Genomic DNA, 72089 nt, shown 5'->3' with positions numbered 1-72089 from the left:
TGTATTATGATATTTTATAAAAATATTGGAAACATGTTTGTGGATAATTACTTGATTGGTGAAATTGTTGGAAAAGAGAGAGAAACGCCAGTTGAACCTTCGGAAAGATTGGATGATACAGATGGTATGTAGCTAGGTCACATGTATAGTGCTGAGTGCACATCATGTGTACAAGAGAGCTACAAGACATTATGATGTAGCTAGGTCGCATGGGTGATACTATGTGTACACCATGTAGAAAAGAGAGCTACGGGATATATGTAGCTAGGTCGCATGCGTGGTTCCCCGGTTGAACCTTCGGAAAGATTGGATGATACAGATGGTATGTAGCTAGGTCACATGTATAGTGCTGAGTGCACATCATGTGTACAAGAGAGCTACAAGACATTATGATGTAGCTAGGTCGCATGGGTTATACTATGTGTACACCATGTAGACAAGAGAGCTACGGATATATGTAGCTAGGTCGCATGCGTGGTTCCAATCAAGGACACCATGTAGACAAGAGAGCTACGAGATAACTGGCTAGGTCACATGGGTGGTACTAAGTGTTCACCATGTGTACAAGAGAGCCAAACTATATGATGGGTGGAGCTATGTGCTGAAACCACCAAGTATCGAGGATTGATCCAAGTGTTCAACGGAGACTCTCTATGTATTGCTTTGTGAGTTTTGTGATGAATATGTGCAGGAACTTGGTTATGTGAATGATGTGTTCATTAAGTGACCAGATGTGGTAAGGTTATAAACAAGTAAGTTATACATGAGGATGATTTTATGGTGACCTTGTGATCATGGGCCTATACTTGTGATGTATGAAATGTGGTGAAAATGATTTGTGATATGTATGTTAAAATGAGGTTAATACAAAGAAAGTGTGAAAGAGTGAATTAGCAATAAAACTGTTTTGGACAGTAGCAGTGACATGATTTTGAAAACTCACCAAAAATAGTATAAATTGAATCAGAGACTGAATGAGATATCAAATTAAAGCTTAATGAGTCTATTTTCATATAAAAGAAACATAGAAAGCAAATGAGTTCTATATTTTGAGATATTTATGTTTTCGTGAGACTGATTCAGAATGATTACGTGATCCCCTGTTCTGATTTTGGAAAATCACAAAAATTTGGAGAAAAATAATTAGAGGCTAAAAATTATATTTTTAAAATCCATAATGAGTATATTTTCAAGATAAATCAAAAAGAACATTATCCGAGTTCTGTACTATGAGATAATTATTTTTTAGTGAAGAGAGGTCAGAACTGTCAGAAAGTGAAACAGGGGAAATTTTAATGAATAAACTGTACTAATTGGCTAAACCAAAAATTATGAAAATTTTATGATGGAACAATATGTGAGTCTAGTTTCAGAAGAAATTTACGGATCTTAATTTGGAGCTCTTTAGCTCGAATTATAAATAATTAAGTGACTATGACTCGTGTGGACAGTTTGATGTGATAATTTATTAGTAAATTGTGAAATCGTACTTACAAAAATGCTATATACATTAAGGATGTGGAATGGAGAGGAGGAGGAGGAAAATAAATATATGTGGAATACATGGAAACTATGGTATATGAAATATTGATATAATGAAATAAATGATATGTGTTTATAAGAAAACAAAAAGAGAATGTTATGTATCATGACATGTATATATATATATATATGACTAGTCTCAATGTAATGCTTGTTGGGTATGGAATTGAATTGAAATGTTTCAGCAAACATGTTATTCTCACAGATCTAATCGTGATATTTTATAAAGATATGATCTAGCTTTAAATATGAATGCTTGATGATTAAGTGAAGATATTTGGTAAGATGATAATCTTGGTATAAATGTATAAGTGATACTATAATAAACAAGGTAAAATGAGTATGAGAGACACATGTATGATGACATACAAATGCTATGTTTGTGGTTTAATTGAGGATGTATAATCATTAAATGAATACCATGTTATATGCTTTTGATTTTGTATAAGTGTGTAAGAGATCAAGGTTGACCAAAGCTTGGAAAATAGCCTAGGTATATTCCACACGTGCAGAGACACGACCATGTGTCTCAAATTGTATGGAACACTGACTTTGGGACACGGCGTATGGAGCCTTAAAGCATGAAATTTCCAAGATTTTTGTAAGTTCTCGGTTTAGTCCCAAACCCTTTCTAAAGTATGTTTTGGGCTCCGTAGACTCAAATAAGGGACTATGTGTAAGAGAATGAACGCTTTGAAATATGAATAAAATTTTATGGCTCGTATTTTAGTTTAATGTTTGTATGTTTGTCTGGTAACGCCTCGTACCTTAGCCCGACCTCAAATACGGGTAAGGGGTGTTACAATTATTGGTGGAATACATTGGTTTCTGTTGTGCCCAAAGAACGAGTGACATGAGAATTCTTCCAGACTGAGTTCCGAAAAAAGTATATCAGTCATAGGTTCATCGATCAAAAACGAAAAGAATTTCTTGAGCTTAAACAGGGTTCCATGTCAGTTACTGATTATGAACGGAAGTTTTTCAGACTTAGTAGATATGCTCGGGAATGTGTATCGTCTAAGGCTATTATGTGTAAACGTTTTGAAGATGGGCTGAATGAAGATATAAAAATGTTTGTTGGCATTTTTCAAATACGAGAGTTCGTAGTACTTGTCGAGTGAGCTTGCAAAGCCGAAGAACTTAGTAAGGAGAAAAGAAAAGCTGATGTCGGAGCTAAAGAATTTCGTAAAAGATCTTCAGGAAAGTCTTTTCAACAATCATCGAAGAAATTTCGAGATGATTCAGGCCAATCAAAGAACACTTCGGGTTTTTCCAGACGAGACCACGATCGACCCCCTGTGAGTACACGAGCCACTTCAGTTGCCAGTGTTGGAAATGATCGACGGAATAGGATCAAGTGCAAGTATTGTGGAAAATGGCATTCGGGGAGCTGTAGATTTCATGATCGCTCCTGTTATAGATGCAGATCAGCCGACCATTTTATCAAAAACTTCGCGAGATTATTCGAACAAAATATGAACCAGAGTGGGAAACCGAGTACTACTACAGCACGAGGTAGACCACCTAGGAATTTGGGGAATGCTAGTGGTGGTCAAAGAGGGTCTAAAGATGCTACAACCAGATCCGAGGCTCGTGCTCCTATTAGAGCTTATGCTATACGCGCATGCGAGGATGCTTCTTCGCCTGATGTTATTATCGGTACTTTCACTCTCTTTGATACTGATGTGATTGCTTTGATTGACCCTGGTTCTACTCATTCATATGTATGTGAGACTTTAGCATCCAGTAAGACTCTACCTATTGAGTCTACTGAGTTCGTGATCTGAGTATCGAATCCCTTGGGTCGATATGCGCTAGTCGACAAAGTGTGCAGGAAATGCCCCCTGATGGTTCGAGATTTCTATTTCCCAGCTGACTTGATGCTTTTACCCTTTGACAAGTTTGACATTATTCTCGGAATGGATTGGTTGACTGTGCACGATGCTGTGAATTGCAAGCGAAAGACTATCAATTTGCGATGTTCGAATAATGAGATAATTCGGGTTGCATCCACTGATTTAAACGGGCTATCAGCCGTATTAACTTCCATGTCAGCTCAGAAATATGTAAGGAAGGGCTGTAAAGTGTATCTGGCCTATGTGTTAGACAGTAAAGTATCTGAACAAGAGCTTCAGACTGTATCTGTGGTTTGTGAGTATTCGGATGTGTTTCCCGAAGAGTTGCCGGGATTACCACCTATTCGTCAAGTAGAGTTTGGCATTGAACTTGTACCTAGGACTACACCAATTTCGATAGCTCCATATCGTATGGCACCAACCGAATTGAAGGAATTGAAAGCTCAGTTGCAAGAGTTGACGGATAAAGGTTTTACACAAATGAGTTTCTCACTATGGGGCGCACCAGTTTTGTTTGTGAAAAAGAAAGAAGGGACTGTGAGAATGTGTGTCAACTATAGACAATTGAATAAAGCCACTATAAAGAATAAATATTCGTTGCCCCAAATCGACGACCTGTGTGATCAGTTGAAAGGAGCTTCAGTGTTTTCAAAGATTGATCTGCGATCCAGTTATTACCAATTGAGAGTTAGAGATTTTGACGTGCCAAAGACTGCTTTCAGAATGAGATACGGACACTATGAAGTTTTAGTGATGCCTTTCGGGCTCACTAATACCCCTGCGATTTTCATGGACTTGATGAATCGGGTGTTTAGATAATATCTGGATCGATTTGTGGTGGTGTTCATCGATGACATTTTGATATACTCTAGTGATGAGATCGAGCATGCCGAGCATTTGAGACTCGTGCTTCAGACTTTACGTGATAATCAATAGTACGTGAAATTTAGTAAATGCGAGTTCTGGTTGCGCGAGGTCAGCTTTTTGGGACATATAGTGTCTGCTTCAGGTATTCGAGTCGATCCAAACAAGATTTCAGCCATTCTCGACTGGAAACCTCCCAGAAATGTTTCAGAAGTTCGGAACTTATTGGGACTTGTCAATTAGTACCGACAATTCATAAAAAGGTTTTCTGATGATCACGACACCTTTGACAAAATTGATGCAAAAAGACGTCAAATTCGAGTGGTCTGAAAAGTGTCAGAAAAGTTTCGACCAGCTAAAAACACTTTTGACAGAAGCCCCAATGTTAGTTCAGCCAGAATCTGACAAGGAGTTCGTGATTTATAGTGATGCATCTCTGAATGGTCTTGGTTGCGTTTTGATGCAAGAGGGTCGAGTTGTTGCATATGCTTCGAGGTAGTTAAAGCCTCACGAGCAGAACTATCCGACTCATGATCTGGAGCTAGCTGCTATTGTTTTCGCTCTAAAGATTTGGCGTCACTATCTATTCGGTGAGAAATGCTACGTCTTTTCTGATCATAAAAGTCTCAAATATTTAATGACTCAAAGAGATTTGAATCTAAGATAAAGACGATGGTTGGAGTTACTTAAAGACTACGAGCTTGTCATTGACTACCACCCAGGGAAAGCTAATGTAGTTGCGGACGCTCTTAGCCGAAAATCATTATTTTCCTTGCGAGCTATGAACATACAATTATCGTTGTCGGCAGATGTTGTGTTGATAGCCGAGTTAAAAGCAAGACCAGTGTTAATACGACAAATTTTTGAAGCTCAGATAGTCGACGATGAGTTGGTTGCTAGGCGAGTTCAGTGTGAATCAAGTGTGGATTCAGAGTTTCGAATTGACGATAATGATTGTTTGAGGTTCAGGGATTGTGTGTGTGTTCCGAGAAACTCTGAGCTTATTTCGATGATTTTGAGCGAGGCTCATAGTAGCCGAATGTCGGTCCATCCTGGTAGCACAAAAATGTATAATGATATAAAACATCAGTATTGGTGGCATGGTATGAAATGTGACTTATCTAATTTTGTATCAAGATGTTTAATATGTCAACAAGTGAAAGCAGAACATCAAATGCCTTCGGGGTTACTTCAGCCGATCATGATACCCGAATGGAAATGGGATTGAGTTACGATAGACTTTGCATCTGGTTTACCGCTGACGCCGAGCAAGAAAGACTCCATTTGGGTTATTGTGGATAGATTAACGAAGTTAGCTCATTTCATCCCTGTTCGTACGGACTTTTCACTTGATAAGCTAGCGAAATTATACGTCTCTCAGATTATACGATTGCACGGGGTACTGACTTCTATTGTTTCAGACAGAGATCCCCGATTTACTTCACGGTTTTGGGGAAAATTGCATGAGGCGTTGGGCACCAAGCTCCATTTTAGCACTGCCTTTCATCCCCAGACCGATGGTCAGTCTGAAAGAACAATTCTAATACTCGAGGATATGTTGATATGTTGCATTCTCGAGTTTAGTGACTTGTGGGAGAAATACGTACCGTTGATTGAATTTGCCTATAATAATAGCTTTCAAACGAGTATCAAGATGGCGCCTTACGAGGCCTTATACGGACGTAAATGTCTACACCTTTGTTTTGGACCGAGCTCAGCAAGAATAAGTTATATGGGGTGGATTTAATTAAAGAAGCCGAACAGCAAGTGAAAAGAATTCGTGATAGCTTGAAAGCAGCATCAGATCGTCAGAAATCATACGCGGACTTAACGTGTAAAAATATGGAATTTCAGACTGGAGAAAAAGTTTTTCTAAAAGTCTCGCCATGGAAAAAGATACTCTATTTTGGCCGTAAAGGCAAATTTAGTCCAAGATTTATCGGACCGTATGAGATTTCAGAGAGGATTGGGCCAGTTGCTTATAGACTAATTCTGCTCCCTAATCTTGAAAAGATTCACAATGTTTTTCATGTATCGATGCTCCATTGTTATAGATCCGATCCTTCTCATGTAATTAGTCCGTCAGAAATTGAAATTCAGTTTGATTTGAGTTATGAAGAAGAACCGATTCGTATCCTAGCTCGCGAGGTGAAAGAGTTGCAAAACAAAAAGGTTCTGTTAGTAAAGGTGTTATGGCTCAAGCACGGGATCAAAGAAGCTACTTGGGAACCCGAGAATTCTATGAAAGAAAGATACCCAAATCTATTTACTGGTAAGATTTCCGGGGACGAAAATTCCTAAAGGGGGGAGAGTTGTGACAACCCTATTTATACCCTAGTCGAGAAGTGGTTTCGGGACCGCTAAACTGAGTCACCGAAATATTTGAATATAATACTTTATGTCTAAAATATGTGTTTATGCCTGTGTGAACTTTTAAATGCTTTAATTTTTCAAGTTGATGTAAAATTAATTGAAAATGGACTTGTGTGAAAATTTTGAGAATGTGTTAGGAAAATTTTGAAATGGCCTTGTATTATGTGACTTTAAAACAAAAAGACTTGCATGTCAAATTGACATGTTTTTTTTATAGTGGCCGGCCATGTGGAATAATCATTGAAATGTATGTATTTTATACATATATTTGTATTATAATATAATTATAATTATATATGTTATTGGTGTTAAAATAAAATAAATAAAATAGTGAAAGGTGAAAAGAACAAGGCTTAGTTCATCTTTTGTTCTTCATTTGCCGAATATAGGAGGGAAAGCTAGGCTTTCGGTCACTCTTTGATTTTTGCTTAATTAAGGTAAAAATTTCAAGTTATTTGTGACAGCCCTAAAGTGACCCTAGTCGGAAAGCGGTTTCGGGACCGCTAAACCGAGTCACCAAATTATTTGAATATGATATTTATTGTCTAAAATATGTGAATATGAATGTGCGAAAATTTTAAGCTTCGATTTAGTCGATTGCATGTGAATTTAGCTAATAGGACTTATGTGTGACACCTTTGAAATGTGATAGGTCGATCTATAAGGATCTATTAGTGTATGTACTCAAAAGGGTGGACTTGCATGTCAATTTCCCACTTAATTAATAGTGGCCGCCATGACAAGGAAGGTGGACAAAATGTTATGGGTAAAACATGTCATAAACATGTTATGTTAGTGATTTATGTTAGGAAAAAAATAAAATAAGGAGTATGGGCAATAAAATAATAATGGGAAGGTAAATGATGAAAGAAAAAAAAAAAGCTCTCATGTTCTTCTTGGCCGAATAGAAGAAAGAAAAGAAGGAAATAGAGCTTTGAGAAAATCCTATGGTGGGTTGCTAGACTAAGGTATGTTTAATGTTGCTTTGAAAGTTCATACATCCTTGGATGATTAGTCTAAATTCTAACTATCTCATGGATGGATTTGGGGTTATTAGAGTTAGTATTCGACTAAGAGGCTTCAAAAGTTTTGGTTGAAGTCTTGATACTATTAGCATGTTAGCTATATGGATGTGTTATGATGCTTGAGGTGTTAGATAAATTTGAACTCATCACCAAGTTCTTTAAGCAACCCAAGTTAAAAGTTTCGATATTGAGGTATCTTAAGCATTCAGCCATGGTAGGAAGTAGAAGAAAAATATGGTTGTTGTTAGATGAAGTAGAGTCTAACAAATGAGCACATATGTGCATTAGTTGCTAGATGGAGAAGAATCGGCTAGCAAGTTGTGTGCTAAGGCCGAATATAATTTTGAACATTATTGCGTAATGTATGTGTTTTGGAATTCATGGAATGGAGAGTATGCTTAAATTGTGTTATGAACAATTATATGTTAAATCAAGATTTGCTAAGCTAGCTATTAAGGTGAAGTGCAAATGTTAGTATTTGATTTCTAGTGTATATATGTGTATTAGCCGAGTTTTGAACTTGAAACAAAATGGTATTTAGTCAATACAAGTGACCATATTTGTAGAATGTATTAAGTATACAATCGGCCTCAACATAGACATGCATATTCGACCACATGAATGAGTACATAGGTTGATGTGTATGTTCGGCCATAGGTAAGCATATTGATGGCTTATCTTGACTTAGAAAATTCGGCTAAGGAGAATATTGGCTAATATGTTGAATTTGATTCGTGATTTCATACATATATGACTCTAATGCCTAATATATAAGGGCTAAGTACCTTGAATTCCTCTTTGATGTTCAAACTGATTAAATCAATTTATTTGTTAATATTAAGCTCAAGAGCAAAGGGGAACTAAATCTGATAAAGGAAAGGAAAAGGTGATCGAATAGCCGTTGAAATCGTTCAACAGCATCCGAGGTAAGTTTTCGAGTAATGAAACTTAGATTATGATTCGATTAGATTATGTTATAAGCAAATCAAAATCATGCCCTTTGTATGTAGCTTTGAGCTGAAAATGATAATGCTTGATAAGTGACTTGTGTTTGAATTCTAGTTACGAAAATGAAATATTGATGTGTCATGATTTATTGATATGTGCATGGATATTCGGATTGATAACGGGCTAAGCCGAAGGCATTTAATGCGAGTTACTATATCCGGCTAAGTCTCAAGGCATTTGTGCGAGATACTATAACCGCCAAGTCCAGAAGGCAATTGTGCGAGTTACTATAACCGGGCTAAGTCCCGAAGGCAATTGTCTTGAGTTTGTGACAACCGAATTAGGGCCTAAATCGAATAGTGGTTTCGTGACCACAAATCCGAGATAGAAATAATTGTTTTATAATTATTTTGGGGTTTATGATATGATTGCATGATTGTGTGAAAATTTCGTGATGAAATTCTATGCCTAAAGTGCTTAAATTGAAAGTAGGGACTAAATCGAATAAGTTGCAAAATTTGCATCCCGGAAGTTTTTAGTATGAAATTGTTTTGGAATATTAATTAGGAGGTCTTAAATAGTAATTTGACCAATTTTAAGTTCAAGGACAAAATTAGGACATGGAAGGAATTTTTGAAAGTTTAGTAAGGAGGGGCATTTTGGTCATTTGGATATTAAATGAAATAAAATGGGAAAAATAACACAAAATTGATCATCATCCTCCTTAGTTGCTGCCGAATTCTCCTCTCTCCATAGCTAGGGTTTCTTCAATTTTCAAGCTCCATAGTAAGTGATTTCAAGCCCGCTTTTAATGTTCTTTATGTTTTTGGAATCCGGAAGCTCGATTAAGCTTATGCTAGTAATAATTTAACCTAGGGTTCATATTGGGAAAAATACCCATAGGTGAAATTTGTGTATTTTGATGTTTTATGATAGAATATGAGGTTTTAAATTATGTTAAATAACTTGTGCTACTCGGTTTTAAGTGAAAACGAGTAAAAGCAAGATAATCGGTAAAAATACCTATTGTTCATAACTATATGATAGAGTGAGAATTTGATGTTGTTGTAGAAGAGAAAATGTTCAGCATATCATAAAACATAAGAATAAGGGCTGAAATTAAATTCGAGCCTAGGGGCAAAATTGTAATTTTGTAAAGTTAGGGGCAAAATGTAATTTTTCCATGATGTGATTTTTGGATTGAAATAAATAGTATGAGTATTAAATGAGCTAAATGTGTTATTATAGATCAAGAAAGACGCGAATTGATCTCGAGCAGGGAAGGAAAAAGTTTTGGACTAAATTGCAAAATTTCCACATTTTGCACCAAGGTAAGTTTGTATGTAAATATTGCAATAATTTCATGTACATTCTTATATTTCAGCCTATTATATAAATATACTAGCTGATGTTAAAATATAAATCGACTATTGGAAGAATGGAAATAAATATAGAGAGAGATCCGGTTGAACATTCTGGAGAGATCAAATGAAATAGAGGGAGCGTAGCTAGGTCACATGTATGATGCTGAGTGCACATCATGTGTACAAGAAAGCTACGAGACACCTTGTAGTAGCTAGGTCACATGTGTGATACGAGATGTATCCCATGTAGACAAGAGAGCTACGTGAAAGATAAATGTAGCTAGGTCGCATGCATGATTCCAAGTGAAGGACACCATGTAGACAAGAGAGCTACGAGACAAATCGGCTAGGTCGCATGAGTGGTACTAAGTGTTCACCACGTGTACAAGAGAGCCGAACTAAATGAAGTATGATGGTGGGGATGTGTGCTGAAACCATTAAATATCGAGGATTGATCCGAATTGTTCAACGGGATGGTTTTGTGGTGATATTGTGGTTTGGACCTACACTTTTGGTGAATGAAATGTGGTGAAAATGATTTGTGGTATATACATATATAAGATAAAATGAGGTTAGCATAAAGAATGTGTGAAAGAGTGAAATTAGCATTAAAACTGTTTTTAGATGGTAGCAGTGACGTGATTTTGAAAAATCACCAAAAATAGGAGGAATATAATTAGAAGTTGAATGAGATGTGAAATTAAATTTTAATGAGTCTACTTTCATGTAAAAGAAACAGAGAAAGCAAAGGAATTCTATATTTTGAGATATTTACAATTGTATGTGACTTGCTCAGGATGAATACATGATCCCCTGTTCCAACTTTGAAAAATCATTAAAAATTGTACAAAGCAAATTAAGAAATATAGTTTACATGCCTAAATTCCTTATTGAGACTAGTTTTAAATGAAATAGACTTCAGGGTTGTTTGAATTGTGTACTGAGAGAAATTCAATTCGTAGTGAACAGAGGTCAGATCAGTCGAGCTGTGTAATAGGGGAAACTTTAACTAATAAACTGTACTAATCGGCTGAACCAAAAATTATAGAAAAAAATTAGCAAAAAGCTTTATGAGTCTTGATTCAGGGAAATTTTACGGATTTGAATTTCGAGTTTTGTAACTCGAGTTATGATTTATTTAGTGAATATGACGCAACAGAGACAGCTTAATCAAAGTGGAATGAATAGTGACGTTAAAGTAGATATACTTGAATTGTTGTGTAAACATGTTAGATTCTTTAATTAGTATTTACATACTTACTTACTAAGCTATAAGCTTACTTTGTTTCTCTCTTTTGTCTTATAGTGTCCTCCGGCTTGCTCAGGAGTTAAGGATCGTGAAGATCTACCCGCACTATCATACTTTAGGGTATTTGAACTAAACGTTTTGAATTATGGCATGTATAGTAGGCTTAATTATTTTGTTACGTGTCATATTTGTCTAGGTTTAAAATATTAGTTACAGTACTCGACCAGCTACTTTGTACAAGCCATTAAAGTTGGCTAATATTGTTCAAGACATATGTTATACGATGCACTATCAAATTGGATGACATATTTATATCTCGGTTATGTTTAATGGTATGTGTTATGTTCTGGTAATACCTTGTATCCTGTTCCGGCGACGATAACGGGTAAGGGGTGTTACAGAGTTAATATAACCGGGCTAAGTCCCGAAGGCATTTGAGCGAGTAGCTATATCCGGCTAAACCCCGAAGGTACTTGGTTTGGGAATGAGCGATCTTGCTGTAATAATTTCAATTAATACGCAAAAATCCCAACGATAAGGTACGTTTAGATATGCATTGGAGTAGTGATTCCGTTTAAATATTATCCGCTCAGTCGATTAGTGAGCTTTCGGGCCTTTGGTTAAGTTGATCCCTTATGTATGAATATAAAGGTTGGAAATGTGAAGTAGGACTGATTTTTGAGAATATGTGTATATGAAATTATCCGTTTAGTTATATGAATGCTATACTTCAGTTGTGCCTAATTTTATTGCTCAAAACTTACTAAGCATTAAATGCTTACTCCGTTCTTTGAATCTCTGTTTTATAGTTTTTGGTTCGTCAGCTATCGGACTCGGGATTGTCGAAGTCGAAGTTGTCCACACTATCAAAGCCCTTTTGGTACACTTTTGGTTGAACTCTGAAATGGCATGTATAGGACTACCCTTTTTGTTGTTGGTCATGTACCCTTTGGTTTTGTATAAATTTGGATAGCCATGCGAAAATGGCTTATATACACTTTGAGCATAGAATTATAATCGTCTTGTATGTTGTTCATTGAGAGGTATGGAAATGTTTGGTAACAATTAGCCATGGGGAATGGTTAATTATGATTATTTTGATGCTATGTATGACAAACTCTAGTTGATTCATGGAAAACCATGAAATAGGTAAGGTTTACCTTAAAAACAGATGCTGACAGCAGCAGTGGTGTGGATTTGAAAAATCACTAAAAATAGTAAGAATGGAATTAAATAGTGAATAAATTATGTAATTGAACCTTGATGAATATGTTTTCATAGGGAAGTAATGAAACGATCATATGAACAGTATTTTATGAGATTTTAAAGTTTTTGTGAAACAGGGCCAGAGCGGTTTCTGGATTCCCTGTTTGGACTTAGGAAATTCATTATAAATTAACCAGAGATATTTAGAAGTCATGCCATATATGTATAGATTCCTTTTCGAGTCTATTTTCTTTAGAAATAAACGGCATAAGTATTTAAGCCCTGTACAGGGACATATATAAGTCGTAATGCATGAAGGTCAGAGCAGTCGAACCCTGAAACAGGGGAGACTTTAACTAATAAAATGTACTAATTGGCCCGACCAAAAATTCTATAAAAAAATTTGTAGGTGGATATATCAGTCTAGTTTCAGGGAAAATTTACGAAACTGATTTTCGAGTTTTGAAACTCAAGATATGATTTTTAAGGTGACAGTGACGCAGTTAGCCAGCTAGTCTGGAAATTTTTAAAATGGACTGTAAAAATAAGGGAATTAAGTCTGTTAACCCCTCGTGTCCGACTCCGGAAATGGTCTCGGGTACGGGGTGTTACAATTTAATTGGTATCAGAGCTACGGTTTAGTCGATACTAGGACTACCGTAATACGTTTGGGTCTAGCTATACATGCCATTATGTGATTATTTGATAGTGTGGTGATTTCTGACAATTGAAATTGTGTTTATTTATAGTAATGGATCCCGATCCCAACCGAGCGGTAGCTGATGATCTTGAGAGTGTAGCGCCTGCTCCCGCACAAGGGACAGCGCTGGCGGACTCTCAACCTATTGCTAGTAATCCGAATGATGAGGCTAGACAAGCTTTTTATAGCGTGATGAATGATTGGTTCAACCAATACATTCGAACTAATACGGCTGTTCCACAACCTCCATTCCCGACTAATACCACCCCCGCACCTACAATACCTCCAGTAACTGACCAAATAAGGTCGAATAAGCCCCCAGTTGACAGGATTCGAAAACACGGGGCTACTGAATTTAAAGCTACGGACAGCGATGATGCCGAGCAAGCTGAATTTTGGTTGGACAACACTATTCGGGTACTCGATGAGCTATCTTGCACACCCGATGAGTGCCTAAAGTGTACTATCTCCTTGCTACGTGATTCTGCCTACTATTGGTGGAATACGTTGACTTCTATTGTGCCCAAAGAGCAAGTAACTTGGGAGTTTTTCCAAACTGAGTTTCGAAAAAAGCATATCAGTCAGAGATTCATGGATCAAGAACGGAAGGAATTTCTTGAACTTAAACAAGGTTCCATGTCGGTTACCGACTATGAACGAAAATTTGTGAGGCTTAGTCGGTACGCACGAGAATGCATTTCCTCAGAAGCCGTAATGTGTAAACGTTTTGAAGATGGACTGAATGATGATATAAAGCTGTATGTTGGCATTTTAGAAATCCGAGAATTTGTGGTACTTGTCGAGCGAGCTTGCAAAGCCGAGGAGCTCAGTAAGGAGAAAAGGAAAGCTGATATGGGAGCAAAGGAGTTTCGTAAGAGATCTTCGGGAAAGCCTTTCCAACATTCATCCAAGAAATTTAGAGATGACTTAGGCCAATCTAGAGACACTTCGGGTTTTGCTAGACGAGATCGTGACCGACCCCCTGTGAGTACACGAGTCACTTCGGTCGCCAGTGTTGGAAACGATCGTCGAGATAGAACGGAGTGCCAGTATTGTGGTAAATGGCATTCGGGGAGTTGTAGATTCCATGACCGCTCCTGTTATAAATGCGGATCAGCTGACCATTTTATCAAGGATTGCCCAAGACTGTCTGAACAAAATGTAAATCAGAGTGGGAAACCAGGGGCTACTACTGCTCGGGGTAGACCATCCAGAAACACGGGCAATGCTAGTGGTGGTCAGAGAGGATCTAGAGATGCTACAACCAGATCTGAGGCTCGTGCTCCTGCTAGAGCTTATGCTATTCGCGCACGCGAGGATGCTTCTTCGCTAGATGTTATTACCGGTACTTTTACTCTCTCTGATACTATTGTGATTGCTTTGATTGACCCTGGTTCTACTCATTCTTATATATGTGAAACCTTATCATCCAGTAAGACTCTACCTGTTGAGTCTACTGAGTTTGTAATTCAGGTGTCAAATCCTTTGGGTCGTTACGTGCTTGTCGACAAAGTGTGTAAGAAATGTCCCTTAGAGATCAGAGGTTCCTGTTTTCCGGCCGATTTGATTGCTTTTACCGTTTGACGAATTTGATGTTATCCTCGGTATGGATTGGTTGACAGTACATGATGCAATTGTAAATTGCAAAAGAAAACCATCGATCCGAGGTGTGTAAATAACGAGATAATCCGAGTTGAGTCTCTTGACTTGAATAGGTTGCCACCGTAATATCATCAATGTTGGCTCGAAATATGTAAGAAAGGGTGCGAAGCATACCTTGCGTATGTACTTGATGACAAAGAGTTAGAAAAGAAGCTGAATCGTGCGGTGGTTTGTGAATACCGGATGTTTTTCTCGAAGAATTACCGGGTTTACCACCTGTTCGAGAGGTAGAGTTTGGCATCGAGCTTGTACCTGGGACTACACCGATTTCGATAGCTTTGTATCGTATGGCACCAACGGAATTAAAGGAATTGAAAGCTCAGTTGCAAGAGTTGACGGATAGAGGTTTCGCTAGACCAAGTTTCTCACCTTGGGGTGCACCAGTATTGTTTGTGAAAAAGAAGGACGGAACCATGAGGTTGTGCATCGACTATCGTCAGCTGAATAAGGTGACAATAAAGAATAAATATCCGATACCGTGCATTGATGATTTGTTTGATCAACTAAAGGGAGCCTCAGTGTTTTCAAAGATAGATTTGAAATCAGGTTATTATCAGTTGCGAATTCGAGATTCGGATATACCCAAAACTGCTTCCAGAATGAGATACGGTCACTACGAGTTCTTAGTGATGCCGTTTGGGCTCACTAATGCCCCTGCGATATTTATGGATTTGATGAATCGGATCTTTAGACCGTATTTGGATCGGTTTGTAGTTGTGTTTATTGATGACATCTTGGTTTACTCAAGAGATGAAACCGAGCATGTTGAACACCTGAGATTAGTGTTGCAGATTTTACGAGATAAGCAGTTATATGCTAAGTTCAGTAAGTGTGAGTTCTGGTTAAGAGAGGTTAGCTTCTTCGGTCATGTGGTATCTGCATTGGGTATTCGTGTTGACCCGAACAAAATTTCAGCCATACTTAACTAGAAGCCTCCGAGAAATATTACTGAGGTTCGGAGCTTTTTGGGACTTGCCGGTTACTACCGACGGTTTGTAAAAGGTTTCTCGATGATAGCCACACTAATGACGAAACTACTTCAGAAAGACGTTAAGTTTGAATGGACAGAAAAGTGTCAGAAAAGTTTCGATCAACTAAAAACTTATTTGACTGAAGCTCCAGTACTAGTGCAGCCCGAATCAGGCAAGGAGTTCGTCATTTACAGTGATGCATCCTTACTTGGGTTGGGTTGTGTATTGATGCAAAAAGGCCGAGTTGTAGCTTATGCGTCGAGGCAACTGAAGCCACATGAGAAAAATTATCCAACCCATGATCTCGAATTAGCTGCCATCGTATTCGCTTTGAAAATATGGCGACATTACTTATTTGGTGAGAAGTGCCATGTATTTCAGATCACAAAAGTCTCAAATATTTGATGACTCAAAGAGACTTGAATCTGCGACAAAGGCGTTGGCTTGAGTTGTTGAAAGATTATGAGCTTGTCATTGATTATCACCCGGGAAAGGCTATTGTGGTTGCGGACGCCTTAAGCAGGAAATCACTGCTTGCTTTACGAGCGATGAATGTACACTTGTCTTTTCTACCCGACAATGTGTTAGTAGCTGAATTAAAGGCCAAACCATTATTGATTCATCAAATTCATGAAGCTCAGAAAGTCGATGATGAATTGGTTGCAAAACGGGCTGAATGTGTTTCGAATATGGAATCAGAGTATCAAATTGATGATGATGATTGTTTGAGGTTCAGAAGTCATTTGTGTGTTCCAAGAAATTCAGAACTCATTTCGATGATTCTGAACGAAGCTCATTGTAGCCGAATGTAAATTCACCCGGGGAGTACGAAAATGTACAACGATCTGAGACGTCAGTTTTGGTGGCATGGTATGAAACGAGACATTTCCGATTTTGTTTCGAGGTGCTTAGTATGTCAGCAAGTGAAGGCGGAACATCAAGTGGCTACGGGTTTACTTCAGCCAATCATGATACCTGAATGGAAATGGGATCGAGTAACGATGGATTTTGTATCTGGGTTGCCAGTGTCGGCAAGTAAGAAAGATGCGATTTGGGTCGTTGTTGATAGACTGACTAAGTCGGCTCACTTTATCCCCATACGCACGGATGTTTCAATGGATAAACTAGCTGAATTGTATGTTTCTCAGATTGTGAGATTACACGGGGTACCTATTTCTATCGTGTCGGATAGAGATCCGAGATTCACCTCACGATTTTGGAAGAAATTGCAAGAAGCTTTGGGTACCAAGTTGCACTTTAGCACCGCTTTTCACCCCCAAAACGATGGTCAATCCGAGCGGATAATTTAGATACTCGAGGATATGTTGAGATGCTGCATCCTTGAGTTTAGTGGTTCATGGGAACGATATCTACCTTTGATTGAGTTCGCTTACAACAATAGTTTTCAGTCAAGCATTAAGATGGCGCCTTACGAGGCTTTGTACGGTCGAAAATGCCGTACACCATTGTTTTGGACCGAGCTCGGTGAAAGAAAAATTTTCGAGTTGATTTGATTAAAGATCTTTGAGCGAAAGTAAAAATAATTCGTGAAAGTCTGAAGGCGACATCGGATCGTCGAGAAGTCGTGCGCGGATTTGAAACGAAAGGACATTGAGTATCGTGGGAGATAAAGTGTTTCTTAAAGTTTCACCTTGGAAAAGATACTTAGATTTGGGCGTAAGGGCAAGTTGAGTCCGAGATTCATTGGGCGTATGAAATCTCGAACGAGTTGGTCGATTGCATATAGGTTGCTTTTACCCCGAACTCGAAAGGATCCACAACGTTTTTCATGTTTCGATGCTTCAACGTTACGATCGATCCTTCGCATAATAAGTCCTCCGAGGTTGAAATTCAAGCCGATATGAGTTACGAAGAAGAACCAATTCGTATCCTAGCTCGTGAAGTGAAAGAGTTGCGAAACAAAAGGTTCCTTTAGTAAAAGTGTTATGGCTCAAACACGGGATGGAAGAAGCTACTTGGGAACCCGAGAACTCTATGAAAGAACGATACCCAAACTGTTTTCTGGTAAGATTTTTGGGGACAAAAATTTCTTAAGTGGGGAGAGTTGTGATGACCCTAAAGTGACCCTAGTCGGAAAGCGGTTTCGGGACCGCTAAACTGAGTCACCAAATTATTTGAATATGATATTTATTGTCTAAAATATGTGAATATGAATGTGTGAAAATTTTAAGCTTCGATTTAGTTGATTGCATGTGAATTTAGCTAATAGGACTTATGTGTGACACCTTTGAAATGTGATAGGTCGATCTATAAGGATCTATTAGTGTATGTACTCAAAAGGGTGGACTTGCATGTCAATTTCCCCACTTAATTAATAGTGGCCGGCCATGACAAGGAAGGTGGACAAAATGTTATGGGTAAAACATGTCATAAACATGTTATATTAGTGATTTATGTTAGGAAAAAAATAAAATAAGGAGTATGGGCAATAAAATAATAATGGGAAGGTAAATGATGAAAGAAAAAAAAAAAGCTCTCATGTTCTTCTTGGCCGAATAGAAGAAAGAAAAGAAGGAAATAGAGCTTTGAGAAAATAGGCTATGGTGGGTTGCTAGACTAAGGTATGTTCAATGTTGCTTTGAAAGTTCATACATCCCTTGGATGATTAGTCTAAATTCTAACTATCTCATGGATGGATTTGGGGTTATTAGAGAGTTAGTATTCGACTAAGAGGCTTCAAAAGTTTTGGTTGAAGCCTTGATACTATTAGCATGTTAGCTATATGGATGTGTTATGATGCTTGAGGTGTTAGATAAATTTGAACTCATCACCAAGTTCTTTAAGCAACCCAAGTTAAAAGTTTCGATATTGAGGTATCTTAAGCATTCGGCCATGGTAGGAAGTAGAAGAAAAATATGGTTGTTGTTAGATGAAGTAGAGTCTAACAAATGAGCACATATGTGCATTAGTTGCTAGATGGAGAAGAATCGGCTAGCAAGTTGTGTGCTAAGGCGAATATAATTTTGAACATTATTGCGTAATGTATGTGTTTTGGAATTCATGGAATGGAGAGTATGCTTAAATTGTGTTATGAACAATTATATGTTAAATCAAGATTTGCTAAGCTAGCTATTAAGGTGAAGTGCAAATGTTAGTATTTGATTTCTAGTGTATATATGTGTATTAGCCAGTTTTGAACTTGAAACAAAATGGTATTTAGTCAATACAAGTGACCATATTTGTAGAATGTATTAAGTATACAATCGGCCTCAACATAGACATGCATATTTGGCCACATGAATGAGTACATAGGTTGATGTGTATGTTCGGCCATAGGTAAGCATATTGATGGCTTATCTTGACTTAGAAAATTCGGCTAAGGAGAATATTGGCTAATATGTTGAATTTGATTCGTGATTTCATACATATATGACTCTAATGCCTAATATATAAGGGCTAAGTACCTTGAATTCCTCTTTGATGTTCAAACTGATTAAATCAATTTATTTGTTAATATTAAGCTCAAGAGCAAAGGGGAACTAAATCTGATAAAGGAAAGGAAAAGGTGATCGAATAGCCGTTGAAATCGTTCAACAGCATCCGAGGTAAGTTTTCGAGTAATGAAACTTAGATTATGATTCGATTAGATTATGTTATAAGCAAATCAAAATCATGCCCTTTGTATGTAGCTTTTGAGCTGAAAATGATAATGCTTGATAAGTGACTTGTGTTTGAATTCTAGTTACGAAAATGAAATATTGATGTGTCATGATTTATTGATATGTGCATGGATATTCAGATTGATAACCGGGCTAAGCCCGAAGGCATTTGTGCGAGTTACTATATCCGGGCTAAGTCCCGACGGCATTTGTGCGAGATACTATAACCGGGCCAAGTCCCAAAAGCAATTGTGCGAGTTACTATAACCGGGCTAAGTCCCGAAGGCAATTGTGCGAGTTACTATAACCGGCTAAGTCCCGAAGGCATTTGAGCGAGTAGCTATATCCGCTAAACCGAAGGTACTTGGTTTGGGAATGAGCGATCTTGCTGTAATAATTTCAATTAATACGCTTCAAAATCCCAACGATAAGGTACGTTTCAGATATGCATTGGAGTAGTGATTTCGTTTAAATATTATCCGCTCGATCGATTAGTGAGCTTTGGCCTTTGGTTAAGTTGATCCCTTATGTATGAATATAAGGGTTGGAAATGTGAAGTAGGACTGATTTTTGAGAATATGTGTATATGAAATTATCCGTTTAGTTATATGAATGCTATACTTGATTGTGCCTAATTTTATTGGTCAAAACTTACTAAGCATTAAATGCTTACTCCGTTCTTTGAATCTCTTTTTATAGATTTTGGTTCGTCACCATCGGACTCGAGGATTGTCGAAGTCGAAGTCGTCCACACTATCAAAGCCCTTTTGGTACACTTTTGGTTGAACTCTGAAATGGCATGTATAGGACTACCCTTTTTGTTGTTGGTCATGTACCCTTTGGTTTTGTATAAATTTGGATAGCCATGCGAAAATGGCTTATATACACTTTGAGCATAGCATTATAATCGTCTTGTATGTTGTTCATTGAGAGGTATCGAAATGTTTGGTAACGATTAGCCATGGGGAATGGTTAATTATGATTATTTTGATGCTATGTATGACAAACTCTAGTTGATTCATGGAAAACCATGAAATAGGTAAGGTTTACCTTAAAAACAGATGCTGACAGCAGCAGTGGTGTGGATTTGAAAAATCACTAAAAATAGTAAGAATGAAATTAAATAGTGAATAAATTATGTAATTGAACCTTGATGAATATATTTTCATAGGGAAGTAATGAAAAGATCATATGAACAGTATTTTATGAGATTTTAAAGTTTTCGTGAAACAGGGCCAGAGTGGTTTCTGGATTCCCTGTTCGGAATTAGGAAATTCATTATAAATTAACCAGAGATAGTTAGAAGTCATGCCATATATGTATAGATTCCTTTTCGAGTCTAGTTTCTTTAGAAACAAACGGAATAAGTATTGAAGCCCTGTATAGGGAGATAGATAAGTAGTAATGCATGAAGGTCAGAGCAGTCGAACCCTGAAACAGGGGAGACTTTAACTAATAAACTGTACTAATTGGCCAAACCAAAAATTCTAGAAAAAAATTTTTAGGTGGATATATGAGTCTAGTTTCAGAAAAAATTTACAAAACTGATTTTCAAGTTTTGGAACTCAAGATATGATTTTTAAGGTGACAGTGACGCAGTTAGCCAGCTAGTCTGGAAATTTTTAAAATGGACTGTAAAAATAAGGGAATTAAGTCTGTTAACCCCTCGTGTCCGGCTCCGGCAATGGTCTCGGGTACGGGGTGTTACATTATTTCCTTTGAATTTTTTTTAAGTGTGGTTGATAGCTAAGTATTTGACTTAGCCCATTTTGAAATTTTCAATTCTATGGTGATTTGGGCATTCGGCCATGATATGGATGGTAAGAAATGGTGGTTGTTTTATGCTCTTATGAGTAAAGGTGGATAAGTGAGGTTTAAACTTGTTAGATATGCATAGTAGTGGTTTAGGTGCTTTGGGGAATTTTGGCTAACATGTTTGTGCTTACCGAATTTGAATTTGAGCTTTTGAGCATAATTTGTGTAACTTGTGAATGAAATACTTGAAATTATGAATTATGAACATGAATTTAGTCGGCTACTTAAGACAAATTGTCAAATAATGCTCAACATTAGTGTTATTTACTTAATTGGAAAATTGAGCTTAGAATAGGTGAATTCGTGGGTATGGGGCAAAGTATTTATATTCGGCCATTAGCTAGATTTTGTTAAGATTTGGATAATTGAGAATTTAGTCAATATGCTTAAAAAGAAGCTTTCATGGTTGCCGAATTGTAAAGTGAGAAGTTGCTAAGTAAAATTGATGTTAAAATCAATGAAATAGAGAATGGTAGGTTTAATTGAAGAAGTCATGCTTTGTGTGCCTTATTTGCTTATTGAACATTCAGCTTTGTCCCTAGAGAATGAATGAATTGATGATAATTGTTTATGGGAATTAGCTTTGCCATGTTTATGTTAACAAGATGAGAAATGAATTAAGATGGTCCTAGCGTGCCGATTGGGAGCTAGGAAATTGAGTTAAAGATAGAAGATAGGGAGTAAATATTTCATAGACATTTTTGACACTTAAGTTCACATGAATTTAAGCTTACTAAGTGATCACATATTCGGCTCTTGATGATTATTATGTCATGAATAATGAGTTTGATTAAAAGATTATGTAAACTTGATCAAATCAATGATTTAGTTGTGACTTGTAACATAGTTGTATTTCGCCGAATGTGTATGTAAAGGAAAATTGTGTGTGTGTGTGATTGTATGTCATATTGGAATAAAAGTGTAATTATTGAATGAGAGGTATGAATAAGGTTTAATATAATTAAACTTGTTTAACATAGCTCAAGAGCATAGAGGGGAAACATCGGATAAAGGAAAAGCTAAAGTCACGGAATAGCCAACCCGAAATTTGTTCAGAAAGATACAAGGTAAGTCTTTGAGTAATGGAACTTAGCTTATGATTTGATAAAATCATGATATATAAGAATAATAAATAAATTGTGACCTAATAGTTCTACTTGAATTACGTAGTGAGATAAATAATTTATGTATATGACTTGTAGCCGAATGGTTATAGAAATCATGTTGGATAGCAAAACGAAATCGTGTTCTTTGTATGTGGCTATTGAGCCGAAAGTGGAATGGTTGATAAGCATGTTGTGCTTGTGTTCTAGTAATGTAAATGAAATGCTAATGTGTTATGATATATATATGCATGATAATTGAGGATTATAATTGGGCTAAGACCCGTAGGCCTTGTGTGAGATTTATATTCGGGCTAAGTCCCGAAGGCATTCGTGCAGGTGTTATATCCGGGCTAAGTCCCGAAGGCATTCGTGCTGGTTTTATGTCCGGGCTAAGTCCCGAAGGCATTCGTGCTGGTGTTATATTCGGGCTAAGTCTTGAAGGCATTCGCCCTGGTGTTATATCTAGGCTAAGTCCCAAAGGTATTCATACTGGTGTTATATCCGGGCTAAGTCCCGAAGGTATTCGTGCTGGTGTTATATCCGGGCTAAGTCCCGAAGGCATTTGTGTTGAAAATGTGTGATCTTGCTGTAATAATTCTAATTAATGTGCTCACAACCTTAAGATGGTCAGGTATGTATCGTATATACGTTGTAAAATTTGATTGAATTTAAATTGTGATTAGTCATTTGGATAGTGCTCTTCCGGCCATTGCTTAGGGTTGTATGAAGTCTATAGCTTATTCAGGATACATGAATTTTGATTCAAGTGGAAATATGTTAAGATTGGCTCTGAGCATGTGAGTATATTGGTTGAAGTGTGAAGTAACATGAATATGTGAATATGCGTATATGTATTTATTTAGCCTTGTAATTGAATTAGATGTATTCGGCCAAATGATAAAGTTGGTTGGATAAAAAGAAGTTATCTACGTGATATGAATTTGTATTTAAGGAAAAATTTAAAATGACATGCATGAACAATAGTGGTATATTTAGTCATGGTTACATTCGGTCAAAGAAAAGATGATAAGCCTTATGAATGCTATGCTTTAATTTTAAATGATTTCATTGCTTAAAACTTACTGAGCATAGAAATGCTTACTCTGTTGTCCTTAATTCTCTGTTTTATAGATCTCGTTCGTTAGCTACGGTCTCGGAAATCTCAAAGTCGAAGTCATCCACACTATCTAAGCCCATTTGGTACTCTAGTAGCTAAAATTTGATAATGGCATGTATAGGCTTGACTTTTTGATGTTAAATAAGTATCTTTTTGATGATGTATATATGTATAGCCATGCGAAAATGGCTTGTTAAGTTACTATATGTGTTCCACATAGTTAATGTGAATGTGTGGTTGATATTCGATTAATGTTTTCCATGTTTTGATGTGAATTAAACTTAAGAATGAATCAATGTACCCATTAACTTGAGATGACTCTTTTGTATATTGTATAATTGGAAAAACAAGTTGGAATTCGGTTTTATAAGTGTGCCAACGGGAGTTATTCGAATAAAGTTAAATGGAATTTCGTGCTTGTATGGTAATACTCCTTAACCCTCCGGCGATGGGTACGGGTTAGGGGTGTTACAAACCGTGTGTCACACACGGCCTAGACACACGCCCGTGTGTCCAACCATGTGGACTTTATTAGGCTATTTTCCAAGCCTTTAGTCACCCCTTTCTACTACTTGTGTTTACTAGTTACCAAGTTTAAGAGAAAACATAATTTTACGCTTGTAAATAACCTTAATGAAAATAGTTGTATGGAAACCTCATATCATTGGTTTCATACATAAATGGTTATTTCCTCTTTAGTATCATGGGTTCCCGTGTTACATTAATCCATCCGAAATTGGGTCATTCATGTGACTCATTGCCAATTGATAGCAACCCATCATTAGTAATTAAAACCATGCATAAAATCGTAGGTCATAGCCTACTTAAATTAAGCCAATTTTCATGGCCATATACAAAGAGATAAACATATTTCGACATGTCTTTACTTGGCAAATTAAATGACACATATAATAAAATACTCAAAAATACTATACATTCCATTTAACAAAATAAACAGAGTCTTTATACCAAAGCTTGTTTAGTTGATAGTGTGTTAACTCTCCAATTGTCCTCCAATCCTTTCGAGTCCTCGAGCTTTGTTAGACAGGGAAAAAAAAAGGGGTAAGCATTAACATGATTAGTAAGCTTGAATAACCGGAAAGTAAACTTATCGAGTAATTAGCATACATCCATATCTAAATCATGAAATCAACCATTATGAAATGATTTCCTATCACATGCACTCAATCAATGAGTTAGTCACATAACAAAGCATCATGTAATTTATATAGATGAGCTCATCATTCATGATCTTGTTAACATACATCATATTATCCCATTGAGTTTCTAGGAAATCTCGACGGAGTACCCATTATCCGTCAATTCTTATGAATGATCATTTCACATATATGCATTCCTGTGAACCTCACATCCCATGGCAGGATTACCAGTCCAGGCTAAATCCCTTATAGCGACAAACACCCTTAATGAGTTCAGATCTGAATTAGCAGTCCAGGCTAAATTCAGACCCTAATCGGATTACCCGTTCGGGCTAAATCCATAATGCACACATATTCATCGGGAGGCTTGATCATTCAAGGAACACCCGTCTGGGCTAGATTCCTTTCCATATTTGAGATCACGGATTACCCATCCGGGCTAAATCCTTACTGCAACACATGCAGGATCTCAGTTCTCATCTAAAACATGGTTTATCCATCGAATTCCCTTTTTAACCTCAACCGAGACAGTTATCAACAAGTCATTACCAAAGGTGCATTTCATGCATTTTCATACCATCAATAAATGCAAATATCATGCATTCATAAATCATACAATTATGTATATTAGGGGTTTACTTTAAGTTATCTGAACTTACTTGGTATTGTTTTTAGGATTGTGTTTCGATTATTTAGAAACCTTGTGTTTACCACAATTGACCTCCGGAATTTGTTCCTCGGGGTCTATAACAACAAAATTAACTCATTAATACACTACATTATGCATTTCAAGTTTAATATCTACCCCTGGTCCAAATGACCGTTTTGCCCCTAACCTTTCATATTTTTACGATTTAGTGCCTAGGCTCGGATAATGAAACACATGCACTTTATATCTTACCCAAGCCTAGCCGAACACTTTTCCTTCTTATGGTAGCCCGCATTATCCATTATTTTCTCATTTCTACCACACATTTACATCTTTTGCAAAATGGTCCTTAGAAGGGTTTCTCATGAAAATCAACTAGAAAAATATGTTTAACACACATTAATCTTTCATATTCCGCCATAGTCCATCAAAACACAATCAAATCATGCATGGGTAAATTTTTAAGCATGAACCCTAGCATCAAATATGGGTAGAAATGGGGAGATCAAGCTACCGAGATTTCAAAAATACAAAGAACATGAAAAACGGGGCTCGAGAGCACTTACTATTAAGCTTGAAAATTGAAGATACCCTAGGTATGGTGTCCTCCAAATTTTGGAAGCTATCAAAAGAAGATGAGCATATTTTTGCTCCATTTTTCTCTTTTTATTTCATTAAAAATGCTTAAGGACCAAAATGCCCTTAAGCCCTTTCTTTAAAATTTCATCCATGCAAGCCAATTTTTGTCCAAAAATTTAGATTTTGGGCAAATTGCTCTCCAAGACCTTCTAATTCATAATCCAAAGCAATTTTGATACAAATTTCTTCTAGAAACCAAGTTTTGCAATTTATTCAATTTAGTCCCTAATTTCCAATTGGACATCTTATACTTAGAATTTCTTCATGACACTTTAACAAATGCATATACTCATTTTCTAAGCCTCATAATAACCATAAAATAAATATTTTGATGTCGGATTTGTGGTCCCAATACCACTATTCTGACTAGGCCCTATTTCGGGATGTTACACGGATATGTGGTCCCAAAACCACTATTCTGACTAGGGTCAAAACCGAACTGTTACAATTCTCCCCCTTAGGGATTTTCGTCCCCGAAAATCTTACCGTTAAACAGATTCGAATATTATCATCTCATAGTATTTTTAGGCTCTCACGTGGCCTCTTTAATGCCGTGCCGATGCCACATCACTTTTACTAACAAAATTTTCTTATTTCGCAGCTCTTTAACCTCTCGAGCTAAGATACGGATCGGCTTTTCTTCGTAAGTCATATCAGGCTAAATTTCAATCTCAAACAGAGGAATCACATACGAAGGATTAGATCTGTATCGTCGAAGCATCGATACATGAAACACATCATGAATCTTTTCTAAATCTGGTTGTAACAACAATCTATATGCTACTGGCCCATTACGCTCAATAATCTCATACGGTTCGATGAATCTCGGACTCAATTTTCCTTTCTACCGAACCGAAGCACTTTTTTCCACGGAGATACTTTCAAAAACACTTTATCGTTGATTTCAAATTCAATTCTTTTCTTTTCAAATCCGCATAAGATTTTTGACGATCAGAAGCTGTTTTCAAACTATCTCGAATAACTTTTACTTTTTGTTTAGTTTCTTTTACCAAATCAATTCGTGAATCTTATTTTCGGTGAGCTTAGTCCAATACAAAGGTTTATGGCATTTGGGACCATATAAAGCTTCATATGGTGCCATTTTAATGCTCGAATGAAAACTATTATTATAAGCGAATCTAATCAAAGGAAAATATTATTCCCATGTACCTTCAAACTCAAGAATGCAACATCTTAACATATCCTCAAGTATCTGAATAATCCACTCGAATTGACCGTCTGTTTACGGGTAAAAAGCAGTACTGAGTGCAATTTAGTACCCAGAGCATCTTTTAATTTCTTCCAGAATCGTGATGTGAATCTCTAATCTCTATCTGACACTATAGACAATGGCACAACATGCAGTCTCACAATATTAGAAATGTATAACTTAGCCAACTTATCTAGTGAGTAATCAGATCGAATAGGAATAAAATGAGTTGATTTCCTCAATTGATCTACTATAACCCAAATAGCATCTTTCTTTCTCGGAGATAGGGGCAAACCCGAAACAAAATCCATTGTTACTCGATCCCATTTCCATTCTAGAACCATAATCGATTGTAACAAACCAGATGGCACCTGATGTTTGGTTTTAACTTGTTGACAGATCAAACATTTTGAAACAAAGTCAGAAATGTCTCTTTTCATTCTGGACCACCAGTAATACTGTTTCAGATCATTATACATTTTTGTACTACTTGGATGCACAGATAATAGACTATTATGAGCTTCACTCGAAATCATCTGAATTAACTTTGGATTTCTCGAGACACAAATTCGATCTCGGAATCTCAAACAATCGTCTTTATCTACTCTAAATTCTAAATCAGACTCTAAATCACACTGATCTCATTTAGTTAAAATCTCATTATCAATCTTCTGAGCTTCGATAATCTGTTGTAAGAAAAATGATCTTGTTTTCAATTCAACTAAAACTGAACCATCATCGGACAGAACCAAATGAGCATTCACTGTATGCAGAGGAAATAATGATTTTCGACTCAAAGCATCAGCAACAACATTTGCCTTGCCCGGATGATAATCTATCACAAGTTCATAGTCTTTTAGCAATTCTAACCATCTTCTCTGTCGCAGATTCAGATCTTTCTGAGCCATCAGATATTTCAAACTCTTATGATCAAAATATACATGACATTTCTCATCGAATAGGTAATGACGCCAAATCTTTAAAGCAAATACAACCATAGCTAACTCAAGATCATGTGTTAGATAGTTCTTTTTGTACGGCTTTAACTGTCTTGAAGCATAAGCAATGACTTTGCCTTCTTGCATCAAAGCACATCCCAGTCCGATCAATGAAGCATCACTGTAGATCATAAATTCTTTACCCGATTTAGGTTGTACCAATACCGAAGCTTCAACCAACAAAGCTTTTAACTGATTAAAGCTACTCTGACACTTTTCAGACCATTCAAACTTCACATCTTTTTGAAGCAGCTTTGTTAATGGAGTTGCAATCATAAAAAACCCTTTTACGAACCTTCTATAATAACCGGCAAGTCCCAGAAAACTACGGACTTCAGAGACATTCCTCGGAGGTTTCCAATCTAGAATAGCCGAAATCTTGTTCGGATCAACTCGAATACCAGATGCTAATACAATATGACCCAGAAAACCAACTTCTCACAGCCAGAATTCACATTTACTAAACTTTTCATATAATTGTTTATCTCATAGAATTTGTAGCACTAATCTCAGATGCTCAGCATGTTCGGATTCATCACGTGAATAAATCAATATGTCATCAATGAAAACAACAACAAATAGATCTAGATACAGTCTAAAAATTCTATTCATCAAATCCATAAAAATAGCAGGTGCGTTAGTCAATCCAAAAGGCATAACTAAAAATTCGTAGTGACTGTACCTCGTTCTGAAAGTAGTTTTCGAAATGTCTGAATCTTTCACTCGCAACTGATAATAGCCTGATCTCAAATCTATCTTCAAAAACACAGAAGCTCCTTTCAATTGATCAAACAAATTGTCAATTCTAGGCAGAGGATACATATTCTTAATAGTCACTTTGTTCAACTGACGATAATCGATACACATTCTCATCGTACCATCTTTCTTTTTCACAAATAGAACCGGAGCACCCCAAGTTGAGAAACTCGGTCTAGTAAACTCTCTATTAGTTAATTCTTGCAACTGAGACTTTAATTCTTTCAGTTCAGCCAGAGCCATTCTATATAGAGCTATCGAAATCAGAGTAGTTCTAGGTACTAATTCAATGTCGAATTCAACTTCTTGTATCAGAGGTAAACCCGGAAGTTCTTCAGAAAATACATCAGGGAACTTACAAACAACAGGCACAGATTCAACTTTCTTTTCTGACACTCTCGAGTCAATCACATAAGCAAAATAGGCTTCACAACCCTTTCTCACAATATTCAAAGCTTTCATCAAACATATCACAGTAGGCAATCCATTCAAATCACTAGCTTCAATTCTAACTATTTCATCATTTTTGCATCTCAAATCAATAGTTTTCCGTTTGCAGTTCACAACAGAATCATGCAAAGTTAACCAATCCATACCCAGAATTATATCAAATTCATCGAAAGGTAACAGCATCAGATCAGCCGAAAAATAAATGTCTTAAAACATTAACGGACAATTCTTACAAACTTTATCAACCAAAACACATCTGCCTAGGGGGTTCAAAACTATAATTACAAATTCAGTAGACTCTACAGGCAAAGTTGTACTGTTCACTAAATTCATGCATATATACGAATGTGTTGATCTAGGATCTATCAAAGCAATCACAGAAGTATCATAAAGAGTAAATGTACCCGTAATCACATCTGGCGACAAAGACTACTTACGACCTCGGATAGCATAAGCTCTGGCAGGTGCACGAGCCTCGGATCTAACATCTATATCTTTTGTCCCTTTTTGACTGCCACTTACATTTCTCGTATTTCTGAGAGGTCTACCATGAGAAGCATTGCCACTCGGTCTCGAATTTTGCACATTTTCTTGCTTGACAGATTCAGGGAAATCATGGATAAAATGGTCTAATGATCCACATCTGAAATAAGCCTGATCATACAGTCTACAATTACTGGGATGTCTTTTACCGCAATGCTTACACTCAGGGCGATCAGGTTTAGCATTTCCGACACTGGTAACGGATGTAGCTGGAGCTTTGAAGTTCGAATGTGATCTAACACGATTTCTATTCGAATGCCCCACATTAGTCTTTGAACGGCTATTATCATCTCTGAATTTCTTTGATGCAAACTGAAATGATTTACCCGATGATCTCTTTCGTACCTCTCTAGTTTCAAAATTAGCTTTTCTTTTCTCTTTCCCAAGATCTTCAGCTTTACATGCTCATTCAACAAGTACAACAAATTCTTTGATTTCCAGAATCCCAACTAACAGACGAATATCTTCGTTTAAGCCATCCTCGAATCTTTTACACATTAATGCTTCTGTAGATATACATTCACGAGCATACTGACTTAATCTTACAAATTCTTGTTCGTATTCTGTGACAGACATACGGCCTTGTTTAAGCTCAAGAAACTCTTTACATTTCTGATTGATGAATCTCTGACTGATATATTTCTTCTGAAATTTAGCTTGGAAGAAATCCCAAGTAACCCATTCACTCGGAACCACAAATGTCAAAGTCTTTCACCAATGGTACGTCATATCTCTCAGAAGGGAAACAACACATTTTATGCATTTTTCAAGATTTAATGATAATTCTTCAAACACTCTTATCATGTTCTCTAGCCAAAACTCAGCTTTTTTAGCATCATCGCTTGTTGTAGCTCGAAACTCTTCAGCCCATATTTTTTAATCTTATCGATTGGTGGTCTACTTAACTGAACCGGATTCACTAGTGGCATAACAGGAGCTTGTGGTGAATTAACCGGGGGTGGAGGTTGTTGAACAGCCAGATTGGTTCTAATATATTGGCTAAACCAATCGTTCATCATCTGATAGAAGGCTTGTCTAGACTCACCAACACGGCTAATCGTAGCCAGTCTAGAATTGGATGGCCCCGTCCCTTGCGTGGGAGCAGACACATTACTTTCGACATTGTCTGCTACGGCTTTTTCAGGATCCATTTGCTATATAAAAACACATTTCAATGTCAGGATTCATCACACTATCGCAATTCATAAATATGGCATGTATAGCTAGACTGATATACGATTAGTCTTACAACCGACTAAATCGTAGCTCTGATACCAATTAAAATGTAACACCCCTAACCCGTATCTGTTTTCGAACTAGGGTTAAAGGAATTATCGAACAAAATCAGAACATTAACATTCAATTCATGAGCATCGAAGCATTAAAGATCAATCATTAATGTAGAGTCCCTTATATAGGTCATCGAGACCTTAAACATGTATTAGAAAGGGGCCGGGACTAAACCGAACACATACAAAATTTCTCTAAAATTTAAACATTTTTCAAACAATTATAGGTCACACGCTCGTGTGAACAGGCCGTGTGCCTCACACGGCTTTAGACACGCCTGTATGTCTAGATCGTGTTAAAACAGGGCATACATACTAACTCATTCACACGGCCATAAGACACGCCTGTGTGCTTTGGCCGTGGTCGAATCTGAATTAGGCCACACAGCTAGCCACGCGCCCGTGTGCATGCTCAAGCCTGACTTATAATTGTAGGTACCCTAGAGGACACACGGCCGTGCAACATAGCCGTGTGTTGCACACGGCTAAGACACACACCCGTGTCCCAGCCCGTGTGGCCAAAAATAGGCCATTTGAACAGCCAATTTGCCACCCCAATTTGAGTCACCCTACAAGCAAGGAAACAAACATAATTGCACAACTATTTCAGCCAAAATTAATACCAATCCAAACAACATTTATGCCATAACATTATCAATCATTTTCATGTTGTTAAACTCAACTTAATTGTGCCAAAACATAAGACCAAATCATATCAAAACATATGGCTTCATAATCTCTAAACTCATGACCAAATCTCATACCAAAAAATTCCAAACTTACCATTTTTCTAAGCCATACATGAACACATCAGATAGAACATTTTGCATCACATTTCATATACCAAAATCAAAACATAAACACAACCATATCAAGCCATATCACCTGGCTAAATATAACATTACAAAACCTATCCAAAATACTTCTAGCCTATACATGCCATACTTTACTATATACATTTTCAAAAGGTACCAAAATGAGATTAAATAGTGTGGTGACGATCCTTAACGATCCCCGAGCTCACAGTAGCTTCGATATCTATAAAATAGTGCAAACACACACAAAGTAAGCTTTCAAAAGCTTAGTAAGCCATATACAAATAAACATATCATTCAAAGGAATTAAACATCATCAAATCATTTTTAGTTTGAAGACAAATTCTAACTCAAATTTCATATTCATACGCTTGCCTTTCTTTCTCAAATAAGCTATACAAAGCAAACATACTTGAGTCGGATATAACATTTCACATAGTTATTCATTATCTCGGAATGCTCATTTGAACTATTTGGAAACATAAGGATATGTGGATAAATCGGAAAGCATATACAATGCCAATGTCTCAGACGTGGTCTTACATGTAATTAAACATCGATGCCACTGTCCCAGACAAGGTCTTGCACGAAATCAGATATGATGCCGATGTCCCAAACATGGTCTTAATTGTAAAACAGAAGTCAATGCCAACATCCCAGACGTGGTCTTACATAATAACACATCTCGGAATCCTATGTCATGACATATTTATCCTAATTATTCCTAAGGTTCGTACAGGACTTTTAATACTTAAAAAATTTGTTGATACTTTCTCAGATGGCACATATTTAGCTCGGATGTTCATTCATCACAATTCAATATGAAATGAATAATAATAATTCAATTCAAACAAGCTTATTTGTATATCGACTTACCTCGTAGAGATTCAGGTAGATGGAATTGGTTATTCAACGACTTTCAACTTTCCCCGATCTAATTCTGTATTCTTTAGTTTTCGATCTAAATCAATTCAAATTTAACTTATTCAATCACACATTCACTCAAAACATTCACAAAAACACATTTAGGGCATTTTTCAAACTAGTTCTCACATTTTCACAATTTGACACTTTAGTTCCTATTTCACAAAATCATAAAATACACATAATTTTCTTGTACACAAGCTTAGCCAAATTTCTATAAGGTTCATATAACTTTATATAGTTCATTTATTTCACATTTTAGTCCCTCAATTTATAAATTTCACAATTTACCCCATTTTACTTAAAATCATCAAAAATCCAAAGATAAAACATATAAACCCAACAATAAACTTTCATATTTCTTCAATTAACAATAGAAAGCTCATGAATTTATCCATGGCACATTTCAAAATCATCATCAATGAAGCAACGATTACAAAAACATAGAAATTATAAAAAACGAATCAAAAACCATACCTTAATCACAACCACAAGTGCCGAAACCCTAAGAGCTTTTATTCTTTCTTTTTCTTTGATAATTTTGGCTATGAATGATAATGGATGAACAAATTTTAAGCTTTTGTTTTATTAATCACGTATTAATATACATTTTCCTAAAATGGCCTTATTAATGCCATTTAAAATCCATTAAGTAATGTCCATTTATGTCATTTAATTCATTCAATGGTCAAATAACCTTATAAGGACCTCACAATCATAAAGCCAAGTCAAATAGGCACTTTTAACAAGTAGCAAGCAACTTTTACATTTTACGCGATTAGGTCCTTTTATCAAATTGAGCACACAAACAATCGAATTTTCAGACGAAACTTTCACAGATGCTAATTCACACATCATAATCACAGAAAATAATATTTAACTATTTTTATAACTTAGATATATGGTCCCAAAACCACTATTCCAACTAGGGTCAAAACCGAACTATTACATTTCTTGATTAATTTCAAAGAATGACTAAATCGCATAAAGTGCAAATGATTTGTTTTACTAGATAAAAGTGTTAAATGGCTATGAAACATTAAATTAGTGGTCCTTAATGAGTAAATAGACTACAAATTTATTAGTGGCCGGACATGGAGCCTTATTTCATGGAATGGTCAAATGTTAGGTGACTTAATTGATAATAAAATATTAACCTAAAAGGCTAGCCATCATCTTGTTCATTTTCCTTTCTTTTCCACTGAAAATTTTAGCAAAGAGGGGGTTTTGAGAGCTCAAAATTTTAACAACTTCTATCCCTTGCAAGTAAGTGATTTTGATGGTCATTTTTTGTTGATTTTTGTGTTTTTGGAACCTTTATAGCTTAATCTAGCTAATGAGAAAATGGTTGATAGTCTAGAGATTTACCATGAGAGGATTTGTGATATTTTCTAAGTATTTATGGAAGAAAATGAATCTTGGTTGTTAAATAAACAACTTTTGTGAAAGGGGTTTCCATGAAAACACCTAAAAGGACCATTTTGTGAAATTTATAAAATAAGTTGTAAATGTGTGAAATAATTGAAAATTGTGTGTTGCAATAAGAGTAATAAAGGTTTGGCTAGGCTTGTTAAAAGAGGAAATTTGATTGAAATTGTTTTATAAGCCTAGGGGAAAAATCATAATTATGTGAAAGTTTAGGGGTAAAATGGTATTTTTTTTCCAGGTATGAATTATAGATTGTCTTGATTAATGTAGTGATTAAATAAGTGAATTTATCATTATAGATCAAGAAAAATATTGTCCGGACCTAGATCGGGGAAAAACCAAGCTAGTAGACTAATTCAATCTAGTCGCCCACTTTTTATATACTGAGGTAAGTTGTATGTAAATAATACAAATTTATTGTTATTATGTATTGAACAATTAATATGGCATAAAGTGTTTGATTATTGTTGTGAACATGCATGATGAAAACTGATGTAGTAAAAACTCCCGGTTGAACCTCAGGAATAGACTGGATATCCATGCCATGACAATTGGGTGATATGTGTGCTAGTGTAAGACCATGTTTGGGACATGGCATCGGCCACATTATGAGAGCCAGTGTAAGACATGTCTAGGACATGGCATCGGCCTCGATATGTGAGCCAGTGTAAGACCATATCTAGGATACGGCATTGGTAATTTACCCTATTGTGAGGCTTATTGGGTATCCTTTAGTATTTCAAATGGTTCTATGGGTTAGTTTAAGCTTATGAAAGGATATAATCATGTTGTGAGTGGTACAGGTTCTTACTCAAAACTCATGAGATATGAGCTTAGTTATGATGCCTTAATGGTAAGGATGAAATTGAGTAAGTTCTATGTATGAGAATGATTTTGGGGACAATCTTGAAATTTTTGGCTTATACTTGTGATATGTAAATATGTAGTAAATCTGACAATGTTAAATTAAGAATGTTGTGTTGGTTTATAATATGCTATGTGCTTAAAGATGCATGGTTGATGTTGTTACTTATTTACATGCAACTTACTAAGCTTTATGCTTACTCCCTTTCCTTTCCTTTCCTTTTTCTTATAGCATCGCCAAGCTAACTCGGGGATCAAAGGACGTCAGAGGCTTGACCACACTATCAATCAGAATATTTGGTATAGTTAGATTTATCATTTTGAGTATGGCATTTATAGGGACTTGGTCTTTTTGATAAGTGTCATATTGTTTTAGCCAAATATGTTGGCTTATCATGAAGGTTGATTCATTTTGTATAAGGCCATGGATGATGACAAATATTTATTATGGCTAAATGCATTTGATGAGGATTTCTATGGATGTGACTATTGCATGGTTTGTATTGATAAGTAAGAGATGTTGTGTATGATAGAAAATAGCTTAGAATCGATGTGTGGATGTTTGGTTGTGGCTGTTTTGGTTTGTTTATGCTTGGATTGAAGATGTTTGATGTGGTGTAGGTTGGTGGAAGTAAGGGTGGCAAAAAGGCTTGGTAGATAGCTTTGATTTTGTCCACATGGGCAGACACACGGGCGTGTGTCTAGGCCATGTGTGACACACGGTCTACCCTATGGGCCTGTAGTCAGGCTGTGCGTCCCTTGGACCTAAATATGGAAAAACAGAATGCCCAGTAGTAACCACACGGGTGGAGACACGACCGTGTGTCTCAACTGTATGGAGGACACAACCATAGTACATGGGCATGTGCCTAGGCCGTGTGAAGCCTACACCTTAAATGCGAAATTAAATTCACCACATGGCCTAGCACACGAGTGTGTCCCTTGGCTGTGTGCCCTAAATGGTTGATGAAGTCAGAAACAGAATGTCAAGGTTTTAATACATGGGCGTGTCATGGCCATGTGTAACAGCCCGATTTTGGGCCTAGTCAGAACAGTGGTTTTGGGACCACTATTTCGAGGCCAGAGAAAATTATTTTAGTATTATTTTATGTGTTATAATATAATTTTATAAGTTCATGTAAATTTTGGTAAGTTAATTTTAGCAATTTCTAGTCCAATTTCGAAAAAGGACTAAATCGCATAAAAGGTAAAAGTTGTGTTTTAATACCTAAAGGTGTTAAATTGCCTTGTATCTTAAATTGGGGGTCTTCAAAGTGAAATTAGGCCATTGAAAGTGTGATGGCCGTCCATGGGAGACAAAATTGTTGAAAAGTCAAAATTAGGTGAAATTTGGTCACCAATTTTGACTAGTTTTATTATTAACAAATCAAAAAGAAAAAGCTATCATTTTTCTCTTCTCATTCACCGAAATATGTAGCAAAGAAAGGGTTTTGAAGCTGGAAAATTTCAGCAACATATTTCCCTTGCTTGTAAGTGATTTTAATATCTTTGCTTGATGATTTTTACATTTTTGGAACCCCTAAAGCATGAGCTTTCATAAGAGGGGACTATTTTGCAAAATGATGAAGAGGGTTTTACCATGAGAGTAAATGTGTTGTTTGCTGTGTTTTTATGGAAGATTATGAGTCCTAGTTGTCTAATAAACAACTTTTGTGAAAGAAATTGCATGAAAACACCTTAAAAAAAGGGCTAGATTGCTAAGTTGTAAAATGAGTTGTAATGTGTAAAATAGTTGAAATTATGAGTTGCTATAGTTATGAAAATGGTTCATCTAGACTCAAAGAGTAAAGAAATGTGATAAAAATTATTTTACGAGCATTGGGGAAAAAGTGCAAATATGTAAAAGTTTAGGGGTCAAAATGAAAATTTGTAAAAATATGATTTTTAGACCCATATGAATATTGTGACTGATTGGTAGGCTAAATGTGATATTATAGATCAAGGAAATCGAGATTTGGACCTAGAACGGAAAGAAATCGATTAAGGGATGATTATGTCCTTTTCATCTTTGTGGTATCGAGGTAAGTTTGTATGTAAACAATACCATGCTATACATGTATTTAAATATTATCATTACATGAATTGTAAAAATATTAAGTGTATGTGATTAATGGAAATATGATAAGACAAAGCCTTAATAGACAAGGAAAAATCCCGTTTGAACCTTAGGAATAGAATAGGATACAAGTGACATGTCACTAGGAATTATGAGTCTAGATGACTAGCTCAAGAGTGAGCATTGAAATGTCATGAGATATGAGGTAGCTTTAGCTACAATTGAGGCACTTATGTGCAAAGGCTTTTTCGAGAATCCAATTAGTATTCCAAGTGTTCAACGGGTAATCCGAGGAAAGAGTTGATGATGGTCCCAATGAGGTAAGTCATTGGTGAGTATGCACTTGAGTTATGTTACGAGTTGTGCAAGTATGTATACTAAGCCTATGAGAATGCCTTGATATGTGATGATCTATGATGCATAATATGTGTTCTTACCATGATGGATGAAATGATGTTGTATTAATTTTGTGAACAATGATCATGAATGAGTAACTTAGCCTTGACAGATTTGAGTTACTACAGTAGTGTAATTTTGAAAATACACTAAAAATAGTATAGAATGAGTTAGAGGCAGAATAAAATATGGGATTAAATCTTAATGAGTCTATTTTCACATGAAAGAAACAGGGGAAGAAAAAGAAGTCTATATTGTGTTATATTTGAATTCTTGTAAAACAGGGTCTGAATGAATTCGAGATCCCCTGTTATGACTTTAGAAATTCACCATAAATTGTAAAAAAATTATTAAGAGTCATAACTTACATGAATGGATTCCTTATTGAGTCTATTTTTAACGGAAACAAACGACATGGTCATTGGAATTCTGTACAGGGAGAAATTCGGTTCATAGTACACAAGGTTTAGAGTAGTCATACCCTGAAATAGGGGATACTTTAACTAATAAACTGTACTAAATGTCTTGACCAAAAATTCTGAATATTTTATGGAAGAAATATAAATGAGTCTAGTTTCATAAAAAATTTACAAAACTTAATTTTGAGTTTCGTAGCTCTAGAGATAAATAATTTAGTGACTATTGCACAGGAAGATAGCTTGTCATGAACTTGAGAATATGTTGTAAACATTGATAAAACAAGTTAATGAGTTGCTTATTGTTTTCATGTGAACTTACTAAGCGAAAGCTTACCCCCCCTTCTTTCCCATGTTCTCTAGGGTTTCCAGGTTTGCTCGGGTTGGAGTTCGTCGGAGATATTATCACAGTGTCAAGCTAACGCTATTGGTGTAGTGATTTCAAGTACTTTGAGTCTATAGCATGTATAGGAGTTTAAATATTAGAGTATGTGATATGGATTTGACCATATGTGTTGGCCTATTTTGATTATAGGATTGTAAATTCATTTTAATTATACATGCATGTGCTATGGTATTACGTGATGAGTTTATAATGATTATAGCATGAATGTGGTAAAGATGTGAGAAAAATCTATGATATCTATTGCATGTGAAATTACCATGGTCATGTCATGTTAGGAATGTTTAAGTGCCTAATTTTGCCATGTTGTATGCTATTGTCTAAGTATGTGTGCATGTGTTGTGAGGGTGACAAAATGGCTTGGAAAATAGCCTTGTATTTGTCCAGGTTTTTGGACATGGGTTCGAGACACGGGCGTGTCCCTAGCATACGGGCGTGTGCTCTATACCCACACGGGCGTGTGCTCTATACCCACACGGGTGTATGAAGCCTTGATGTAAGAGATTTTCTAAGTTTTTCATGAGTTCTCGGTTGGGTCCCGAACCACTCCGGATGTATGTTTTGGGCCTCGTAAGCTTGTATATGGGACAGATTGTATGTGAAAAGAAAAGTTTTTAATTATTTGAGATTTCATGGCCCTGTTTAGTATAGAAGTGTTAGTAAAAGTCAGGTAGAACCTCGAACCCCGTCCCGGCGTCGGATGCGGGCGAGGGGTGTTACACCATGTGAGGGACACAAGCCATGGACACGGTGTGTGCCAAGCTATGTGAAAACCCCTGTACGTTCAAATTGAAAAATAAATCTACACGGGCCTTCAACATGTCCAAGTTAAGAGGACACACGAGCGTGTCGCCCTTCCACACGGGTGTGTACCCCTGTTTGCATTGAAATTTGTCAAAGCTTTCTAAATTATTCAGTTTATTCCCAAACCATTTCCAAAGCGTGTTTTAGGCCTCGTTGGTCCATATTAGGGACGTTAAGAGGAAGTTTGAAAGTTTTAAATTTGAGCAAAATTTTATGACCCGAAAATGTTTGTATGCATGTGTTTAAGTCCAGTAACGACTTGTACCCTGTCCAAGCGTAAGATACGGGTAAGGGGTGTTACATTTAGTGGTATCAAAGTTATGGTTTAGTCGATTCTTGGACTAACCTAGCATGAGTACGAGTCTAGCTATACATCCCATATATGTGGTATGATAGTGTGACGACTCCTGACGAATTTAACCTGTGTTTTTATATAGTAAATGGATCCCGACGAAGTAGTGGCGGATGATGTAGAGAGTAATGTGCCAACTCTCACTGAGGGGATCATTCCAGTCGAGAGTGGGCCCATGGCACTGAGTCAGGGTAAAGGGGCTAGTGAAGCCTACTTCCATATGATGGATGCTTGGTATTCGGAGTTTGTTCGTGCAAATTCGAACACTCCACCTCCTCTACCCCATCCAATTCCCTAGTCTACCCTTGTAGCTCCCTAAGTAGTGGAAATATTAAGAAGAGAAAAACCTCCAATTGACAGAATTCAGAAGCAACGGGCAGAGGAATTTAGAGCAAATATATATGATGACCTAGAGAGGGTAGAATTCTGGCTAGAAAATACCGTTAGGGTATTCGATGAATTGTCTTGCACACCTGAGGAGTGCATGAACACCCTTGTGTCAGTTGTACCAAGAGAAAGGATTACATGGGAGTTCTTCCAAGAGGAATTTCGAAAGAAGTATATTATTCAGAGGTTTAAAGACCTGAAGAGGAAGGAATTTTGAGAATTGAAGCAAGGCCGCCGAATGACAGTAACAGAATATGAGCGTGAGTTCGTGAGGTTCAACAAATACTCTAGGGAGTGCGTATCTACCGAAGCCATCATGTGCAAGAGATTTGAGGACAGATTGAACGAAGACATCCAATTATTAGTTGGCATCTTAGAGTGAAGGGAGTTTGTGGTGCTTGTTGAGAGAGATTGCAAGGCAGAATAGTTGGTCAAGGAGAAGAGAAAAGCTAATAACGAGTCTAATGACTCAAAGAAAAGACAAATGGGAAGATCATTTCAGACCTTATCTAAGAGATCGAGAGAGTTTCCTACTTTATCAAGTGCGTCAGTAGGATTCTTGAGTAGAAATAAGAATAAGCAGTATACAGTGTCTAAAACTCAAACTACTTCTATCGCGAGCATTGGTAGTGTAACACCCCTAACCCATATCCATCTCCGAACTAGGGTTAAAGGTGTTACTAGACAAATCAGAACATTTCACAAATAAATTCACAATCATTATATCATCATAGTTACACATCATAACCGAGTCCTTTACATAGGTCAACGAGACCTTAAACATGCATTAGAAAGGGGTACGGATTAAACCGAGCATATACAAAATTTTCAAAACTTAAACACTTTTCAAAGTTACATAGGTCACATGCCCAACAGGCCGTGTGCCTCACATGGCATTAGACAAGCTTGTGTGTCTAGGCCGTGTCAAAACAGGGCATACATACTGACTTGTCCACATGGCCACAAGACACGCTCGTGTGCCAGGCTGTGTCCAAATTAGTGAGGCTACTGATTTGGCCATACTGCTGACCACACGCCCATGTGTCTAGCCCGTGGTCAAAACTAACTTGGCCACATGGGTTAGCACACACCCGTGTGTGTGACCATGTGGTCTGCCTAGGCTCATTTCGAAATGGCCCTCGAGCAACACGATTGAGACACACGCCCTTGTCTCTGCCCGTGTGAGCAAAAATAAGCCACTTACAAGGCTAGTTTGCCACCCATTAAGGGTCCTCCCTACAAGCATCAAGTCCACATCATTTTATACCAAATTCTCAACAATTTCACAACCAAAACATACATCTTTCATGCCATTTCATTATTAACAAATTCCATACTTAACATCCAGACCAAAACATACTATATCATGAGTCATAATCAAACCAAAACATTTGTTTTGTAACTTCAATTCACCTCATTCATTCTTATACCACATTCTTACCAACTCCACAATTAAGTACATATAAAAAAACTTACCAAACATACCAAATCTCTTGGCCATTCATAAATACATCATATTGATCGTATTGCATCACATTTCATATACCAAAATCACAACCAAAAGCAAGTCATATCACATGGCTAAATATATACATCACAAAACATAATCGAAGTACTTCTAGCCTATACATGCCATACTTTAATATACACATTTTCAAAAGGTCCCAAAAAGAAGTTCGATAGTGTGGTGGTGATCCTCGACTATCCCCGGGCTTTCGGTAGCTTCGATAACTATAATACAAATGATAAACACACAAAGTAAGCTTTCCAAAGCTTAGTAAGCCATATACACATAAACTTAACTTTATAAGCATATTAACATCATCAAATTACATATATTCCATACCCAAATGCTATCATCAACCACATGGTTCAAATACACTTCACATTTCCCAATTTATTTGTACATATAGCATATTTTCTCAAACTTATATCATATGTTCAGAAAGGTACATACACTTACCTTTCATTCTCAAACATAGTATACAATTCAAATGTACCTGAATCAAATACACATTCACATAGTCATTCATTTTCTTAGAATGCCCGTTGAACCGTTCGGAATCATAAGGGTACGCGGATAACCGATAAAGCTCTTACAATGCCAACGTCCCAGACGTGGTCTTACATGTAATCAATTATCGATGCCACTGTCCCAGAAAGGGTCTTACATGAAATCAAATACGATGCTGATGTCCTAGACATGGTCTTACACGTAAATCATAAGTCGATGCCAACATCCCAGATGTAGTCTTACACGAAATCACATATCAAATCCTATGTCATGACATATATATCCTAACTATTCCTAAGGTTCGTACGAGACTTTTCAGACGTAGGAACTTTGTCTATACTTTTCCTTGGATGTCTCATATTTCTCAACTCATATAGTCATTCATCATAGTTCAATAGCATATAATTGATAGTAATTCAATTCAGAACACATTTATTTGTACATAGACTTACCTCGTACGGATTCGAATAGACGAAATTGGCTACTCGACGACTTTTGACTTTCCCCGATCTAAATCTTTTTTTTTTTGGTTCTTGATCTATATAAATTGAAATTTAACTCTTTTATTCACCAAATCATTCAAATCAATCCACAAACACACATTTAGGGCATTTTACAAATTAGTCCTCACATTTTCACATTTTGACACTTTAGTCCTTAATTCACAAAATCACAAAATACACAAAATTTGCATACACACTTGCTTAGCCGAATATACATGGTGCTCATATAAGCCCACATATTTCATTTATTTCACATTTTAGTCCCTAAAAATCTCCTTTTTACAATTTAGTCCAAATTACTCAAATTTATCAAAATTTCAAAGACAAAACATGTTAACCTAATACATATCTTTCATTTACTAACATCAAACTTCATAAAACTCATAGTTTCGTCAATAGATCAACACAAAATCATCAATAAAATAAAAAATTAAGGCATGGGCTTAGTAAAACGCAAAGCAACGATCACAAAAACGTAGAAGTTATCGAAAACAGATCAAAAACCATACCTAAATGAAAGGAAACAATAGCTGAAACCCTAAGCTTGAATTTCTTTCTTTTTCTTTTGATGATTTCAACAACATGGATGAATTAATCATCTAATTCATGTTTTATTTAATTATAACACCAATTAATAAACCTTTTTAGCATTTTTCCCTTAGTAATTAAATATTAATAAACCATTACATTAAGGCCATTAATGTCCACTCATAGGTTCAATGGTCAAATAACAACATAAAGATCTCTCAATTATAAAGACATAGCAAATATGCACTTTAGAAAATAGAACACATCTTTTACATTTTATGCAATTAGGTCCTTTTTGAAAATTAAGCACACAAATGATCAAATTTTCATACGAAACTTTCACACATGTCAATTCACATATAATAAGCACAGAAAATAATATTAAAATATTTTTTTAACTTGGATTTATGGTCCTGAAACTACTATAACTAAGGTCTAAACCGGACTGTTACAACTCTCCCTTAGGGATTTTCGTCCTCGAAAATCTTACTGTTTAACAGATTCGGATATTGCCATCTTATAACATCTTCAGGCTCCCACGTAGCCTCTTCAACACTATGTCGGTGCCACATTACATTTACTAACGAAATTTTCTTATTTTGTAATTATTTAACCTCGCTTACCAAGATACGAATCGGTTCTTCTTCATAGGTCATATCGGGCTAAATCTCAATTTTAGACAAATGAATCACATGCGAGGGATCAGATCTGTATCGTTGAAGCATCGAAATGTGAAACACATTATGAATCTTTTCTAGCTCTGGTGGTAACAACAGTCTATAAGCAACCGGCCCGATATGCTCAGTAATCTCATATGGCTCGATGAACCTCGGACTCAATTTTCCTTTTCTACCGAACCGTAGTACTTTCTTCGATGGAGAAACTTTCAAAAACTCTTTATCACCGATTTCAAATTCAATATCATTTCGTTTCAAATCTGCATATGACTTCTGACGGTCGGAAGCTACTTTTAGAATATATTGGATTACTTTTACTTTATGTTCTGTCTCTTTTATCAAGTCAACCCCGTGAATCTTATTCTCACTTAGTTCAGTCCAATACAAAGGTGTACAACATTTGCGACCATATAAGGCTTCGTACGGTGCCACTTTGATGCTCGATTGAAAACTATTATTATAGGAAAATTCAATCAATGGAAAATAATGTTCCCACGTACCTTCAAACTCAAGAATGCAATATCTCAACATATCCTCGAGGATATGAATATTCCGTTCTGATTGACCATCCATTTGCGGGTGAAAAGTAGTACTAAAATGCAATTTCATACCTAAAGCCTCTTGTAATATCTTTTAGAATCGCGATGTGAATCTCGGATCTCTATCTGACACAATAGACAATGGCACCCCATGCAATCTCACAATATTAGAAATGTATAACTCAGCTAATTTATAAAGTGAGTAATCAGATCATACAGGAATAAAATGAGTTGATTTTGTCAATCTATCAACTACAACCCAGATAGCATCTTTCTTTCACGGAGATAGGGGCAAACTCGAAACAAAATCCATTGTTCCTTTATCCCATTTCCACTCAGGAATCATAATTGGATGAAGTAACCCAGATGGAACAAGATGTTCAGCTTTAACTTGCTGACAAATTAAGAAGCATTTCAAAATATAGTCAAAGATATCTCTTTTCATTCCAGACCACCAGTAATGCTATTTCAAATCATTTTACATTTTCGTACTACCCGGATGTACAGATAACCGACTGTTGTGAGCTTCGTTCAAAATCATTTGAATCAACTCTGGATTTCACCAAACGCAAATTTGACCTCTGAATCTCAAACAATCATCAACATTGATTCTAAATTCTGAATCAGAATTCATTTCACACTGAGTTCGTTTTGTTATAATCTCATTATCAACCTTTTGAGCATCAATAAACCTTTTGAGCATCAATAATCTGTTGTAAAAACATCGGTCTCGCTTTCAATTTAGCTAAAATCGAATCATCATTAGGCAGAACCAAATAAGTATTCATCGCATGTAATGCAAATAGTGACTTTTGACTCAAAGCATCAGCAACAACATTTGCTTTTCCTGGATGATAATCAATAACAAGCTCGTAGTCTTTTAATAGTTCTAACCACCTTCTCAGCCTCAGGTTCAAATCTTTTTGAGTCATCAGATATTTCAAACTTTTGTGATCGGAATAAATATGACATTTCTCACTGAACAGATAGTGGTGCCAAATTTTCAAAGCAAACACAATTGCAACTAATTCCAGATCGTGCGTCGGATAGTTCTTTTCGTGCAGCTTTAACTATATCAAAGCATAGGCGATGACTTTGCCTTCCTGTATCAAAACACAGCCCAGACCATTCAACGATGCATCAGTATAGATCATAAATTCTTTACTCGATTCTAGTTGTACTAATATTGGAGCTTCAGTCAATAGGGCTTTCAACTGATCAAAGCTTTTTTGACACTTTTCAGACCATTCAAATTTCACATCTTTCTAAAGCAGTTTCATTAACGGAGTTGCAATCATCGAAAAGCCTTTTACAAACCATCAGTAATAACCAGGAAGTCCTAGAAAATCACAAACTTCAGAAACATTTCTCGAAGGCTTCCAATCTAAAATAGCTGAAATTTTGCTCGGATCAACCGGATACCTGATGCTGACACTATATGGCCTAGAAAACCAACTTCTCGTAACTAGAATTCACATTTGCTAAACTTCACATATAGTTGCTTATCTCGCAAAGTCTGTAGCACTATTCTCAGATGCTTGGCATGCTCAGATTCATCATGTGAATAAATAATATGTCATCAATGAATACGACAACAAATCGATCTAAATACAGTCTAAAAATTATGTTCATCAAATCCATAAAGATAACAGGTGCACTCGTTAAACTGAAAGGCATAAATAAGAACTCATAGTGGTCGTACCTCATTCTAAATACAGTTTTCGGAATGTCTGAGTCTTTTACTCGCAGCTGATAATAGCCTGATCTCAAATCTATCTTCGAAAACACAGTAGCTCTTTTCAATTAATCAAACAAATCGTCAATTTGAGGCAAAGGGTATTTATTCTTGATAGTCATTTTGTTCAACTGATGATAATCAGTTACTTCTTGCAATTAAAAGAAACAGAAACAATAGTGTGGCCATCTCCGAGTCCGTCACAGCTCCAAACCATCTAAGCTTAGGGATTACCTGCACAGTTAGAAACAGGGTGAGTTTACGAAAACTCAATGTGAAATCCCCTACTATATAAAAGGAACAGTCAGTCATATAAAAGAATTAAAAGTTTGGCCTCAGCCCTACTTACAGTTTTAGTATCAATTGGGCCTTAGCCCATTTTAACAAACAGTACCATATGGGCCTTAGCCCATTACAGGATAAGAAACATTATCAGAACTAGAATCAAAATGAGAATCAGAATCAGAATCATAATCGGTATCAAGTAACAGAATCAAAATCAAAATGTGAATGCAATCCCAACCCAATCCAGCCGTATACACCCCCGTACCAACCTTACACCATGTGGGGAGACTACTCGACCCACCCAACCGCTGCACACCACATAAATTACAGTGAGGCTGCCAGATATTGTGACGAAGTCACCAGATACAGATATTGTGGCTAGGCCACCAGAACAGATATATATATATATATATGTGGCGAAGCCACCAGATTACAGCGAGGCTGCCAGATATTTGTGACGGAGTCACCAAAACAGATATATGTGGTGAGGCCACCAGATTGCAGCGAGGCTGCCAGAACGCTTCCTCCATCAATATAAACCCGTGTCCCATGCAACAGATATACATGTCATGGCATACAACATATAGAATCAAAATATCATGCCCATACTTGAATCAAACAGTCACAGTCAAGTCATTCATATCACCAACATATATTCACAATCAAATCTATCAACCACATAGTCCAAGTCAGTCACTTGCCCACAAGGGCAAAACAATCATTTAACACCCTAGGGGTAAAATGGTAATTTTATAAATCGAGGGTAAAACGGTAATTTTGTAAATTGAGGGCAAAATAGTAATTTTGTCAATCGAGGGTAAAACGATAATTCTATAAATCGAGGGTAAAACAGTAATTTTGTAAATCGAGGGTAAAACGATAATTCTGTAAATCGAGGGTAAAATAATAATTCTATAAATCGAGGGTAAAACGATAATTTTGTAAATCGAGGGTAAAATAGCAATTTTGTAAATCAGGGATACTTTGGTAATTTTACAAGTCGAGGGTATTTCAATAATTTTACAGGTCGAGGGTATTTTAGTAATTTCACAAATTAGGGGTATTTTGGTAATTTTACAAACTAGGGGTATTTTGATAATTTTACAAACCAGGGGTATTTTAGTAATTTTATAAACTAGGGGTATTTTGGTAATTTTATAAACAAAGGGTATTTTAGTAATTTTACAAACCAGGGGTATTTTAGTAATTTTGTAAACCAAGGGTATTTTGGTAATTTGGTAAACTAAAGTATTCTAAACAGGGATAACAATACGAATGGGTCTAAAGCCCTTTTTCGGCCCATATGGGCCCACACGCTTGTGTGGCCCTTTTAGCCCAAATCTAGCCACCGATATGAGATTCACCTAGCCTAGTCCAATATTTACTACAAAATCAAACAACTTATCCAATTGGGCTCAGAGGCCCATTGGGCCCATATGGCCCTTTTGGCCCATCGCGACCAAGTAACCATCCTACACTAGAGTAGTGAGAAATACACACGATTGGAGACCTGAGTTAATCCACGCCCGAGCACTCTTAGTGGCGCCCAACCCAACCGAAACACGCCACAAAGCGAAAGGATTAGCCAAGAAGGGTACTTTTACTCTCCTCATGGTTCTCTCTATTTAAAGCCGTGTCGCATCCACTCTTATGTTAGCTTCCGATGTGGGATCCTCCATCATCGAGTTTAAATTCAACACCAACTCTTTCCACACTTTGTTAGCAAAATAAATGCTCTTTGCTTGCCATGGGATTCGAACCCATACCTCCCTTAAATGCTCCACACGCTACACCTTGCCACTAAGCCACAAGGCTTTTTGTGTCACAATTTCTCCAACAATATTCTTAAGGCCTACCTACTACACCTGTGGTTTGATTCACCTTAAACCAAAATTTTGCTAGAGTCCGTGTTTGAACCTAGGACTTCTCCAACACTTCTCAAAGACACTTAACCACTAAAACAAGCCTTCAACTACGAAATTTTCACGCACAACAGAATATTATAAGCTGCCTTCAACCGCTCCCATGCTCAAGGCCCGAAACTTCTAGGCCCAAATTCAGGGTGTTACAATGAGAGCCAGTGGAAGACCATGTCTTGGACATGGCATCGGTATTCAGACGAGAGCTAGTGTAAGACCATGTCTGGGACATGGCATCGGCCTCGACATGTGAGCCAGTGTAAGACCATATCTAAGATATGGCATCAACAATTTACCCTCTTGTATGAGGCTTATCGGGTATCCTTTAGTATTCCAAATGGTTCCACTAGTTATTTTAAGCTTATGATAAAGATATGAAATGATATAATCATGTTGTGAGTGGTACTGGTTCTTACTCGAAACTCATGAGATATAAGCTTAGTTATGATGCCTTAATGGTAAGGCTGAAATTGAGTAAGTTTTATCTATGAGAATGATTTTGGGGACGATCTTGAATTCTTTGGCTTATACTTGTGATGTGTAAATATGTAGTAAATCTACCATTGTTAAATCAAGAATGTTGTGCTGGTTTATAATATGCTATATGTTTAAAGATGCATGGTTGATGTTGTTACTTATTTACATGCAACTTACTAAGCTTTATGCTTAATCCCTTTCCTTTCCTTTTTCTTATAGCATCGCCAAGCTAACTCAGGGATCAAAAAATGTCGGAGGATCGATCACACTATCAATCAGAATATTTGATATAGTTAGATTTATCATTTTGAGTATGGCATGTATAGGGACTTGGTCTTTTTGCTTAGTGTCATATTGTTTTAGCCAAATATGTTAGTTTGTCATAAAGTTGATTCATTTTGTATAAGGCCATGGATGATGGCAAATATTTATTATTGCTAAATGCATTTGATTAGGATTTCCACGGATGTGATTATTGCATGGTTTGTATTGATAAGTAGGAGATGTTGTGTGTGATAGAAAATAGCTTAGAATCGATGTGTGGATGTTTGGTTGTGGCTATTTTGGTTATGTGTTTATGCTTGGATTGAATATGTTTGATGTGGTGTAGGTTTGTGCAAGTAAGGGTGGCAAAAAGGCTTGGTAGATAGCCTTGTTTTTGTCCACACAAGCAGACACACGAGCATGTATCTAGGCCGTGTATAACACACTGTCTACCCCATTGTATGTAGTCAGGCCGTGTGTCCTCTGTACCTAAATATGGCAAAATAGAATGCCCAGTAGTAACCATCCGAGCGAAGACATGGCTGTCTGTCTCAACTGTGTGAAGGACACGGCCATAGTACATAGGCATGTGCCCAGGCCGTGTGAAGTCTGCACCTTAAATGCGAAATTAAATTCACCACATGGCCTAGCACATGGGCGTATGCCTTGGCCATGTGCCCCTAAATGGTTGATGACGTTAGAAATAGAATGTCAAGGTTTTAATACACGGGCGTGTCATGGCCGTGTGAGGGACACGGCGTGTGCCAAGCCTTGTTAAAACCCCTGTAGGTTCAAATTGAAAAATAAAGCTACACGAGCCTTCAACATGGCTAAGTTAAGAGGACACACGGGCATGTTGCCCTTCCACACGAGCGTGTGCCTCCGTTTGCATTGAAATTTTTCAAAGTTTTCTAAAGTATTTGGTTTATTCCCGAACCATTTCCAAAGTATGTTTTAGGCCTCATAGGTCCATATTAGGGACATTAAGAGGAAGTTTGAAATTTTTAAATTTGAGCAAAATTTTATGATCTAAAAATGTTTGTATGCATGTGTTTAAGTCCAGTAACACCTCGTACCCTATCCCGGCGTAGGATACAGGTAAGGGGTGTTACATCTATTCTCAACAATCTTTTACTGAAATAATGAAAAATTGCTTACAGATCTCTTCTGAATATACATAGGTTATCTATACGTAAATGCTTCTAAATATTTCAGATATTAAAACTATAGCAGATTTCTTCTGAATATACATAGGCTATCTCTCTCCTAAACTCAGTTTTTTAGAAACTTATTCAATTTCCAACACAAAATTTTATTATCACATGCTTTTATACTTGACAACCTCAACGGAGCATATACTAGACTATCATGTAATATATCACGTCACAATTTGAATATAAATCTGTAATAGCCCTAATTTGACCCTAGTCAGAAAGTGGTTTCGGGACCACAAAACCGAGTCGTAAAAATAATTAACCGTCATATTCGATGATTATTACATGTGAACGTGCATGTGTGAAAATTTCATACTGTAATTTTGTTAATTGTATGTGAAATTATTAAATAGGACTTATGTGAGAAAATTTTGAAATGTGATAGATAAATTTATAAGTGGTTTATTAATGCATGTTTTAAAGAGTTTGGACTTGCATGTCAAATGTCCCTTTTTGTTTATAGTGGCCGACCATGTTGATGTTCATGACAATATATATGTATTATTTATTAGTTTTAAGGCAACTAAATGGCTTTATAATTTTTATAATATTAATGAATAAAGAAATAAGTAAAAATTTGGGTGAAGAAAACAAAGCTTTATCTTTGTCTTCTTGGCCGAATTGAAAGAATGAAAAGGGGCAAAAACATTCGGTCACTTGAAGCTTGAAGAAGGTTAGTAAATTATGTTAGTTTTTGAAATTTTAAGCTTAGTTTAAGTTAATTAACTAGTTTCATATTTAGCCCATTTGAAAACTTTGAAATTTGGATGTTGGTTTGAGCTTTCGATTGTGGTTGTCAAGGAAGGAGATGAGATTTTGTTTGTCTTGAACAATCATTTGGTATATAAATGTTAAATGGGAGCAAATGCCATTTGGGTGATTGAAATAAATAATTAGAGGTTTAATTATCAAAAGGTTCGGCTATGTATATGATTTTTAAGGTATAATATTGAATAATATAAGCAATGTTATGCATAGGTGCATAGGTTTCGGCTTGATATTATCTTTATAAGTATAATTAATTCATTTTGATAATAAAGTATGAGGTGATAGGTAAAATTATTATGGTGGCTTAGGTTTAATGACATTCGGCTATGGATTATAAGTGTTAGCTAATTCGGCATAAGAGTATAAGTGTTCATTTCTTTGTATTTGAAGTCTTGAAAAATAGGTAGTGGTTAATTAAAGTGATGAAGGCTAAATCTTTAAGTTTGGTTAAATTAGGCATTCGGCATTTCTTATGACATTAGATATAAGTGTATGAAAGGTTAAGTTTAAGTAGTTGGTGCGTTAAAATGTTGATGATTTGGGTGCTACCTATGGTTGATTTAGGTACGGTCTTTGCATGAGTAAAAATATACTTATGGAGATGGTTATTATATTTTACTAAAGCATCACTATATGCATTTATATTAAGGAATATTCAGCTATGTTATATATATATATATTGAAATGATTATAATGGATAATATGTAAGAGTAGTTTCGGTTTGTCAAATATGCAGTATGTGTATGGAAAATTGTATAACTATGATGCATTGAAGTTACCCTATATGATCGAGTAGATAATTAGATTACTAGTAGTATATATATAGGTAATTTTTTTATTCATGGTAACTTGGCATGTGGATTGGGTATATGTTAGTCAATATATGCATTGGAGGTGATGTGTTAAAATAATTAGGTATACGGTTTGGTTTCATTATTGAGTATAAGGGTTAAGTGCTTTAAATTGCCTTTGATGTTCGAAATGATTAAACAAATTTATTGGTTTAAATTAAGCTCAAGAGCAAAGAGGAGCTAGATCCGATAAGGGAAAGGAGAAAGCAGTCGAATAGCCTATTCACAACTATTCAAAATTTTCTGAGGTAAGTCTTTAAGTAATGGAACTTAGCTTATGATTTGATAAAATCATGATATATAAGCATAATATATAAATTGTCACCTAATGTATCTACTTGAATTAAGTAGTGAGATAAGTAATTTGTACATATGACTTGTATCCGAATGGTTATAGAAATCATGTTGGATAGTGAAACGAAATCGGGTTCTTTGCATGTGACTATTGAGCCGAAAGTGAAATTATTGAGAAGCATGTTGTGCTTGAGTTCTAGTAAGGTAAATGAAATGCTAATTTATTATGAAATATATATATGTGATCGATAATTGAGGATTTTAACCGGGCTAAGACTCGCAGGCCTTGTGTGAGATATATATCCTGCTAATTCAAGGCATTCGTCTTTGGTGTTATATCCGGCTAAGTCCCAAAGCCATTCATGCTGGTGTTATATTCGGGCTAAGTCCCAAAGGCATTCGTGGTGGTGTTATATCCGGGCTAAGTCCCGAAGGCATTCGTGCTGGTGTTATACCCGGGCTGAGTCCCGAAGGCATTCGTGCTTTGGTGTTATATCCAGCTAAGTCCGAAGGCTTTGTCTTGGTATTACATCCGGGCTTAAAGTCCCGCATGCTTTGTGGTGGTGATTGGATTTGGGTTTTAAACCTAGCAGACTTAATGCCGATTATTGGAGTAAGATTTTGATTTCGAATGTTCGTAGTAAACTACCATTGAATATGTTCAATACATTAAGTTGGTTAGGTATGTATTATATACTTTTATATGTTAGATTGATCGGAATTGAATCATGAATGCGAAATGAGAAGTCTATGTGAAAATCTCATATGTGTATGTGTGTATTCGGTTATGGTGAAAGGTTATATGAGATTGATTTGGTGATATACATGTTAAATAATATGAGTGCAAAGAATGGGTAATAAATCTGCTTGAGACAGCAGCAGTAATGTGATTTCAGAAAATCACCTTAAATTGTGGGAGTTGAGTTAGAGGCTGAATAAATTATGTTATGAAATCTTAATGAGTCTAGTTTCTTATAAAAGAAACTGTGTAAGCAAAAGAATTGCCAATAATGAGATAATTGAAGTGGCGTGGAATAGAGTCAAAATGACTTCGAGGTCCCCTGTTCTATTCTCAGAAAATCATTATAAATGGTACAAAAATGGTTATAAGATAAAATTTATATGCTTAGACTCCTTAATGAGTCTAGTTTCAAATGAAATAAACAATAACATATTTCGAATTCTATATAATGAGAAAATTGATCCGTAGTGAAGAGTGGTCAGAATAGTCAAACAGTGAAACAGGGGAAACTTCAATAAAAATCTGGTATTGATTGGTAACACCAAAAATTCTGAAAATTATATAGATGGAAGATATATGAGTCTACTTTCAAGGAAATTTTACAGAACTTGATTTGGAGTTTCTTATCTCCAGTTCTAAATAATTTAGTGACTGTTGCTCAGGAAGATAGCTTGTAGTGAATTTGTGATTTTGTTGCAAACATGGTTAAAACTTGTTAATGATATGCTTTTCGAGTTCTTACGATCTTATTTGTGATTTAAATATTTGGTTTTAATTGATTTCAGATTCAAGTGAGGTTAATTTGCTAAATATGCATTACGTTCATGGATACTTGGCCAAAATGGCAATTATCTAGGAATGATTTCTTGAAAATTTGAAATAATCGATCTATAAGTAAATTAATTGTTTGCATTGCTTAAAACTTACTAAGCATTGAAGCTTACTCCGTGTTCTCTTTTCCATTTCTTATAGGTTTATACTTTAGCTCGAGTTGGAAGGGCCGGAGATATCATCACACTATCGAGTCATTATGTGAGTTGAGAAGATTGTATATCATCATGGTTTAAGGCATGTATAGGATAGACTATAGGTAGAATGATATTTCGACTTTGTATACATTATAGCCATGCGAAGATGGCTTGCTCATTTTGTTTAGAGAAGCCTTATAATTGAACTAATGTGGTGAAATGTTTTAGTTATAACTCGACAGTAGTTAATTTGTTATTAGATATTCGGTTATGCTTTGATAGTGAGTCATTTTGGAAATTTATAAGAGCTCTTATGGAAAATCAATGAGACATGTTTGCATTGTTGATTTTTTATGTATGGTAAGTATCTTTGACCTTATAGAAGTTTTGTTCAGTCAAGTAATACCTCTTAACCTTTTTCTGGCAACGGATACGGGTTTGGAGTGTTACATTTAGTGGTATCAGAGCTATGATTTAGTCGGTTCTTGGACTAACATAGCAAGTGTAAGAGTCTAGCTATACATGCCGTAAGTAAAGTGTGATAGTGTGAGGTCTCCCGGCTCTTATAAATTGTTTTGCTCAAGTAATGATGTGTTCCAACCGAGTTATTATTAATTGGTCTGAAATTGATATTGAACTGATTGTAATATATATGTGATATGATGGAATTAAAAAGGTATGAAAAGAATTTTATGATATGTGCGCATCAGTGTAAAGAGATGTATGAGATCGTATAAAGTAAATGGAAATGAAAGTTTGAATCGTGATAAATTCACTTATGTTTTGTTAATACTCATATGAAATAAAGTTGCATGTGAAACTGAGATATGTGAAAATGTGTTTGTAACAAGATGAAAAGTTGAAATGTTTGAATGAAGTGTTTGAATCAAGGTGTGTAATACTATGATGATGAGTGATAAATTTATCAGTGTATTCGAATATTCCCTTTCGAGGCTTAACGACCTCACCCCCCTTACCAGTGTTATGATTATAAGGTTTCAATGGAACGAAATAGAACGAGTTTGCAAAGAAAGATTAAAGAGTTAAATAGTGAGATAATGATAAAGTAAGCAAAGTTCAGAACGATTTGGCAATGAATTAAGGCTGGAAGGACTTGTACAATGTCCCGAAGGTTCTTCAGGTTGAATATTGTCATTAGTAAAGAAAGTTGGTCTGGTACTTTAATTCAATCAGATATGATGTCTAAGTATGTATCTGTTGGGAATTCTTCCTGAGTGGGTTTCATTAGTGAATGAAATAGAGTGGAATTCGAAATGACAAATGAATAGTAAGAGCGTCTGAATTGGATAATTACAGTCAAGTGAATTTCGATGATTTCTTTTTGATCTGTATATTTCTTATTCTCAGAGACACATGTGTGATTGTTCCTTTTTCTAATGAAAATGCTATAAAGTGAGAATGTTATCTGACTCCGATGTTTAATAAAAGTATTGCTATTTTGATTGGTTTATAATCGGTCGTATTCCTCTGTTTGAGAATTCATTGTAGTATGATCGGAATGAATTCGGGGATAAATTCATATGAGGTTATTCTTCTGTTTCTATTGATTGGCATTCCATCTTATAAAAATGTTGAAGAATGTGTTATTTCTGTTATAGAGGAAATTTCAGAGTTATTAATTATAGTCTTCTTTTGGTATTCTCTGATAAGTTATTTTGATCTTTATTTCTATGTTCTGGGAGATTCTATTCTAGGATTTCTGATACGACATTGTATTTTGGATTTCTGTATTATGGTTTTCTCTTCATTTTTCTTATATGAATAATCAGATATGGCTCAGTTCTAAAGTGTATATATATATATATATTTTATCTGAAACAATTATGTTTATAATGATTATATATTTGGATTTCTCTGATTTTTATGAAAGGAATGGCCATAAATAAAAGTCTGAATGATAGAGAATTCATCTTTGACCTATGGATTGGTTTTCACTTATATATCAGTGAGTTAAAGATTGAGTGTTATGTTCTTTCGAGTTATGCAGTGATAATGAATTTTGATTAGTTATCTGAAGAGATCTAATAGAATGTATATTTGAAGAGTTACGACATGCACAAAGAAAAGTAGTATTCAAAAGTTATTATTTGTTAGACAAGACTGATTCAGTTGTGTGGTTTAACTCGGATTATAAGTATGATTGAATTTGTTAAAGATTCGAGACAAATGTTAAAGTTATTATAAAAAGAACTGCTCGGTGATAATTAGAGATGATTGTGGTTGTGTCGATGTTGCATATTTGATGCTTTAGAATTGAGGAAAAATTTGAATGCTTCTTGAACCAAGGAATAAAAGTATTGAACGTTAAGCAAGGTCTATTCTTCTAGTGAAATTGAGAAGTATAAAAGTATATTGAGATGTGATAGTTCAAAATTAGTTCGAGTAATGATTATTCGATTATGGATGTCCGACATATGAAATTTCAGTTAATGTTATTATTATTCTTATATGGAATAAGTATTCAGATGGGTTAAAGGATTTTTATATGAGCTCCGGCTGTGAAATGTTTGTTTATTTGAGTTAAAATAAATAATACAGATATATGGATCAGGTGTATAAGTGACTGTGTATTGTAGCGTATTTCAGAACTATATTCAGATGACAAGTTGCTATCTGTCAGAGTTGAAATTTTGTGTATATGTAATAAAAGCAATAAATGATGTTATAGAAGTGGTTATGAGACAGAATTGATATGCAAACCGAATAAAAAAAAATTTATTTGTCTTCTGAAAAAGAAATGTCATTGGGTCATGATCGATCTTTTAACAAGGAAGAAGCTGTGTCTTCAGTTTAGTATGTACAAAATTCCGATGGACAAAGTTGTTAAGATATTCATAATATAGTCTCCCAATGTGATCTGTCAGTGTGAATTAAAGTTTAAAGATTGTTGGTATAAAGAGATCCATGTGATGAATGGAAATTTGTGATTCCGAAATTTTTTGAAAACGTTTTCAGAATGGAAACTATTTTTGTTGATAAGATTTTCGGGGATGAAAATCCCTAAGGGGGGGAGAGTTGTAATAGCCCTAATTTGACCCTAGTCGGAAAGTGGTTTTGGGACCATAAAACCGAGTCGTAGAAATAATTAACCGTCATATTCGATGCTTATTATATGTGAATGTGCATGTGTGAAAATTTCATACTGTAATTTTGTTAATTGTATGTGAAATTATTAAATAGGACTTATGTGAGAAAATTTTGAAATGTGATAGATAAATTTATAAGTGGTTTATTAATGCATGTTTTAAAAAGTTTGGACTTGCATGTCAAATGTCCCTTTTTGTTTATATTCGCCGGCCATGTTGATGTTTATGACAATATATATGTATTATTTATTAGTTTTAAGGCAACTAAATGGCTTTATAATTTTATAATATTAATGAATAAAGAAATAAGTAAAATTTGGGTGAAGAAAACAAAGCTTTATCTTTGTCTTCTTGGCGAATTGAAAGAAGGAAATGGGGCAAAAACATTCGGTCACTTGAAGCTTGAAGAAGGTTAGTAAATTATGTTAGTTTTGAAATTTTAAGCTTAGTTTAAGTTAATTAACTAGTTTCATATTTAGCCCATTTGAAAACTTTGAAATTTGGATGTTGGTTTGAGCTTTCGGTTGTGGTTGTCAAGGGAGGAGATGAGATTTTGTTTGTCTTGAACAATCGTTTGGTATATAAATGTTAAATGGGAGCAAATGCCGTTTGGGTGATTGAAATAAATAATTAGAGGTTTAATTATCAAAAGGTTCGGCTATGTATATGATTTTTAAGGTATAATTTTGAATAATATAAGTAATGTTATGCATAGGTTCATAGGTTTCGGCTTGATATTATCTTTATAAGTATAATTAATTCATTTTGATAATAAAGTATGAGGTGATAGGTAAAATTTTTATGTTGGCTTAGGTTTAATGACATTCGGCTATGGATTATAAGTGTTAGCTAATTCGGCATAAGAGTATAAGTGTTCATTTCTTTGTATTTGAAGTTTTGAAAAATAAGTAGTGGTTAATTAAAGTGATGAAGGCTAAATCTTTAAGTTTGGTTAAATTAGGCATTCAGCATTTCTTATGACATTAGATATAAGTGTATGAAAGGTTAAGTTTAAGTAGTTGGTGCGTTAAAATGTTGATGATTTGGGTGCTACCTATGGTTGATTTAGGTACGGTCTTTGCATGAGTAAAAATATACTTATGGAGATGGTTATTATATTTTACTAAAGTATCACTATATGCATTTATATTAAGGAATATTCAGCTATGTTATATATATATATATATTGAAATGATTATAATGGATAATATGTAAGAGTAGTTTCGGTTTGTCAAATATGCGGTATGTGTATGGAAAATTGTATAACTATGATGCATTGAAGTTACCCTATATGATCGAATAGATAATTAGATTACTAGTAGTATATATATATGTAATTTTTTTATTCATGGTAACTTGGCATGTGGATTGGGTATATGTTAGTCAATATATGCATTGGAGGTGATGTGTTAAAATAATTAGGTATACGGTTTGGTTTCATTATTGAGTATAAGGGTTAAGTGCTTTAAATTGCCTTTGATGTTCGAAATGATTAAACAAATTTATTGTTTAAATTAAGCTCAAGAGCAAAAAGGAGCTAGATCCGATAAGGGAAAGGAGAAAGCAGTCGAATAGCCTATTCACAACTATTCAAAATTTTCCGAGGTAAGTCTTTGAGTAATGGAACTTAGCTTATGATTTGATAAAATCATGATATATAAGCATAATATATAAATTGTCACCTAATGTATCTACTTGAATTAAGTAGTGAGATAAGTAATTTGTACATATGACTTGTATCCGAATGGTTATAGAAATCATGTTGGATAGTGAAATGAAATTGGGTTCTTTGCATGTGACTATTGAGCCAAAAATGAAATTATTGATAAGCATGTTGTGCTTGAGTTTTAGTAAGGTAAATGAAATGCTAATACGTTATGATAAATATATGTGAACGATAATTGAGGATTTTAACCGGGCTAAGACCCGCAGGCCTTGTGTGAGATATATATCCGGGCTAATTCCCGAAGGCATTCGTGCTAGTGTTATATCTGGGCTAAGTCCCGAAGGCATTCGTGCTAGTGTTATATCCGGGCTAAGTCCCGAAGGCATTCGTGGTGGTGTTATATCCGGGCTAAGTCCTGAAGGCTTTGTGCTGGTATCACATCCGGGCTTAAAGTCCCGCATGCTTTGTGGTGGTGATTGGATTTGGGTTTTAAACCTAGCAGACTTAATGCCGATGATTGGAGTAAGATTTTGATTTCGAATGTTCGTAGTAAACTACCATTGAATATGTTCAATACATTAAGTTGGTTAGGTATGTATTATATACTTTTATATGTTAGATTGATCGGAATTGAATCATGAATGCGAAATGAGAAGTATATGTGAAAATCTCATATGTGTATGTGTGTATTCGGTTATCGTGAAAGGTTATATGAGATTGATTTGGTGATATACATGTTAAATGATATGAATGCAAAGAATGGGTAATAAATCTGCTTGAGACAGCAGCAGTAACGTGATTTCGGAAAATCACCTTAAATTGTGGGAGTTGAGTTAGAGGCTGAATAAATTATGTTATGAAATCTTAATGAGTCTAGTTTCTTATAAAAGAAACCATGTAAGAAAAAGAATTGCCAATAATTAGATAATTGGAGTGGCGTGGAATAGAGTCAAAATGAATTTGAGGTCCCCTGTTCTGTTTTCAGAAAATCATTATAAATGGTACAAAAATGGTTATAAGATAAAATTTATATTTTTAGACTCCTTAATGAGTCTAGTTTCAAATGAAATAAACAATAACATATTTCAAATTCTATATAATGAGAAAATTGATTCGTAGTGAAGAGGGGTCAGAATAGTCAAACAGTGAAACAGGGGAAACTTCAATAAAAATCTGGTATTGATTGGTCACACCAAAAATTCTTAAAATTTTATAGATGGAAGATATATGGGTCTATTTTCAGGGAAAATTTACAGCACTTTATTTGGAGTTTCTTATATCCAGTTATAAATAATTTAGTGACTGTTGCTCAGGAAGACAGCTTGTAGTGAATTTGTGATTTTGTTGCAAACATGGTTAAAACTTGTTAATGAGATGCTTTTCGAGTTCTTACGATCTTATTTGTGATTTAAATATTTGGTTTTAATTGAGTTCAGATTCAAGTGAGGTGAATTTGCTAAATATGCATTACGTTCATGGATACTTGGCCAAAATGGCAATTATCTAGGAATGATTTCTTGAAAATTTGAAATAATCGATCTATAAGTAAATTAATTGGTTGCATTGCTTAAAACTTACTAAGCATTGAAGCTTACTCCATGTTCTCTTTTCCATTTCTTATAGGTTTATACTTTAGCTCGATTTGGAAGGGCCGGAGATATCATCACACTATCGAGTCATTATGTGAGTTGAGAAGATTGTATATCATCATGGTTTAAGGCATGTATAGGATAGACTATAGGTAGAATGATATTTCGACTTTGTATACATTATAGCCATGCGAAGATGGCTTGCTCATTTTGTTTAGAGAAGCCTTATAATTGAACTAATATGATGAAATGTTTTAGTTATAACTTGACAGTAGTTAATTTGTTATTAGATATTCGGTTATGCTTTGATAGTGAGTCATTTTGGAAATTTATAAGATCTCTTATGGAAAATTAATGAGACATGTTTGCATTGTTGATTATTTATGTCTGGTAAGTATCTTTAACCTTATAGAAGTTTTGTTCAGTAAGGTAATATCTCTTAACCTTATTCCGGCAACGGATACGGGTTTGGAGTGTTACAAAATCACTCATGAAACAAAATATTTTAACTAAAAAGATGGATGGAGCAAACAAGCACCTTCTTAGCAATTTAGCCTTAAATTTTAGTGGAATGGCCTTAAAATATGTACAAAAAAATACTCATATCTGAACTCATTTTTCTAGTAAAAAATATAATGGAGCAAACAAAATATTACTGACCTACTAAAAAGATTCAAACATTGGAGTATTCATATTATTTTACCATGACTAAAATTATACACCATTACTATACTGAATTTAAGTCAAGAAGTCCTAAATTTATTTAAAAAATTCTACTATAGCCTAATTGCATTTATATTTCAATTATTCTACTTTTAGAAAGTCATTTTCAACAACTGCGCTATTCATGGTGCTACCGTAGAGAATACTTTATTTGAAGATGGTGGTGGTGCAAATACATTCCGTGCTTTTAACCCAACTCAAGCCGAAGAAACTTATTCAATGGTCACCGCTAACTGCTTTTGGTCCCAAATCTTTGGGGTTGCTTTTTCCAATAAACGTTGGTTACATTTCTTTATGTTATTTGTACCAGTAACTGGTTTATGGATGAGTGCTCTTGGAGTAGTCGGTCTGGCTCTGAACCTACGTGCTTATGACTTCGTTTCCCAGGAAATCCGTGCAGCAAAAGAGCCTGAATTTGAGACTTTCTACACCAAAAATATTCTTTTAAATGAAGGTATTCGTGCTTGGATGGCGGCTCAAGATCAGCCTCATGAAAACCTTATATTTCCTGAGGAGGTTCTACCCCATAGAAAGAGTACCCTGCTGCATCTGAACTTCAAACGGGTTTGGCCTTAACCATGTTAATGTTAAACATACCTAAAAAACTATCACAATATTTTCTAAGTTTACCAAGAAGAGTTATTATCCTCATTGAACATCATTGATAACCATATCCTCACATAAGCAGATATTTAAATGGCAATTGAATGTTATGGCAAAACGACTGTATGAGCAATTAACAATGCAGTCTATATGTACAGTACACCTCCAAACCTAAGGGATGCATTGTCCTCAATGCATGAACACGAACAAATTAAATGAATACAAGCTATATGAATGCATGAAACATAGAAAATCCAAAATGAATGAAAATGAAAAATATAAAAATCAAAGCTTGGAAGGGAAGAACGTTACTTTATTTGGATTGTGTGGATTTCCTTGCAGCTCTCTTTTAACATTGCAGCCTATCCTAGTCATCACTATCATCTTGAACGGTTTTACTAGTAGCCTTGTTGAATCTTTTTCTCTTAAGCTGGTTGATGGGCACCTCTTCCTTATTATCATCGATATTTGACTTTGTGATTTCATCAATCAGTTGACGAATTGCACGTTCCTAAGCAGACATAGAGGCCTTGTATCGTGGTGCAAGTGCAGTAGTCTGAGTGGTATCCATTCCATCATCATTAGATTCAATGTGGACAGATTCTATCCCGGCTTCATCTCTCTCGGATCTTGGTTATGATTGGGGGAAATAGTAAGTTCTTTATCTTTTGCTTCAAGATTCAATATCAGTTCCTTAGGAAAAATAGGAAATGGTGGCATTGGGCTCGAAAAGTTCTTTTTCAGGGATTTACGAATGGAAATATCATGTTGATAGACATATCCCTAAAAGATGGCCATTTTCTCTTATGCTTTGCCAAAGTCACTGACAAGTATTTTCTTATTTCTTTCTAACACACAAAATTGTTATTTCAACCCCTCTACAGCTTCAAGCATTCGCCGCTTAAAATCAATGTAAGAAGTCGAGGGGACAACAAAAGTAGTCCTAGGAGGAGAAAATGGAAGTGTGCCAATTTTCCTTGGCACTTCGTCGCTAGCCAGTTTATGCACGATGTGCGTAGTAATGGCCCTTTTGTTCATAAGGTGGTCTTCATTTGGTGATAGGGGAACCTTGACTCTTTGGTCGAGTGCAGTGATCAGGGAGGGGAAATTTAAGGTGCCAGCATTCTTTTGGGCATAACGATGAATCTCCCGAGAGATAATGTTTCCAACATTAATATTTCAACCCACTATTATGGAATGGAGAAGCAATAATCAATCCTTGGAGATTGTAGCATTATGTGTAAATGGAATGAGACAGGTTTTCAAGAAATGGTACCAAATCTTACATTGAGGCTTCTATGATACTCTGTCGATAGTGTAATAGTCATTTCTTGAGATTGACCACTGTGTACCTTCTACACAAACATCAGTGAGAACCTAGGTTAAGCGCTCTGGGGACATTGTCTTCATAAAGTTAGCATGCTCGTCAGGACCTTCAAATAGTCCATATTGGGCATTTATGGAGTCCTCATCAAATAAAACTGATATGCCACACACGGAGATAAATACATTGTCAGGAGAAGTAATGCGGGCATAAAACTCTTTTACTACATTTGGGAAGACATCATAAGGATGGAGACAGAAAATTTCCCATCGATGTTTTTCGACAACTGAGGAGATAACCTTCGTATACCCCAGGAAGGGAGCATCTTGAAAACGAAAACCTTTTTCCATGCAGAATGACTGTTGAAAATATTTTTATGGTATTTCTCTTCAGCAAGTTTACTGAAGAAGGTGCGTGGAGTGGCAGAGGTTGAAGCAAAAGTTGTTTAGGAAGCCATTAAAGAAAATACAGAAAGCTTGAAAAAGAAAAAGGCTAGACTTTATTGTGGTTATGGAGGAAATAAGGGGTAAATGCAAAAATAAAGCGGGATGAAAATGTGGGAAGAAACTGAATCGGCTAGGTTAAAACGTGGGAGAGAAGAAATTGTGATGTGTGTGATAAGACTGGCCTTAACCATGGGCTAACAAGGTAAAACAATTTACATTTAGTGGGAAAAGAAAATGAAATTAGTACAAATTTGTGAGAATTAAAATAATTTAGGCTAATGGCTTCAATTTGTACGTATTCTGGCCCAAAGAGAAACCTGTAACAAGACAAAATAAATAGTTAAATAAATTTATTGGGTAATAAATAAGAAAAAAGTAAAAATAAAATAAACAAAGAAAATTTCTACAAAATAACAATTATTAAGTATTTCAAAGAGAAATAATTTTTTTCACGCATTATAGGAGCTCCAAAATAATGTTTCAGGCGTTGACCATTGACTTTGAAAGTGGATCCTGTTTTTCCATCTTTATCGTCGACAGCTCCATTAGGGTATATATTGAACAACCTATTTTCAGTGAAATCAAAATAGTGGTTTTGGAAAAATAAATTTGACATCAAAAAATTTATTTTATTATTATTTTAATGTCTGCAGCATGATAGTAGCATCGTATAAAATTTTCGTGAAGAAATTTTATCATTTGCATGCTTAATTTGATAAAAAAAAACTGAATCGTATAAAGTGTAAAACTTGTGTTCTACTAGGAGAAGGTGTCAATTGGTTATGAATTGGAAACATGAGTGGCCTTAAATGGTAATTAGACCATCAATATAATTAGTGGACAAAGTTGGACATTATTTTTGTACTTTTAAATGTATATAAGTAAGGTTAAATTAGTAATTAATAAAATAACTTAAAAAATATATAATAAAATGAATAAAAGAAAGATACCATATTTCTTCTTCTTCTCCAACCGAAATTAGAAACAAGGGAAGCCATTAAAGACTTTCTAAGGTTTGGCCATAATCGTTTTGTGCATGTAAGTGTAATTTTGCTATGTTATTAATGATTTCTATGTTTTTGGAGTCGTTGTAGCTTAATTTAGCTAGCTCGGGGACTAATCTACAAAACTGTTAAAAGCCTAGGATTTTACCATGAATGTGTGCTAGTTGTTTTTTATGTTTGATGGATGAAAATAAATGTTTGATGATAGTTGAACAACTTTTTTAAAGGAATTTTTGATGAATTTGTCATTTAAGGATTTAATTGAAAAATAGAGAAATGTTTATGGTGAAAATATGAAATAAATGAAATGTAGGGCTTGTTAAGGGAATAGATGATATTCGGCCATAATGGGTTGGTACTAAATTGCATGAATTTTCATTTTTATGAGCTAGGAACTATATTGAAATGAATTCAAAATAATAAGGGCAAAAGTGTAATTTTTCCAAAACATGATTTTTGGATTAAATTGAATAGAATGAATTTTGAATAAGTTAAATTTGATTATATAGATCAAGAAAAGCAACATATGGATTTAGATCAGGGAAAAGAAAAAGTATTGGATTAATCGATCATATTTCTCTGTTTGTGTTTGAGGTAAGTTCGTTATTTTAAATAGCATTGAATTATGTTCAAATTAAATACTTTTATGTTATATATTCATGTTTCAACTCTACGGAAATATCTAATGAAGTTTTGATAACTTTTGGATCCTGTTTGAACCTTAGGAATATATAGGATACAAATGACATGTCACTAGGGGTTACCGTGTTTCGGGTGCTGGTCTTGTACGTCCTACTGGTGGCTGAGTTTTCGACATGTGTTGCTGTTACTTGATAGCTTGTGTGAGTAGCACCGTTTAGCTACGTCCTGACCGACAGCTTGTGTGAGCAGACCTCTTAATGGCTTGAGAGAGAGCATTGATGAGATATGAGATAGTAGTGGTTTTGACCACATGTTGGAACATAATGTGCAAGATTCCTGTGTATCCGAAATTATTCTAGTGGTTTAACGGGTATGAAAAAGGGAAGATTCATCAAATGCTTCAATAAGTGATGCTATGAAAGTATGAAAAGGTATGAGTTGATGATGTTTAAAAATATGCTTAGCCATATGGTTGAAAGTATGAATGCTTATAAGTAGTATATGTAACACCCCTCACCTGTATTCAACGCCAGAATAGGGTTACGGATCATTACCGGACTTATTACACAAATAAACATATATTACACATACATTTTTCCATTTCCATACAAATATCATTCATAAACAATCACAGTGTTCCTAATACGAGTCTACCAGGTGTTAAACATGCATTCGGGGTGATTTGGAACTAAACCAATAACTTATGAAATTTTTGGAAAACTTTGAAAAATTTTACAAAATACAAGGGACACACGCCCGCGTGGCCCGACCGTGTGTCTCACACGGCCAAAGACATGCCCGCGTCACAGGTTGTGTGGACATTCGAAATAGAAATACATGGCCGTGTCCCAGCCCGTGTCTTACCCCGTGTATGTAACACCCCTAACCCATATCTGTCGTCGGATTAGAGTTACAAGGTATTACCAGTCAAAAACACAATTTCAAACGATCACGTACACACCCTTATATTAACTTCTAAAAATAAACAGTCGTTAATTAATTTCAATGGTCGATTTAATTACTAATACCATAGAGCTGAATATACTTTTAATTCAAACTCATAATACATGCAAATATATAGAGTTCATTATACTTTAGTCGCTTGCTGTAACCATACACAATTGGATTACACAAAATGTACTACTTATTATCATTTGATAAAAATCATAACAAATTCGACATTCATTTAATATTAAGTTAATCACATAATCACCACATAAAACAGATATAATTATTATAATTTATTATTGTACATACCATTATTCACCTAGTCATTCTTCCATGCATTAGCCAAGACAAGTTCGTTCTTAACTATTACTCACCCACAGTTCAAATCAATTAACTTCCAATTCTACATACTTCAAATGTTTAAATCATTATATATATTATATAATATAACATACCAACATTTAATATGCTACAGTTGGATACAAACATACTATAACCACCTATGTTAATCACATTTAGCGAACTAAAATATAATATAAATTAATGATTCCATATAACATACCCAACTTGTCACTATTGAATCAAAACATTAATTAGCTACCACAACCGAATTTAAACAGCTTAAACCCATCCAAAAACATGCATGCATAATTCAACTAGTTGATCGAAAATACTTATTAACTAAAGGATATTATTTCTATAATTTTGAAACATTAACCACACGTAGACATATACGAACGTAAATGTTACATACTATGTATCAAATATATTAAGTCAAATTATCATATACAAAAATATTTATATAAGCAATGCTAAGTCACAAATAAATCATAACCTTCTTATTCAATTCCATCTTATAACTGAACATACCAATATATTATTGAAATAGTTTCAAACTAATTCATGTATGTTTACCTATTCAAAACATTAACTGAATCAATTTAACATGCTATGAAAATGTATACACACAATGATCATTACACCATCCATTTCTAAATTTACCAACCATTATCAAACCATTACTAACACATATAGCGTCTATCATATATAGCGTCTATCATATGAATCATTCTTGCATAGCATATAGCATTTTGACCAAAAGTGAACTCAAACCACAATCCAAAAACACAACCAAAATTATCAAAACCAAGATCACAAAACGTTATAACTAAGCCAACATAAAATCAAACCTAAACATAAAAAGAAAGCCATTTTTGCATGGCTAATATACAAACATATTCAAAATAATCAATCCCAAAGCCAGTCTATACATGCCATAATTTAAGTTTAGCTTATAAGGTACCAAAACAGTAGATAGTGTGATGAACTTGATTGACAGTCCTCGAGCTTCTAGCTTGACTCCAAAATCTATAAAACAAAGTAACATAACACACAGAGTAAGCTATCATAGCTTAGTAAGCCATAAGCAAATAAACAAACTAGTAATATAACCAATTCATTTTAAATTTAACCGAATTATAATAGCATAAGTATGCTTAGTCTCAACCTACCAATTTCATACATGATATTTCCTTTTTATACAAAATTCCCACCTTGGCCGAATGCCTATATAACCAATATAAGCAATTCACATTTCATTTACAAATCCAAGATATCATTAGACAATCAAATATACTTATAAACACCACTCAAGCATCATAATATATATCATCATGTACACATTACCTAAATGGCCGAATACACATGGTTACATCAATAAACATATCACATATCATTTCGAAGACAATCACAATATATATACTTTATCAAGTTCGATTACAATTTTATAATTACACATTCCATATTTACCTCATAAGTCATTTGTATAAACATTAAATACTTACTCACCTTACCTTGAATAGTAACAAGTTAATCCATACTTGGCATATAGCTTGTTTTACACATTCAAACATAGCTTATCTTTACCCGACGAACCATTCGGAATTGGATAAGACACTTGGATAATCACACAAATCGTACAATGCCAACGTCCCAGACGTGGTCTTATATGTAGCCACATATCGATGCCACTGTCCCAGACAGGGTCTTACTCGTAAACACATATCGAAATCCCATATCGATGCCATGGTCTTACTCACACACATATATCGAAATCCTATGTCATGACATATGTATCCTAACTATTCCTAAGGTTCATACAAGACTTTCAGACGTCGTAACTCGGTTGAAAGGATTGCATGAACATAGTTAACATGCCTATACATTCGACATTAGCATATATTAATTCATATATTTCATACCAGCATATACACTTTACATTTAATTAAAATTAAGTACGTCTATTTGCTTATAAACTTACCTCGGACAATGAAAAACCTGTACGGATCGATTAGTCGACAACTTTCGTTTTCCCCCGATCCAAATTTGATTTCTTTGGTTCTTGATCTAAACATATTCAAATTAAGCTCATTCAACATATTTTCATTCAATTTAGTCCAAAAACACATAAATGGGAAAATTACCATTTTACCCCTAACATTTACAATTTTTACAATTTAGTCCCTATTGCACAAAACACAAAATATTCAAAATTTCAAGATACCCATGTTTGGCCAATTATTCCTAGTGTTCATTCAAGCCCATACATTTCATTTATTTCATATTTTAGTCCCTCAAATTATTATTTTTGTAATTTAGTCCTAATTACTCAAAATCATCAAAAACTCCAATAGAAAATATGTTAATCTAAAACATATCTTTCATATTTCATCATCAAACAACAAAAATCAAAAACTATCAACAATGGCATAACTCAAAATATTCATCAAAATAAAAAATTAAAGCTTGGGTCTTGAAGATTACTAAGCAACGATCTCAAAAACGTAGAAATTATCAAAAACCGAACAAAAGCGAACCTTGATTGAGCTTTATATAGTGCCGAACCCTAGCTCTTTCTCTTTCTTTTTCTTTTGTGTATATTCGGTGCAAGAACAAATAAAATAATATGATTATGGCTTATTTTATGATATATTATCATATATATTAACTTATTACTAATTTACCTAATTAACCTTAATGAAATAATAATAAAATCATATATCATATGTCCATTACTGTCCAAACATCATGTTAATGGAATAATTTCAACATAAATAACCTAAATTAGAAAACCATTAGTAATTTGGCCGTTATGCAAGTTATCACCTAATTTTTATTTTACACGATTAAGTCCTTTTATTTAATCAGGCACTCAAATGACAAAATTAAATCACGAAAATTTCACAAATATAAATTCACACAAAATAAATACAGAAAATAATTATTAAATATTTTTCTAACTCAGATTTGTGGTCCCGAACCACCATTCCGATTAGGGTCAAAATTGGGTTGTTATAGTGTAACTCTCCGACTTAGGTCACACGGCCAACCACATGACCGTGTGACCAGCCCGTGTGCCTTTTGAAATGGCCACACACGCCCATGTCCCAGGAGTGCTAGGCCGTGCCAAACCTACAGGGTATACTGACTTATGCCACACAACCAAGTCACACGCCCGTATGCTAGGCCGTGTGGAGCATACTGACTTGGTTTTCAATTCAAGACCAGTGGACACAGTCATGTAACCTAATCGTGTATCACACACGGCTGAAGCACACGCCTGTGTCTCTGCCTGTGTGGACAAAAATAGGCTACTTACAAAGCCATCTTGCCACCAAATTTTGCATACACCTATACCAAACCAAATGGCACCAAACATGACATAAATAGGAATTCATCCAACCTTAACCAAGCATAAATTATACCATTTTAATACCAACATATACAAAGTACACAAATGCCCCAATATGCCATTCAATTTTATACTAAACTTCACATTCATAATTCACCTAATGGTCACATTCAAACATGCATTATTTTGCCTAGATTTAATAGCATATCAATATTCAAAACTTAGCCATTTGATATCCATAATGCCTATTTATAACAACACATCACAAGATCAATTACACATATATATATACATGAGCAAAACATGCCAAATACAACCCAAATCACATGGCTAAAATCATAATACATCCATCATCATTTACAAGACAACTCAAAATATTAAATCCATTACTAAAATATATCAAAATGACCAAACTCCTATACATGCCATATAACCAAAACATAAAATCAAAAGTACCAAAGTGATAGCTTGATAGTGTGATGAGATCTTTGATGATTCTCGAATCCGAGATAGCTTTGATTTCATTACAAAACACAAAAAAATAAACAATGTAAGCTATAAAGCTTAGTAAGCTTGTCTAATAATAAACTCATCTTACCATACAAACACAATTTAAACAATTAATCATATCAATATACAACTCAAATAAATACACAAACCTACACATATTCAATCACAAGGTTTGTAGCATCCCGATTTCGGGGCTAGTCGGAATAGTGGTTTTGAGACTAGAAATTTGAGGTTATAAAAATTATTTTAATATTATTTTGAGGTTTACGACATGATAAAATGATTGTGTAAAAGTTTTGTTAAGAAATTTTACCGTTTGAACGCTTAATTTGTGAAAAAGGACCAAATTGCATAAAATGCAAAAGTTGTGTTCCATTAGCTAAATGTGTTAAATATCTATAGAACATAAAATTTGAGGTTCTTAATGAGTGATTAGGCCATTATATATGTGTATGGCTATACATGAAGTGTAATAAATGAAAAGTTAAAAAGTCAAAAAAATTGAGTATAGGTTGGTATTTGATGACAAAAGCAAAAACTAATAAAATAAAAATCAAATGGTCATCTTCTTCTCCATCTTTTTCCACTGAAATTTTAAGGAGAAAAATCCCATGGAAGCTTGAAATTTTCAGCACAACAAACCCTCCACATGTAAGTCATTTGGTGATAGTTTTTGATTTTTTTTATGTTTTTGATATCCTTGAAGCATAAAATAGCAATTTCTACCATTATTTTGAGCTAAGGTTTATGTTAAAAAATTTACCCATGTATGTCATGCATGTATTTTGATGATTAAAGGAGGAATATGGAAGTTTCATGTTAGATGAACATCTTTTTCTAAGCTATTTTTCATGAAAACACCTAAAAGGAGCTGGTTGTAAAACTTGTAAAAATAGCTGTTAAAAATGTTATTTGATGAAAAATGTGGGTTGTTATACGAAAGAATATGAATCGGCTATGCTTGGGTAACAAAGAAATTTGCCGCATTTCATTTTACGATTCTAGAGGATAAATTGTAATTATGTAAAAGTTTAGGGGCAAAACTATAATTTTGCCAGAATATGATTTATGGGCTGTTTTGAATAATGTGATAATTAAACAAGTGAAATTTGCTATTATAGATCAAGAAAAACAGAATCCAGGATTAAACCGGGGAAAAAGCAAGATCTTGGACTAAATCAAACTAATTGTCCATATTTTTTATACCGAGGTAAGTTTGTTTGTAATTGATACAACTTTTTATTATGCATTTAGCATTTAATGTTGTATGAATTGTATAGTAGTCTTCGTGAATATTATTGATGTTGTTCGATAAAGATTTGAGGTGATAAAAGCCGATTGAACCTTAGGAATACTTATGGTATAAAAAAATTAAGACATTTGGGTTGATGGGGTCCTGTATAAGACCATATTTGGGATATGGCATCGGCATTAGTATGAGTTATCATGTAAGACCATATCTGGGATATGGCGTTGATATGAGATTTACGGTAAGAGCACGTCTGGGACATGGCGTTGAAATGAGAATTCATATAAGACCATATCTGGGATATGGCATCGATGTGAGATCTCATGTAAGACCATGTCTGGGACATGGCATTAGCATCTTATTGTGTATGGTAAATCCGAGTACCCCTAGTATTCCAAGTGGTTCAACTGGTAGTCCAACGATTTGTCAAAGAAATGACGAGGTATGATCATATTGAAAGAGTACAGGTATGTATGCCAAGCTAGTAGTTATTGAGATTATGAAATGATAAAACTTACGTAAAAGGGGAATAAAGAAATTATGATCTTGAGATCTATTGAATATTATGTAAATTGTATGAGGTAGGGTATGCCTACAATGATTATTGAGAATGAGATGAGTCAAGTTATGTTATGTATGTGTATGAAAATGCATATTGTTATTGCTTATTATTTACATGCAAGCTTACTAAGCTTTATGCTTACCCCCTCTCTTTTCCATTTTCTTATAGTATCGTCAAGCTAGCTCGAGGATCAAAGTACGTCGGAGGCACGTTCAAACTATTGATTGGATTATTTGGGTATAGTTAATCTCAACATTTTGAGTATGGCA

General features: G+C 35.2%; 1 protein-coding gene across 1 annotated transcript; it reads left to right on the top strand.

The window, feature by feature from the left end:
- Positions 1 to 35567: 35567 nt before the first annotated feature.
- Positions 35568 to 61417, top strand: LOC128280587 (photosystem II D2 protein-like). The gene is made up of 2 exons (XM_053018801.1): positions 35568 to 35639; positions 60938 to 61417. The coding sequence occupies exons 1-2, from the start codon at positions 35568 to 35570 to the stop codon at positions 61415 to 61417; spliced, it is 552 nt and encodes a 183-aa protein (XP_052874761.1).
- Positions 61418 to 72089: the final 10672 nt, after the last annotated feature.

This window comes from Gossypium arboreum, chromosome 1 (genome assembly GCF_025698485.1).
Source record: "Gossypium arboreum isolate Shixiya-1 chromosome 1, ASM2569848v2, whole genome shotgun sequence".
Classification (NCBI taxonomy): domain Eukaryota; kingdom Viridiplantae; phylum Streptophyta; class Magnoliopsida; order Malvales; family Malvaceae; genus Gossypium; species Gossypium arboreum.
Note: the sequence above shows the minus strand (reverse complement) of the source record. Positions and strands in the feature narration are given on the sequence as shown.

Coding starts and splice junctions, on each gene's coding strand:
- LOC128280587 (XM_053018801.1), top strand. CDS start 35,568: ATGGATGATGACAAATATTTATTATGGCTAAATGCATTTGATGAGGAT. Junction 35,640..60,937: donor ATGGATGTGACTATTGCATG/GTTTGTATTGAT, acceptor TTCTACTTTTAG/AAAGTCATTTTCAACAACTG.